Raw genomic sequence first — 60,948 nt, 5'->3', positions numbered from 1 at the left:
TTGGACCTTTTTCTTTTTGTCGGAGAAGAGGCGAAATCTCTCGCCCTATTTATTTTTTTAATTTCATCTTCATGTTAAATAAGTGACTAATTCCATTGGACCGGATCAGATTCGGGATAGAACTGGGAACCGATCACCCTCAAATTTTTGTAAGTCTTTTATGGTTAATATCACTAGCTTTATTAGTAATGATTGAAGAATTTTTTTTTTTGTGTTAAGCCACCGAATGGTGTGAAATGGAGACACAAAAGCCTACAAAAATCAAAATTGCAACAAGCATATGAAGGTTTCAACACGAGTTGTACAAGTCAAGAGACTAAAAGAATAACTGTATAATTTTTTGAAAAGATAAAGGGGTATCATTGGACCCTTTACAAATGTCGTAATTATGTTTTCGTGTCTTGAAACTGTCAGCATAATCGTTTCGACGTTTATGGCACTGAGCACATCATTTTCGATGCAAGCGAATAGACAATCTTTCAGCAATCCATCTCTCATTCAATTGTATGGACGATTCAATCCGATGGAGTAATACTAATAGACAAACCAATGGTAATTTGAAAAAGTAGATAAATGAAAGGAAACACCATTCCATGTTTTTTCTCGACTAATTATTAGAAAACATATGAAATTTCTTCATTGGAACCTCTTTTCTAAATTTGGGCCTCCTAATTCTTATGGGGGTCAAATTTGTGTCCTTAAAGTTTATTGAGGTCAAGACTTGAAGCTATGATCGATTCCAATGAGGCAATTTCGGCCATAAAGGCCCGCGATGGCTACATGAATGATGGCCTTGGACAAACCATATATGGGGCCACCTGAGGTTGACAACTTTGGATTTGAGGCGGCGATGCTACGGTGCCACCTTCCGAGAGAGGGTGGAGGACGGGGGATGGCCGACCCCAATGCACGGGAGGGCTAGCGACGTATGTGGTGGCTCGTGTGGCTCATACTGAACTAGGTAATGATGTGAGGGGATGAGGATACCACAACGACAAGTGAGGGAATTTCACGAGCCAAATTTAAAATATGCTACAAAGACACATGGTTTCACGTATAGGATTGAGATTGTTTGGAAAATGAAAAGGAATAAGCTATTCATATTATGAAGAGTTAAGTGTATCGGAAATCCTAAAACTTGTCGCAAAACTACAATTGAGTGCCAAAACTTTCGAAAAGTACAGTCAAGTCCAAAAATTTTGTCAAGTTGATGCATTCAAGTTATTTTATTAATTCCGTCCAATTTATATACAGCAAATACCGAACATGTGGCACTGATGTGGCGACCACCAAGCACCACATTAGAAAAATATTAAAGATAATCCAATTCATTCGCCATTGACGCACTCAATCCAATGTGAATGATCTCAAGGAATCGATGCAAAGACGCGATTGAAGCCACCGGCACTAACACTTGGTTGCAATTGAAGGCTCTATTTGTTTCGCGGAATATAAATGATTTGGAAAATATTGTTTGAAAAACGATCATTTGTATCTCTTCAAATAATTAGCTAATGAAAAAATAATTCATCATTGATAACAATTTATGTCTAAACAGTTTTCATGAACTGTTAGAAAGTCTAACTCAAAAACTTAATTTAAGAGATGGAAAGAGACAACATGAATTTAAAGAGCATTTAGGACCAATTATCAAGCATGTGGGACAATGCTTCAACACCCCCTCTCTATGCAAGCCGGATTACGAGCAGCACATGGAATTTGACTAATGGGAGTCGACGCACATTCGCGAAAAGGTTAGCACTAGCTCTGATGCTATGTTAGAAAGTCCAACTCAAAAGCTTAATTTGATAGGTAGGAGGAAATCACATGAAAAAAAGCAACATTTAGGACATGTTGTCAAGCAATAAGAGACAATACTTTAATTAAAGAAATATTTTTTGTTCATTCATTTTGGAATTGATATAAGCAATTGATTTTCGAAAAATGTTTTTCAAAACTTTCATTTTTCACAAAATAAACAGAGCCTAAATTTGAAAAAAAAAAATTGACTTTGAGGTTTCAAGACCAATGAAGACATGATTCTAAATTTCTAAGACAACATTAGCTTTTGAAAATTCTTTCACTTTATCATCCAATGCAAAATCGCTAGATTCGACCTCACACCAATCATGATTTCTTCACCACCACCCATGACTCCTCCGGCCTCGCACCAATCACGACCCTAGATACGAGGTCGCGGAGATTAAATCATAGCCGTCTTCATGCTCATAGCCATGATCGCTCGAGCTTTGTCTAGCTCCTGACCATGGCTATGCCGGCTTCCAAGCTTAAAGCTTGCAACCATGACCACTAGAGTCTCGTTGAGCTTCCGAACATCGAAATTAGAGAACGAAGGGAGATGAACCGTAAGTCTTTGTAGGTTCTACATTAATAAAAGAAAGCGATAGAGGAAGACCCGAAGTTTTGATCTTTTCTTTTCTTTTCTTTTTTTTCCCTTTTTAATTATTTTCATTTTCATGTTTTTTAAGAGATGCTTGGTGGGCACTACGTATCTTGAAAAAAGTAATAAAAGAAAAGCTACATCAACATTTTCCGTCAATCAAGTTGAATGAAATTAGCAAAATGACTTGATCATATTAAGTTAACAAGTTTTAGAATTCAGTCGCACTTTTTAAAAAAAATTAAAATTTAATTATATCTTCACGATAAGTTTTACGACTTTTGACACATTTATTTATGTTTGTAAAAGAAATATATGTGAATGATGATATTGTAATAGGGTATGCCAGTTGTTTGTATAAGTTTCTAATTTGGGTTGATTGAATTTTAGTATTTTGTTGGAAACCAGAACATGTGTCAGATATGACCCATCTTTTCCATCACATCAACAGGGAGCATGAATAATGGGGCGTGATACTTCCACGTGTTAACACGTAGAACCCACAAAATTAAAATTGAAAAGGTCGGATCTTAGGGTCACCATAATGATTGCTGCCGCCGACAGAAGATCACAAAATTCAAATTGAAAACGGGTCAACAACGACATGACCCGCAAACCCCCATCCCACCACTCGACTTTGACCAATCGAGTCGTCACACGGCACACCAACTTGAACCAAAAAAATTATTTTGGCAATCAATCGACATCCCAGCACCTTGCTAATCTTGAGAGGGACATCTTAATGTGACCACACTGATGAATGTTCCAGCGTACATCTTTATTGCCCATGTTCATTGTCCATTTACAGGACTATGTTCAGAAAAATCTAATGCCATCTTTTCTCTCTCTCCTATAATTTTTTTTGCCAAAATAATGTGTCATTCATTTTCGCGGAAATATAAAAGAAGAACAATGCAATCTAACTGCAAGCTAAATTACCAATAGGCATACGATCCTGCTGGTAAAAGGAATGGAGAGTGGGGATATATCACATGGGCGGAATTTGACTTCTGCGCTCTACAAGAGGCAAAACAAAAATCAGAGAGTGAGGAGAGTTAGAAATAAGACAAGTAAAAAAAAAAAAACTACAAACCAAGTTAAATTTTAGACAACTTCAATACAAAATAAGTTACGGATAACAAGATGAATTGCCGGAACGAGGTTAGGGATCGCTCGCTCAAAGAGCAAATATGTGACTTTTTCAAATCAGAATCGGCGGCCAATCACTGAATATATCTTTAGTAATGAGCACACACCAAGATCTCATTCTATTGTTATGGTTTTGCATTTCGGCTACCATTGCCGTTCATAGTAACAATATTGAACGAACAGAGATCTGATACATGTGAGAGCGAAACCTTTATAAAACTCCTCCAATCTCATTTGAAACTGTACTTGTACACCAACGGAACTCGAGAGAACCGAAACCCTGAAATCATACATGCAAAAATTCCTAAATCTAGATTAGATTGGGATAGAAACCTCCCTAAAACGGGAGAGAAGCTTCCAAATCTAGATTAGATCAGAAGAGAAAAACTTCGTAAAACGAGAGGAAAGCAAAAAAAAAAATAGAATAGCAAACCAAATTAGCCAAAGGAAAAAAATGGAGGGGAGAGAGAGATCTAGCTTGAACCCTCTCCTCCATGGAAGTTGAAGAAGAACGATGTGTAAAGATTAGAGAGAGTGGAGAAAATCCTAGAGAGGAAAAACCACGCTTTTTTGGGTCCCACTCTTTGCTTACAATTCAACATGCACAAATGTTTGCATTCTATGATTAAGATAGAAGAAAGCATTTCAATCTATGCAGACCTACAATTGGTTGGACTTTCAGTACCATTAACAATAATTGATCATTATGGCCATTATAAGGTTTACCGTAATGTTCGTGATAAAAATTGCATCATGAAATATCTATTTCGAAATACATATGCGATTCGAGATAAAAAATGAATAACATTTGCCAGAAGTTTCGAAAGGCTAGATCTAGCACAAAATGAATCAATTTTGTCGATCAGTCTTAATATTTCTAACATAAGTCCATACAAAATTCATAACACACTCAACTCAACTATATTTGTAAAATATAGATTTTCTACAAGTTCTTTAACATCCAAATTTTCTTAGTATACAACACATATGGACAGGTAATCAGAAAGTTAATCGAATTGTTGTATTATATATTATAGGAGATACAAAATTATGTGAACCCTTTTATTGAGCCAAAAAAAAAAAACATAGGGGACACACAAGATATCTTGTGATGCTACAATGTGATACCATAGACTCTAGTAAGAATTTTTGCTTGATAATATAGGAAAGCTTTAAGGGTCCGCTATTTCCACGCCCCGAATAACTAAAACTTGCCTAATTCATATCCATCTATCTAAATGACAAATCTATCCCTCACAAATTTACCGTTTCACTTATTTCTCTTCCTCTAAGGTAGTCCAGCAAGTTATAGACTAGGGGCCTTGATGTATCTAATGCAATAATTCAGAAGATAGGATTTATTTTACTTATTGGATCTTTCAAATTATCCCTGCATTGCCTAATAAAATTGTAAAAAATAAGGCCATAATTATAATTCAATACATCTCTTACTGCCTATTTTCATTTGGTAACTACGAATTTTCTTCTCGTAAATGATCATCAAATTTCACGTATGCACATAGCGCGTTGTTGAACTATGAAATAAATAAAATTCTTTAATTCCCTTAAACAATGATATCATTTTTTTCCTGTGACTTACTAGAAGCACAATAAATTATAAGAGTTAACAAGATGCGCTGTCATATACTTCATGAGGGAAGGATATTCTTTCATCAAATTATTGTGTGAAATAATACATGCACATTACATATATAAATATTTTTCCATGTAGAATTTTGGTTAAGAAATCACAATATATATATATATATATATATATATATATATATTCATTTTACAATTGCATATAAGTCATATAAGGGTCTTAGGTGGTGCAATTTTAATGGAGAAACGTTGTAGGACGAGAGGTACAATATGGGACAGCTCAAACTTTGCCATGTTACAACCAGAAGGCTGTGCTACCTCCGGACAGATACATCACATGCTTTTGTATATTGATCTTGGGGACATATACACACACACACACACACCATATGAACAAGATTAATTGAAATCCTCTCTCATTGTCCCCTCTCAGATCATGCAAAAACGTAGCCTTTGGTAAGTCTATATCTGTATTGAGGGAAAAAAGGACATATTATATCATTTGAAATTGTGTAATTTGTGGAACAACAACCAACAGTTTTAAAAGTTTAAAATATCAGCTTGAAGGCGTGTGATATGATATTTAAGTAGTTTAACATAAACCAAGCACTAATTAAATTTGCTTCTGGGTATTTGAAAATAGAAGTTTTTAAAGTTGAAGGGTTGGATTTTACTATGCTGTTGATATAAGGATATGAGAAGCAACTCCGAAAATATTTACTATTCTTGGCTATCGATTAAATGAAATTCGGAGGTGGTGATTACTTTAAAACTACTTTTTAACTAATGAAAAGGTGAGAAGAAGCGACCGTCACTAAGCCCGTCGCTTGTGCCCCACGACGGTGCTATTGGGAGTAGAACCGGGGTGACCCTACATCGTGCCATGATCGAACTGACGTCCCAAACGAACCAAGGCTTCTCAAAGTCGAGAATCGACCGAGAGGTTTCGGACCCATGGTCAGGGGCATTTCAAATCACTTGGAAGTAAGCCCTGCACCACTAAGCCAACTACCTGTCGATAAATTCAGTTATGAAACTCCATTCATTGTTCTTGCCATAGTCACTTAATCAAACGAACAAACTCTTTCTTGTTTATTTAGTCATCTCCGTATCTTTTCAAACTATTTAGTTCATGTTTCACTAGTCCATTTTCACGTTATCACTTCAAGTATGCTGTCTTAGTCACCGGATCGCGACATCTATCCTTCACATTTTACACTTCATCACGTCAAAATCATTGTCCAAAAACCTTAACATCCATCTCTATCTTCTCCGCCTTTCCATATTTTTCTATTGAAGGTCTGAGAGCAGGTAGAGAGAGAGAGAGAGAGAGAGAGAGAGAGAGAGAGAGAGAGAGAGAGAGAGAGGGGTGGATTAGTGAGAAGATATAATCATATGGGTCATTATCTAAGCATTGTTTCATATGGGTCATTATCTAAGCATTGTTTTATCTCTAGTTGATCTTTTTACGACACTAGAGTTACACCAAGTTTCAGGTGTTTGAGCAAGAGGAGAGCAATCCAAGCTTAGAGTTTATAAATCACTTACTAGCGGTTGGAGAGTTGACTTAGCGTCCGCTTGGTATTAGGCTATTAGTTCTGGTTAAACTGTACCTAGATGGGCTGCGCTTTGATGGAGTTGTGGTGTGAATTGTCTTGTGTGAGTTTGGTAACACCTATTTTAAACCCGCAACACCTTTACAACTGGGTGTGTCGGCTTTCTAAAAGTTATTGTATAGAGGTGGTTGCCAGACATCTTATAAAAGCTACAACGTCCTTTTTCACAATTGAATTTGGTGTCAGAAAAATATACCAAAGAGACTTACTTTGAGGCTTGGGCAACGGGATGAGTAGCCTTGAAATTAAGGAGAAAGACATAGAATATATGATGCGACAGTGTCATGTGAGGAAACAAGCCAATCGGAGTGAGATTTTAAAATGAGTCATGCTAAGAGGATGGTGCAGTTATATTAAATTTGAATTTCTAACCGTGCTATGTTGACCACAAGTTGCAATTTGTGACCGGTGGGCAACCTAATTTTATTTTCGGTCAAAGTAACATTTATTCATTTTCACAAAAATACAAGAGAAAACCAACGCCATTCAACTGCACACCAAGACAAACTAGGACAAATCTAGACAATTTCAAAATAAAACATGCTCCCGATAACGTGACACTGTCATTTCCACATAAATTCGCATGGTAACTAACTTTGAGAAAGTGCGGAACGAAGATTTTATCATTTTATAGGGATAATGTCACCATTTGTCTATCTATTTTTGTTCGAAACTCAAAATCATCCCTCTATCTTTTTTATGTTAAAGACGTCCTTTGTTTGTCCTTCCGTTATACCTTCTTCTTTTTTCTTGCCAGTTACTTTTATTGACGTGGATTGCAATATTACTAACATAGACGTTGGAATACACATGTTGTACTATGATTCGCTCAACATCATTATGTGACACCAAATAGGTATCAAATAAGCAACGTAAAAGAAAACAAATTGAGAGAGAGAGGGGGGGGGAGGGTCAAGTTCAAGCTAGAAGACACTGTAACCACTCACAATGGTCATGTCCGCTAGATCTTTTCGAATCGCGAAGCTCAAGGCTGCCATGACTGGTAGAGCTTTGAGCTTGCATTTCGAGCTTGGAGCGAGTGGTTATGGCCGTTTGAGTTTTGAGTCATGAAGCTCAAGGTCATGGCCACTCGAATTGATCTCACGGTCATAGTCGCTCAATTGGTAGTCGTGAGTAGGTACTAATCATGATCTTTGTATTGTCGGGGGTGTTTTGAGAGTTTTCTTCAAGTTTATTATTTCCTTATTTTATTTTATTATATTCACATATAAGGAATCGTACCTTGGCATTAATGGAAATCAAAATAAGTGAGATTTTCCTTCCAAATTTCTCAAAGAAACCGGATAAACAATTTAACCGATTTCCTCAGGAAAATGGAAGGTAGAGAAGGCACCGTCTCCTTTTTAAGAGGGATAGTGTTGTTATCTGATCGTTTCTCTTTTAACATTTATACGTAAAATTAGTTGATATGCATATCACGCGAATAATGTGACAGACCAATTTATGTCACATCAATTATATAATAGATATATCAAATTCTTTCTCCATCTTATGTCTTAATCTTTCTATTAGAAATGCGGATAAGTGAAAGATATGTGTAATTTAAAAGGGAAGGGAGCAAATGTAAGTTTCTAAAAAAAGTTATAAGCCAATTAGAATATATTAATTATTCATCATACCAATTTTTGTATGTGCGACTTTTTCCTTAACACAACTCAAACATGCATCTTAACATTATTAACAAACCATTTTCAAATATACTAACACAGTCTATAATTCATATAAAAGTCATTAACCGCATGGTCTAGGGATGCCCACTTCGATCTTCCAATGCACAAATACATCCAAAGGGAACATAGGCATCGTTTAGACACACCATATCAATTGCAAACGTGTGGTGAATCAAGATTCGAATGCAGACACTTCCCCAAAGAGATTCGTGTGGTGGGCATCGATTCATCAGAGGATTGAAATGATTCATCGTGAAGGCAGCTTTCACAGCGCGAAAAACTTAACGTGCAAAACAGTGAAAATACTGTGAACCCGGGTCATGGAATCTTCATTCAAAAGGTAGATCATATTGTATGGTTATATGGAATGAAGCCAATAACACTGAAGTGAAGTCCTTATTCTCTTTTGGGACAACCCACTTTTAAATGGGAAAATTATTGAACCAGTATTAAATCTATTGTATGGATACCACTTTAGTTTTAAACTTTTCAATTTTGTCAATTTTGTCCTAATCTTTTGCACGATATTCTAAGATAGTCCTTCCAGCCAATTTTTTCCTAAAATTGCTGATATGGCTATCCAGTCGTCGCTAATCTTCCTACGTGGTGCACCGCCACATCAATGATTTTCGGCAAAAATTGGCCGGAAGGACTACTTTAGAATTTTGTGCAAAGGCTTATGACTAAATTGGCAAACTTAGAAAGCTTAAAACTGAATTGGCATCCGTACAATAGGTTTAGGACTAATTGGACAATTTCCTCACGTCGTAATAGTGAAGATACTAATGCCGCATAATGTATAATTTTAGTAAGAGATTCATGTTAAAAAAATATATGTTAACGTATTGCACATCGCTCGTGTACAGGTTTATATGCTTTTCATATGCATGTGATTTCTTTCCATTTATCAGTTTAATATTTTGAATCGAACAATCTAACAATATCAAAGCCTACATGCGAAATGTGTCTAGTGATTGAGCATCTGCATTATCACAACGAAAATAACGTAACCCAAAAAAGGAGAAGAAAATCACAAATTAGACAAGTTGAACTAAAGGAGTCTCCAAAGCTGTTTGCTTCACTGATTTTGCTAGTGCTATCTTGTCAATATGGATGTAGAACAAGGGATGTGTGTGGGCGACGCCATTATTTTACATTCCACCAATTAAAATGGAATTAAGCCTGACTATATTGCATTTCACCACAAAGAAACCTCAATCATTGATTTTCTACTAATCAACTGCATAATAAAACTCCATGTTGTGCAATTGACTGTGGGATCAATCATCAATTCGTTGATTGTGACATGAATATGACCCGACTACTGACCCGATCAGATAAATTTTAAAATGACCCGTGCTAGAGATAATTAGGGATTGATATTTAGGGATTTCTCTAACAACCCTGATTGAAAATTTTTCACGATGGTATGAGGTGAAAGCGGAGGGTAAGGCCGGTTCGATTGTTCATTTTTTTTTTATCCTTTTGGATTTAGTATGAATATCGCTTTGCAATATCAAAGTGTGTAAGAGAGGCCAGATATATTTCGGGGGCTGGGGTTGAGAGTTTTCTATCCTTTTTCGTTGTACTTCGAATTTGACTATTTACTTCTTCTCCTCCTTCACCCGTGGACACGAAAAAGTGGCCGAATCACATAAATTTCTTAGCTCTTTCTTTCACTTTACATATCACAATACCCTCGCCAGACAAAATTACCAAAAGGAAGCCCTAATCGGAGTCCGTCAGTATATCAAGTTGGACTCATCTTCACTAAAAAAATTAAAACAATTCATTTGCATACCAAATCGATTAGGATATATCAATTCATTTTTAAACCATATCCCGGATGTGAGACTTCTTTCACCTAACACCTGCACACGTCTACCTTAACAAATCTACCCCTCACATATGAGCCAGTTATGTTAGGCCCGCTCCTCCTCAATCTAGTTATCGTTAAGCTCCAACATTATCTTAACTCAAATTCCCACCTCGACCTAGCTAAGTTTTTGGCAAATGATTGGTGAGAGCAACAACATCTGCCTTTAGACTCTACTTCAATCTCCTCAGCCTAACTAAGTTTAGTGGGAAGTCGGGGGACGTCATTCGCCACCTAGATTAGGGAGTCACATCCAAGATTTTTTTCTTGAGATATCCACCACATGCCGGTCCGTAGGTCGGCCTATCCAAACCATCGGGTTTGATACAACTTGTTGGGACGTCCAACAGAAATGAAATACTTTCAACTGGAAAAATCACCAAGAGGGAGCCCAAATCCGAATTTATCAATATGATCAATTGGATCCACGTTCACTTAAAAACTTAAGTCATTGAGTTACGAATCAATTATAATAAATAAATCCACTCGCATTGCACCACATCCCGATATTAGACTTCTTTAGCCTAATATCCTCACTCGTATACTTTAACACTTTTAAGATTACATATTTTTCTCTTAACATAATTAACAGATATTGTCGTTTCAGGACAAGTAATTATATAGATATTTTGGGCCTACAGCTTGGCAACCTATAGTTGCTTTCAAGGACAGTACAAGTGCAGCTTTTTTGGCACAGAAGATACATGTGTGTCTGTGTTGGTGCACCTCCATGCCTTTCATCATTTAAAGCCCTGCACATGCATATGCATGCCCATTCGCACCCTATTTTGTCATTTCTTTTCTCCCCTCCCACGAAAATTTCTTCAATATCATGTCGACGTGAAAATCCTCACCATTTCGACATGCATGTGACATTCGATGCTGCCACGTACGTGCCGACATGGACTTAGAGGTTACGGCTCCACGGTCGGGTCGGGTCCAGCACCAATCATGTGCCCTGTTTCAGACAACCACACTTGCACAGAGAGAGAGAGAGAGAGAGAGAGAGAGAGAGAGAGAGAGAGAGAGAGAGAGAGAGAATACACTCTTCATTGATGAGTTGACATCCTTTATCCTTCAATTGGTGCTCATTCATCCAAGTCTCACCCGAACCAACACTACATCTGATACGTTCCTGCTGGCCAGATTTCATGCTTGTTGATGGTGAGTGTGAAACCGTCTATTAAATGAGTTTGACTGAGAAATGATGGTGAAAGATACAATGGTATAAAATTTAAGTGATAAAAGAAGAGAAGTTATGAACTAGTCAAGATGAAATGGGAGGGATCAAACCCTAATGACATATTCCATAGGTCAAACTAGAAATTGTTGTTGTAGCCCCCGTTCATTGAGATTTAGCTTATGCTTTCACGGTCATGCCGAACACCTTTCCTTGAGTCAAAATATGATTATGAGCATGTGTTAGTGCGACATTAAAAGAATCTCACATATGATGATTTACTGGAGATGAAGTAGCACATGTAATGTAACTAATTGACTTATAAATCGATGGTTTAGGGGAAGTTGATCCTGTCAAACATCTTGATGGGCTTAGGGGTAGGCTCCCTTAAGGTAATCTCTTCAAGATGAGGCATCAGATTTCTATCTCAACTCCCACCATATCTATATATCTATATATATGTGTGTGTGTGTGTGTGTGTGTGTGTGTGTGTGTGTGTGTGTGTGTGTGTGTGTGTGTGTGTGTGTGTGTGTGTGTGTGTGTGAATTTATTCTCTTTGACAAGTCTAATATAACTCCATTAGTTCTTAATTTTTGGTGAGAATGAAGTAGTTATTTTATTGAGATGGCTCATAATATAGTGGTTTAAATACTTTGACAAAAGATGGATCCAACTAAATTTATTGATGAGATCAGAGAAGGGCTTCCTTTGAGTGATTTACCTAAAATGAGGTATTGGGCATTAATTTGACACCGCCATATTTTGCGGATGATGATAAGCGGGTTAGAAACAACCTATTCTAATGAAAAAAAAAAAAACCAGAAGAGAGACTCTTTTTCTTTGTCAAATCCAGCATATAATCCCACTTGCTGTTAGTATGTTATTGGCTTGTTCTAATGGATCAAATCCATTTTTTCTCCACGCTCTTAGTACTACACCTAACATTGAATTGATTGGCCCTTTCAACTTCCAAATTCACTTGGTTCTCATTCCTCCAAGTTGTTCACTTCTCTCTCATCCTCTTTTTGTCAATATCACAATCTCTATCCATAAATGGAAAGCTAAGATTTAGTCTCCCTTTTCTTAACACGGGCTTGAATAAGCATGGCAAAAAGTAGTGCCTTGGGGAAACATTTTCTCTGGTGGATTTCGAAGAAGCGTGTTCTTCTCATGAGCGAGCAAGTGTTGATGCATCCGGTACTTATTAGTCCCTTCCATATCAGTCATTGATTAGTGTGGATCTCATGGAAAGCTCATATGATCTGATGATTACGATGGAGTGGGCTCACATGCTCCAAATATATATATGAACTTTTCCTTACAAGCATAGTCGCTCACTCCATTATAAAATCTCTTTCACTTCCAAACTTAGAGGACTATATACATACCCCCCACCCCCCCATCCCCCCCCCCCCACCTCTCTCTCCTCAACTTGCAAGTCAGTCCTATATAAGAAGCACGCATTCTTTCTTTACAAGTATGCGAGTGTTCCTTCTCTTCATTTTCTTTACTTGAGCGAGCAAACTACAAGCAGAGAGAGAAGTTGACGTCTCCGTGCATCGGCATGCAGGTTACTATCTTCAGCTTTTCTCATATATACTTGGCATTATCGATAGGCACAGAATAATCTTCAACTGAGAAAAGCTTTTTGTTTATCTATTTACTTCTGGGTTATCGCAGAGCTGAAGGTAAAAGGAGGCAAGCCATGGTGAAGGTCGTTAACTTGGTCGAGAATCTGAGCCATGTAAGAGAAATCAACACAAATATTTCTTCATCGTTTAATTTGTTGGGCATACCATATAGTTCTTGCTGATACAGTACTAGCTTATTATTTTATTCATCACAAAACATGTGCGCTGCTTGGATTCCACCTTTGATTGCTTTTCCAGAACTTTTAGGTCAACCTGAAAAAGTGCATGGCATTCTAATTTCAAGATGTGGTCGAACGAAATATTTAAAGCTATGGACAATATTTTGCATGTTATTATTTTTATATATGTCTCTATCTTTTAAATACTCTTGGTATGATATGTTCCCTCGGGGACTTTCGACAAATATATTAAGACACAAGAATTGATTTAATTTAATTTGACTGCGATTGCATGACCAATGAGGTCAGGCATTTGCAGGTTCCGTGAAAATTACTTCAGATAATTACACATTTGAGGTCTGCATGTGTCAACATATTAACCTTTCATTTTAAAGGAATAGCTGTTTCCTATTTTTCATTCTTCTTTTATAATTTGCATTTTTTTAATTAATTAGGAGGTCTGGGTTTTGATTTCTGTACCCTTTTCAATCTACATCATGGATGGACTCAAAATAAGATTGGGGGGTTGAAAAAGATATGGTGAGGAGAGTGCAAGAGGGTTGGGTGTAATGAGTTGGACAAAGGCAAGATTAAGAGAAAAATACAGGACATATATTCAATCAATGAAATATAATAGGACACTGTGATATTCCATACATGATATGATCACAAGTCTATTCATATGACTTCTGAGCCAAAAAAAAAGTCAGTTGATATGACGAGTTTGACGAGCTTTATCGATTCGATCTATTCAAACTCACGCATATTCTTAACTAAAAGAAGGGAAAACCTGGAATACTAAAGGAGTATTATCCTTCTTAAACCCTTGATGATGGTAAATCCTAGCCCAACAAGTTTGGAGCCAGTCTATAAATCTGATCGAGAGGACTAATCTATTTGAACTATTTTGCATATCTAATCCACAATAAAGTTTTTGATGTAATATTTAAATCAGATTGCATGTTGATAAGGTATTATCACACATCTAAAAGGTCTCTTCATTCTCATAATTTTCTTGAAATGTGATCACAAATGAGAATATTTAATTAATAGATGATAATATTATATTTTAGTGCATAAATTACGCAGAAAACTTTTTAGACATTGAGGGCCCAAAAGGGTACAAGTAGTTTCGACAAACACCATAAGATCGGCATCACCTTTTCATAATTTTCCTTTTAAATTTCTCCATTCATTGAACAAACAAAATCAGCAACCAACTTGAGTGGGTGGTCATTATCAGTGAAAGGCTGTCCGAGGACCTTCTAATCATGCTCAATAATTGAAAGGGTTCTTGGCCCCTTTTGACCCCTGCGGAAAAGTGATCTATGCAGCGTTTCTGAAATTTAATGTTGGGAAAGTGACAGAAATCGGATAAATTGGAGTTGATGAACCTGTATCGTGATGTACGGTCAGCTGGTGGGGTTGAACAACGAAGGGATTGCCAACCAAAAGCCAATGGTGAAATTGGAGATAAATAAAATTTCGACCAAAAAAGGAAAAATTGGAGATAAATGTGATGGGCCAGCGTGCATCATCTGTGCTGTGCTGAAGCTTCTGTCACGATTCTGAAATTTAAAATATATCATATCATAGGCCCGTTCAATGTCGGCCTCCGTCGACATGGAAAAGACAATTATTATATTGGTCACAATGAATGTGTGACGGTGCATTTAAGTGAAATATTTGGTGCACTTTCTTGAATTGGGAGAGTGCGATTTAGTCTATCAAATGAAGTTTAGGTGGGGAAACATACTCCCCCTTACTTTTAGAGTTATTCTTCACTTGAAAGTTGAACCTGGCATGAGAAGCAAAACATGTAAGACAGCCTTTAAGATGAGCATATGCCCGTTTTGAGTGGTGCCTTTCTATGCTCTTTGTTTGAACCTCCATCTGTGTTATCAACTCTCTCTACCGAGCAAAAAGTCCAATGGCACCTAGATTGTCGAGACCCTCTATCTGATTAGAAGTTAAAATGTGTCTTTGTATAGAGGAGATTGCCGATTTGAGGTTAGGGTTTTTACAAATTTCTTGTTTAGTCAGACACGTATCACATTTTGAATGGTTTCTATGCTCTATGTTTGAATGTCCATGTTTGTTACCAACTCTCTCTCCTGGGCAGAAAAGTTAGATGGCACCTAGATTGTCGAGACCCTCTATTTAATTAGAAGTTAACAAGTGTCTTTATACAGAGGAGATTGTCGACTTGAGATTAGGGTTTCTTACAGATTTCTTATTTAGTCAAACACGTGTCACATTTTGAATGGAGGGACTCCTCACAATGAAATGATATCAGGACCTTCAAACCCTTTTTTCCCAATCATTCCATGTCAATATTTTATAGGTGGACCCAAAGATTGGTAACCCAAGAATTATCTGATCCTCTACTACATCTCATTCTCCAATATAACTCCACATACTATTGGCTTTTCAATTACATTAACCGCACATGGTATGAAATGGATTTACCCCACAATGTGCAATTGATGATGACGACTGAAACTAGAATTCGAAGATAACTGATGCCAGGGTGTAATGGTTATCACTAGCCTAAGCTAATACCGATATTCCATATGGTCCAAAGTTTGTGACGATATTTGAGAAGTATCATGAATCTTCTTATTCCGGTCTAGAAATTGTTAACTCACTGTCTCTTCCATGACATAAATCTGCCTCCTCATAACATTTATCTATATTTTAATTATGACCTGCATGTACAAAGATGTAGCTTTGAGAAGCAAGAAAAACAAGGGGCTTATAGGTATCTTCAATACATCGACCGAGAAAAGACACACGATCGATCAACTTTGTCTTAAGAGTCCAAGTAAAACGTGAGAAGAAAAAAGGAATTCCTCATAATGTTTTCATCGACGACAACATTTACGCGGTGTTCCAATCTGTTTCTCTCTGTCTCAATCCCACAAGAGAAAGTCCCAGAACAAAAGAGAAAAAAAACAAGAAATCACCCTCTTCATGTCCCTTGTGTATCTAGCCTCAGACATCCATCTGCCTTTGTTTTCCAGCCTCTAACCATGGACTCATCAGACCCGCCATTTCAAGAAACCTACAAAACCCTCTTCAAGAAGTTACCCAACAAAGCCCCGACCGCGCCCGTCGCCGCCGTCGAGGAGCGCGACCTCCCGGTGATCGACCTCGGCCGGCTGAGCCTTGGTGAGGAGGAGAGACGCGGGTGCAAGTTGGAGATCGCGAGGGCCTCACGGGAGTGGGGGTTCTTCCAGGTGCTGAACCATGGGATTTCACGAGAGATCTTGGAGAAAATGAGGGAGGAGCAGATCAAGGTGTTCCGAGAGCCGTTCGAGAAGAAGACAAGGGAGGACAAGTACTTGAATTTCTCGGCTGGGAGCTATCGGTGGGGGACTCCTTCGGCGACGTGCTTGCGGCAGTTGTCGTGGTCCGAGGCTTTCCACGTCCCTTTGAGTGATATCATCTCCGGCACAAGAGGCTGCAACAGCACTCTCAGGTAATAATCACAACCAATTAATCACCGTACTTTTCTTAAAGGATTTTTGCGCACAAAGTTCTTAAATGTTAAGGTTTCCCTTTCTTGAAACTCTTTCATTTCTAGATCTTATCTACTTGCCTTTGCATTTTAGCACGACTGTTGAGATAACATCTAGGAAGGTTAACATTATTTTACTGAACCCACTAGGATTAGGGCCGCAAAGTAGCTGGGTATTCTCTAGAGTGTGTGATTACTTTTACATCAATAGAATCGTCAAACAAGAAATTGGTCAATCCGATCAATATGAGTTATCTTGCTCTTAATCGTTACCATATGCAACATGGGTAAATTTTTATTTTTTTTCAAAGATAAGTAAATATGAGTAAAAACTATGAATCAGTAGGCAACACTGAAAAGATAAAATTTCATAGGCAGAGCGAGTACAAAAAATGAGGGTTTTTTTTTTTTTTAACGTCTTACCTTACCGAAAAAAAATGAGGGTTTTTGTCATAAACATACACGTAGTCATTCTAAACATTAGGAAATGATATCATTGACCACAGCTCAAATCGAACACAAATGTTAGGGTCTCTCTTACTGTACCATCACACTATCATGCTAATTTTGGAGAGATAAGTTAGGTCATTAAGCAATATAAGCTTAACGCATATCGAAATCCACTTCCAATACACTTTGTTTTTCAGGGTTATGCGTGTCATTGCAGCGCAGCCCTTGAACTAGAAAGAGAGAGTAATTTGCCCAATGAAAAGCTATTGGAGAGAAAGATAATATGGCCAAGTTTTCTATTATTTGTAGACCCCAAGACATGCATTAGACACTGCTGGCACATCATAAAGAATGTACGTGATATAAATTTTTTTGCATGCATGGCCTCTTGTCACCTCGTCATGTGATCTTCGCAAGTAAAGATGAGCTGGCATTCTGCCATGCTCGTACTCAGACATGACGTGGCCTCCAAATGCACCTCACCTTTCTTCGGATAGTCCTGATAATTGATTATCACATGTTGTGTAGATTCAAAAGCTTATGTACGTTTTATTGATTAGAAATAGGTTGCTTATGAGAACAGTTGGTTTTTCATCGAGGTAGGCGAAGCTAAAATTGATTAAAGCGGAATTGCAGTCTACTAAACAGAATTGTCAGCTCTTAGAATTCTAGATTTTCCTTGATTTAAATGTACATTCCATAACAACTTAGTATTTTTTTTCCACGTATAAGTACTGAATATTACAGCTTCTTCTATCATCATTTATTTACTGATTATGTGTACTGGTTGAATTTAATGTCATACATCGTGCAATCTACCTTGTACCTCATCAGTTTCAAATATTCGGATTTGGGAACGTATCTTGTGAGCCTTAATACCCACCTTGGAACCTATTCGGTCATGCCGGTTTAGCTGGTTTTCTGAAACACCCCTATGTACGACGGTCAATCAAATCATGACCTGTTTAACACGATCCGACTTACAACTCAAATCCGTATTGACCCAAGCACAAACCCAATTCAACTTGTTTAATTGCCAGGTTTATGCAAATGCCCAATTAGTCCATTCATCATTTCATGAATGAGTCATATTTGGATACAGGTTAGTAGAGGAAATTTCACTACAAGTCCTAAACCTTACGTGCAAAATGCAATCGAGGCCATAACCTTTTGGTTGGTTCAATCAAGTCCTAAATCTTTACCAAAAAGTGCAATTGCATCCTAAACTTTTCAATTAAGTCACTTAAGTCCAGGCCTAAAACTCACGTTGAAAATTGCAATTTAACAATACCGTTAGCCCATATTTGAGTGACACGTAGACTATTTTAGCCACTGTTCACCAAAGGACTTCATCGTACTTTGTTAAAAAGGCTTCAGACTTAATTGATTCGATTAAAAGATTTCGGACTTGATTACATCCCGTACACAAGGTTTAATACCCTCAGTACACTTTTTTCTATAGTAGTTTGTTAGCACCACCTATGGATGGCGGTTTTTATTTCCATTAGTAATTCTTAATTATCAGCTCTTCCTTTATGTTTTGTCCATTTTCTCAGGATAATAGTCAATTAGGTCACATAGCTGTCCTACTTTAACATGACATCACTTGATGTTGCATAAAGTAGGGCATGCAAGCATGAATTTTCTAAGACCAAAATGGTGAATTCTTGGAATGATCAAGCCGCTCCAATTTCTTTTCTCTATAAAACATAATGTTAACGCTGCTATCGGACTGTTTGCATTTAACAGCCTAAACTTTTGAGCTCGTTCATGTCTGATCATTTCCCCCGTTGTACTAGCATTGCTCGTCTTTTGTACTTACATGTTAAATTTTCTTCTGGGGTCATGATTCTTTGTCACCAGCTCGACAATGGAAAAATTTGCTGGGACTGTATCGAACCTAGCACAGAGATTAGCCGAGATCTTAGCAGAAGAACTGGGCCACAAATCCACCTTCTTCATGGAGAATTGCCTGCCAAGCACTTGCTATCTGAGGATGAACAGATACCCACCATGTCCAATCTCACCCGACGTGTTCGGACTGATGCCACACACCGACAGCGACTTCCTCACGATCCTGCATCAAGACGAGGTGGGGGGTCTGCAATTGGTTAAAGATGGGGAGTGGATCGCTGTTAAACCTAATTCAGATGCTCTCATCATCAACATCGGCGACTTGTTTCAGGTTCATGTGTGTCTTTTCTTGTTCTCGCTATCAATCATTAGCACTTTTGACTGCTGTATCGTTGAAAAACACTGCGAATGCGAACTTAGGTCATTCGAAACAGGATCTCTCCACCAAGAACGTCGTCACGTCGGTAGGACCCTGTGAGTTGGGTTGTAGTGATTTTGATTAGGACATGCTTACTGTATGGCTTGTGTCGGTAAACCCTTTTTCCAGTTGAATACGACGCTGTTGATTGATTTCTTGTTGGGGGGGGTCATGGTTGCATGCTTCTTGATGAATTAGCATCTCCGCACGCTCGCGTTTCAGGCATGGAGCAATGATGTGTACAAGAGCGTGCAGCACCGGGTGGCGACCAACTCGAAATGGGAGCGGTACTCGACCGCGTATTTCCTCTGCCCGTCGTACGACACCGTGATCGAGAGCTGCAACTGTCCTCCCGTCTACCGGAGCTTCAGCTTTAGAGAATTTAGGCGACAGGTCCAAGAAGATGTACAAACACTGGGTCTTAAGGTCGGGCTTCCCAGATTTCTCGTTTAAAAGCTGATGAAATTTTTGTGTCTGGATGCTGTCCTTTATGAATTGACTAGCTTATTAGCTAGTGAATATTAAGAAAGTATAAAAAGGAAAGGTACTCGAAGAGAAAAGGAAAAAAAAGAAAATACATGGAAGGATTTGTACATGTAGATTTGGAAGTTCAAGAAAATTTAGGGAGCTAGAGGATAATTTGCTTATAGTTTTTTAGCATAAGTTTGATATTGGTTTGAGAATCCAATTTCTGTCTACGTATCATTAATCTATTGTACAGGGAACTAGGGTTTTTGCAATTTAACATGTAGCTTGTTTTCAACTTTTTTTTATTTATTGGATGGTACAATGCAAACTTTTGTTTCTTTTATTTTATTTAAGGAGAGTATATTCAAAACCTTCATGATTCACATGCCAAAAATTTCCAAGAAAAACAGGTCCATTTTAAATGAAACAATTGGAAATGCCTTAGAAAAGAAAGATTCTATTGTCAAAACATTATCTAAATATATCACCAAAAATGATTAATAAGTACTCAGACACGCCAACAGGCGTGTGGCCCCGCTGGTAAAGAGATTGGGGGATGGGGTCGGAGAGTATCAGATCTGGGGTTCGATTCTCTTGAACAACACACTTATACATAGTCACTTCAAGATATCTTTCGCTTAAGTTTGGATCTTGAAAGAAAAATCAAAATTATATATGTGATTAAGTGATTGATCGATTACCATATAGTCACTTAAGTGATTGCACAATAATAAAAATAAATTTCTGATAGAATTTTGAAAGTGTTTTTCTTTTAAGATTTGATGATGATTTCGTTCTCCAATATCGTCTTATAATATCGATGGAAAGCCCTATGTATCTAGTTTCTAATGCATCGTGTTTCATGCTATCTGGAGTCTTCTAGAAGAAGTTATGCTTGCTTCACTCAAGAAGTTAGAGTGTATTGATCAATGAATTTCATAGTTGAACTCTTGGATTAGAGTCTTATGTTAACTCTGTATCTCTTTGCTGGATACGGTTGCGTGTTGAATGATAGGCTTTGCATCGTCGGGTAAATTCCACAAGTGGTCAGCATTTATCCTATTACATGCCCAGTGACTTGAGGTCGATTAGTTCTCTAGGTGATAAGTATTTATGTCACACTTGTGTTACCTTCTAAATCTCCGGCCACATTGGTATCGCGGTGTGTATAGGAATTTAAAGAATTTGCATTTTATTTTGTTTTTTACAAATTCCAAATCTGTCATCATTGGTGATAGATATAGATTGTGTCCCAAAACGATTACACATATTATTTTAAATTTTTCCAAAAAAAACTCCACCATCAGTTTTCTTTGGGCCATCAGTAGTTTGTCCAATTAAACGTTGAAAAGATTCAATTGGGCATGGGCTTCTACTAGGCCTGCAGTCCACCCAAATGTGGCCTTCAAATTGAATTTTCAGATCATGTACGGAAGAAGGACACCGAAACTTTTACAATTTGTGCAATATGGTTTCTGTCACTTGAAAGTACAGATGAGCATAGTTAGGATAGGCGATTCTTATTTTGGAATCGGAAGCTGCTCACTAAGAATCGATTCTAATTTTTAGAATCGAGAACTACCCATTCGTTTCATAGATCTACGCGGTAATCGGATCGCACCGCACAGTCCAATTTCTGGATGGATCTATGGAACTGATTTCCAATTCTTATAGATTCACAACTCAACGAGGCAAGAGCGAGAGCCTAATGCGAGATGTGAGGGAGCCCGTAGGCGAGGTGATTGCGAGTCTGCGCAGCGACAGAGTTCAAGGCATCACCAGATGAGGCTAGGGTTTTTTTTTTATTTTTTTTATTTTGAGGATCGTGAGACACGAGTAGGACTATATGGTAAATGGCAAAAAACGAGTGAGAAAAACTCACCTTCACTAAAAATGAGCTAAACTTTTATATATACCGGTCTGAGTGGCCGGTTCCACGCTTGGAACCGGGAACCGGACCAATACTCACCGATTTCAGTAAATTGGAATCGGGAATGGGACCAGTCCTCATAGGAACTACTGTTTTTGAGCCGATTCGATCTAGTTCCGATAAATATTTTTTATGATTTAAATATAAATTATTATTGATAATAAAAATATTTCTTAACTGATTATTTCAAGCGTTGCATCCGATCATTTTCTGAAAAAAAATAATTTTTAAATCACTTATTTTTTTTCGAAACAAATCAGACCCTACATTTTTTTTTTCTTGCTCTCCTTGATTGACGGGTCCTCGTCCTACCTCCCGCTGCACTGTGCCACCAATGTAGAGAAAATCACTCATTTAAATATCTTCATCAGTCGATCAATACCTGAAAAAAGAATAAAAAAGGAGAGAAAAATCCACCGGCAAATACTAAGATGTCCGCCGCCGCCGCCGCCGCCGCCGCCGTGAACCTCCCGGGCCACCGCCCAACGCCGCCGCCCGCCTCGGCCGCCCAGCCCGGAGCCGGGACGGAGCCGGACTCCGACCCGTCCGCAGCCCGCAAGCTCAAGGGCAGCGCCCAGCTGAACCGGTGGTCCAGGGCCCGCGCGATCCGGTCCGGCCGGAAGCTGGACCGGCCGGCCCAGAAGCCCCAGGCGACGGCGACGGAGCGTCCGGGCCCCCAGGCGGCGCTGCTCGACGGGCTCTCGGGCGACGCGGAGGGTTCGACCGGGAGCTACGGCGACGATCACGTGGAGCTGATGGCGACGGCGGCGAAGCAGATATACGTGGTCTCGGACGGGACGGGGTGGACGGCGGAGCACTCCGTCAACGCCGCGTTGGGCCAGTTCGAGCATTGCTTGGTGGATCGTGGGTGTTCTGTAAACACCCATTTGTTTTCTGGGGTAATTTGTCCTCACCTTTTCCTTACATAAAGTTCACTTCTTTATGGGTCATATACTGTAAATCGCTTATTATTAGATGATGGGGCAACGTGCATTGTTGTGTTTTCATTGACGAAATGGAGTAGCTTCGTTTAGTCCATGGTGAGGAATTCATGCCCATGTAGAAACCATCATGTTCAATGCATAGTTTATTTGGTGCTGGAGCTTCACTTGTTTGCTTGATAGTTGCTGCAAGCTTGCAGTCGCTCAAAAGCATTAAGGTTTTCCTCTAATCCGGCTGGAAAGTTTTAAGTGGAGTTTCACATCTTTGAGGAAATCATGTAAATGGCAGTCTGACGAATTGGTTTTCTGATGGTGAGTGCTGATACCCATTAGTTGGCGCCTCGGGGTTGTTGTGTCGTGGTGAGCAAAGAGAAGTTGCACAAATTGTATCGGGATTGGTTGGATCTTTGTAAATGAGACGTAGTTGTGGTTTTGTTTCGTTTCTTTTTTCTTTTTCTGCTCTCCCTGGACCTGGCTAAATGAGTTTCCCTTTGCCAACTGAGTTGGTGGCATGGTGGCGGCACCATTTGTCTCCTCAAGAAGGGACGAAAGGCCCTGGCTTCAATCGCAGCAATGTCCTGTCACTGCTTGCCCTACTGATTCCTAGGATGAGAATTCCTGGAATACCATTGTTTCTAAGGTTAATTGGTGATGGGAAGCAGCCTCTTCCCTTGTTTGAAACCTTGTATGGTTGATGATAAGTCCATCATGTAGTTGGTTGTCAATTTATCGACATCATACATATTTCAGCGAGTTAGCTATTGCATCTCCTGATTTTTATTCTTTGACATCCATATTTAGATAGATGATGTGGAGAGGCTGCTGGATATTGTGAAGCAAGCAGCAAAAGAAGGTGCAATGCTTGTTTACACCCTTGCTGACCCTGAGATGGCTGAATCTGCAAGACAAGCCTGCACGCTTTGGGGCGTACCATCCACCGATGTCCTTGGCCCAATCACTGAGGCCATTGCTTCTCATTTAGGTGTCTCTCCTTCTGGCCTTCCCCGTGGTGCGCCTGGGAGGAGCTTCCCTCTCACAGACGACTATTTTCGAAGAATTGAAGCGATCGAGTTTACGATAAAGCAAGATGACGGTGCATTGCCGCAAAACTTGCACAAGGCAGATATCATCCTTGCTGGCGTTTCTCGAACTGGAAAGACGCCGTTATCCATTTATTTGGCTCAAAAAGGTTACAAAGTGGCAAACGTGCCTATTGTCATGGGTGTAGAGTTGCCGAAGACTCTGTTTGAAGTAGACCCAGAGAAGGTATTTGGTGTCACGATCAATCCTGTTGTCTTGCAAACGATAAGAAAAGCCAGAGCTAAGAGCTTGGGCTTCAGTGAGGATACTCGGAGTAATTATTCAGAGATGGACTATGTCAGAGAAGAACTGGAGTTTGCTGGGAAGATTTTTTCCCAAAATCCAGTTTGGCCTGTCATTGGTGAGGATGTCTTTCGTCTGCTTGTTTGGTTTTTCATTCCCTGTTGCTACTATTAGGTCTCACTATTTCGGGGCAAAAAATGTGACTATTTCGCCTACGTTGTAAGAAGATTGATAAATTAAGTCTCAATGAAGTCTTTGACGTATCTGAAAACCTTACACCTCTGTATCAATCTGAAGTATTTTGTTGTTCTTTCTTGAAGAGGTGACGGGAAAAGCAATTGAAGAAACCGCAGCTGTTGTTTTGAGGCTATACCATGACAGGAAGCAAAGATGTTCGATGCCAAGAATCTCAAAGCGATATTAAAGAAAAGGAAGTCAACTTCCAAGTCCTCATGTACCAAATGGGATGCTGAGGCTGTGTACTGCACCAAAATGAGTCCTTTTCTGCTTGAGCTTTCGTTTCCATATCCGAGCAAAGGTTTGCTTTCAAAGCACAGAGTGATCTGACTGTATGCTATCAATTTATGTGAATTTCACCAACAATTATGCCCAAGCATCATGATTGTTCCCATATGTTTTTCTTTCAATATAACCACATAGTTGCTAGGGGAGAAAAAGCGTCGCCAATGCTCCTGCTGAGGTCGTCATCTTGTTGCTGTAGAACAATAACTAATAATACCTACCTACAGAGTATTTAAGCATCCTCGTACGCTCATGGATGCAAGTTGTATGTTTGTGAATAGCGTTAATAATATGTCTTTCATTTCTTGAAGAAATGAGGCAATATCATTAAAATCATATGGCAATCTGCTGTTAGATGAATTAAATGCATTGTTGGTATTGTTTCTTGTTCCAAATGTTATCGGGAAGACGATTCTTCTGACTTCTGGTCCTAATGCTGGTCCTAGAATCCAACGGACAGAGAGATGCTATTTGCAATCATTTCCCATCATATTTCCGATTTAAGGTTTCGCCTATTAGTACTACTTAGCTTTCCTTTTCTAGGTCTACTCTACTCTCTTCTATATCATGCTATCTAGGGTGCTGCTGTCCGTTATCTCCTGCTCTTAATGAGCATGACCGATTCCTTCTTGGCATGAAGATGGTGCCGAGGCAATTACTGCTACTTGCCGGAGTAGTTGTGCATTTTCCTTTTAGAGATATGCTTTAATGGCTGTCCTTTGCATGAACTTTGTTGCATGACCGGTTCTGTCATAAATCACATGAAGTGGAAAGCTGGCCATACAAACAAGCAATAATTGTTTGCTGGGGTTATGACTGCTAGAGAGGTTGTGAGGATGTTAGAATCTGAACCAACTCTGATAAATCATAAAAGTCTTGGCAACTTTTTGTAATCACAGAAGCTGTGTGATTCCCAAAATTGAAGAAAAGCCAGTTGTGAGCGAACTGTCTCTTGTTCTTTTCACATTTCTTCTTGACCCAACTGTGCAAGTTATGTTGGCTGCATTGGGTTTAAAAGTTTTCGATTTAGGAATTGGTGGGTTGACGAAGTAGTATAGAAATAATCCTCTCTATTGTATGTACCAACAACCTATCCATCGAAATTCTTAAGCAAGGTCATTATGATCGACCAGCTTTTCGTGCAAAAAGTGATTTTGGTTTCTCCCTTTTCCTGTTCAGTCCTGGGCAGTACGATCATAACAGGGCCCTCCTACATTCCTCTTCCCTGCTGTACTTACCCCAACACGCTCTGTTTAGACTAATGTTCTCTGAAAAAAGGCAGAGACATTTGCTCCTACACATGCTTGAATGTGCATGCACGCGCAAAAAGGTTCATTCTCAAGCCAGGTACTTAAAAAAGGAACAAAATCTATATTAGAGAAGACATATTCACAAAGAAAAAAAGTGACTTTCTGAAATATCCAATTGCTCGTAAAGAGACACCAGATGCTAACAAAAACAGAGCACTCAACCATATGCCTTTGATCTCTCTCTAACTTATAAAATAGAAGATTTCTCCTCTTTGTCACTTCGCAGCGTGTCATCACCTATAAAAAATCCTCTAAAAGGCCAACCATGAAGATTTCTCTGGTCCAGCCAAATCAATGACAATGGAATGGATTCAGCTTTTTCCTCTCCTTTTCTTCTTCATTTTTCCCAAACCAATCATTTCTCATCCACCCAAGATTTTCTTTTTTCCCTCCCTTTCTCTTTAAGTTTCTTCATTGATTTTGGTTGGCTTTTGCTGGTTGAACTTCCGCATCAAGAAGAGAGTGCCAAAAGATCCCAGAAAATGACCTCACCATCAGGTAGCTCTGTGCTGCGAATCCAAAGTCCAAACTCCAAAGCGTAAATGCTAAATCTAGTCTCTGTTGTAAAGACAATCCCGGGATTACTGCGGCAAGTCAAAATCACCGCCATCCGGGCTCGATTTGCTAATCGAAAGGGTGAAATAGATTAACAAAATCGTTCCCATGCTCGACCTGTCACAAAAATTGTTCAGATCAATATCCCGCATTGCAATTGGGACTTTTACAAGTGCCACTTATGTTATTAACAATAATTTGCAGCAGACAACACTTTGAAAATGACGACGGATTGTAAACTTACAGAGTAGCGAAAATGAAAAGGATTCTCTTTGGATCGAGAATCCATGACGGAGAAGATCGCCGGAAACTATTTCTTCGGATAGTGAACCTGCTCTCGTTAGCACTCCCGATGCTTCCGGAGGTGACAGTGATCTGATGGTGGTTCTGCAGTTTACTGGCGTGATCGGTCGTCCCAAGAGCAGCCATCGTAGCTGCGTCCATCGAGTTGGACCCTAGAAGTGAAGCTGCAAATCAACAACCATAGATGCCAGTGAGACATTTTCATGAACTCTTCATAATTTTGCCAACCAAATTCACCACTTGCTATTCCCTCGAGTTGACCTGCAGTTAGATGCTTCTGCCAAATACAGAGCCCCATTTTTACTTTCCCACCAACTATGCTTGATAATTAAACCGAACCCATGACAATGATAGGCTCCATATTCTACCAAATCCTCAGAAAATTGGATGAAAAAATCAAAACTTTCTCAAGATAAAAAGATTAATTCGCGGTTTGATTGGACCGTACTTGATTAACCCAGCAGAGGCAGCATATTTTCTCAATCTAACTAATCAACCGCTGAAAAAGATCAGGTTTCAATGATCAATTCATAATCTAGTCGATGATTAAATGTTTGAGTTAATATGAAATTTCAAAGCAGAGTGAGTCATCCCCATCAAGCTGGATACAGCTTGTTGGTCAAATATAAAAAACCTGGAGATTTAGCACTCTGTTGGGTACTATTATTATTCATCTGCATCATTCTGTCTCTATCAAATTGTGGACCAAATGGCCCAGATGGGCCAACTGACCTATATCACTCACTCTTCAAACTTACACCAATTTCCAGGCATTATGTGAAGCACAATTACAATAATTTCCCTTAAGAAAGAGAAAGCAACTTTATTTTTTTCCTTCCTTTGGAGCATTCGATGACAACAAGCGGCGCAATGGGCAGCTCGCGCACATCTAAGAAATTCCAATTTGTCGCTGACATAAATGCAACGATGACAATGGAATCACTGATGGCGAAATCATGCAAGGACACACACATTGCTTATATGGAGAAGGAATGGTACCTCTGGGCGTGCCTCTGGGCGAGGATGTTGCCAGAACAATCCCTGGTTGGCTCTCGTTCTTATCTGCGGCACTTGCGTTGGAGATGACCTTGTCCTCGCTCACTCGCTGTGACCCTTTTCGAGAAAGGCTTCTCTGCAACTTCTCCGGATAAACATTTGTTCGAGAACCCGGAAAAGGAAATTAGCAATCAGTACAGTGCAGATTTATCAGGAAAATTGCAGAAAACAGTCACCTAATTTGGATCAAAACCAAAATCGAAACGCTATCTCGAAGAAAATATCTTGAAATTCACCATCCACATTTCAAATTTTCCCAAAAGTAGCAGACAATTTCTGCTTCTTTTACCACAAACGAATTCGCTGCTCAGGGTAATTCTAAGAACATGCTGTGTCATAATTCTTGGATTCGCCCAATTTTAGTGATTCGTCATATCAGAACATTCGAATTCTCGCAGTGCATGTATTTACTTTGTTCTGTACAATGTACATGCTGGACAAACAATGTACAAGCTCAAGCAACATCAAGGAAGGCAACAAAAGCTAATTCTGCTCACTTCACTTCTAACAACCCCACATACATTTACAAGAACACGAATTAAACTTTGAAACATTACCAGGTGAAAATTTTCTTTTTTTTTCCGAAAAGAACAGCTCCAGAAAAAAAAAACACTGAGAGAGAGAGAGAGAGAGAGAGAGAGAGAGAGAGAGAGACTTACAGTGACTCTGGAATTGATGTCCTTGCAAGGAGAAGGAACGAGATGCGAGAAACTTTCCATGTCGATGACCAAGTCATCGGACTTTTCGGCTTGCAATCCGTTCATGTGATCCGACACCGAGATTTTCTGGGTTCCCATCTTCTCCTCCGGCCCACTACTCTCGAGTTCCTAGAGAGAGAAAGCGAGAGAGAAACAGAGCGGGAACAAGAGAATTCTCATCAGAACAACTTGCTCGAAACTTTCTCATCAGACGAAACCGAAACAATCTGGACGAGGAAACCAAGGTTTCAGCTCAATATAACAGTTGTGCGTCAAGCGAAAGGCGTGATTTTTCACAACAAAACGCGAGAATTCAACAACACCCAGAGAGCCAAGAATTCTCACCAACTTTGGATTTTCCGCCATTTCCGTCACTCTCCAAGAAAAAGTCTAAAACCCCATGAGAGAGAGAGAGAGAGAGTGTATGCAACGCATCGAGAGCAAGAAAATGTTAAAAAAAAAATGAATGACGCAACGGATGGGGCAAGCGACCGAACAGCTATCGACCACCTGATTGGAAGAAGGAACGCTCAGAATATTATAAAAGGGAAAAAGAAAAAATCAGTTTGCGATTTTCCCGAGAAAAACAACGACTGCATGAATAAACAAAGTACGCAAAGAAACAAAGTCTCGTGAGTGATGAAGGAAACACCCGAAAACAAAAGGGAAGAAAAACAAGGACAAAAAAAGGGGAAAGGGAAGCTCTCCTAACGAAGACTTGCTTTTCCCTCGTCAACCGTCGATATCGATTCAAATCGCGAAGGAAGAAAACGAAAAAGCAGAGGAGGAGGAAGGAGAAGGAGAGGAAGAAGGGCGTGCCAACCTTGACAATCACGAAAAAGAAGTCGACCCTCTAATTCTTGTCGTGATTCTTCCCCTGCTTTTCCATGTGCCCCTCCCCTGTTCTTCAGCAGAAGCTCTGGTGACAACACGGAACCAAGCAGTTCTCATTGACCCGATGCATACCCGCTTGTTAAATTGCTCGAAATATGAATATGAAAATTCCTTTTTTCTTTTGTCAGCCGCACATACACCGAGGTTAATGTTTGTCGAGGAGAGAGAGAGAGAGAGAGAGAGAAAGCAGAGAAACAGAGGGTGTAAGATGAAGGAGCGACTTCTTTTTTTATGTTCAGAGATTCTGGAGTAAAAGTGAGAACATGGCGTCAGGGATCTTGTCGAGAGAAGAAGAGGACAAATGATCTGCGAAGGTGATGGAGAAGAAACTAGGAAAAGAAGAGAGGATGTGATGTGTTAATTTCTGCCTGAAGAAACATCAGAGGGAAAGAGAGAGAGAGAGAGAGAGAGAGAGAGAGAGGGGGAGAAACGTCAGAGGATGTTCCAATTTCATTTCACACGGCGGATGATTATATGATCTGTTGAGTGTCGTGTTGGCAAGCTGAGATTTAGATGATGTTCATTTGGAGGAAAATGAGATATTTGCTTTTGGGAGTTGGTCATTCCATAAAGTCCTTATTTTTTGCCTACTTGATTTGTCAATTTGGGATAATTTGGATTTGATTGCCTTCTTTAGCCCCTTACAGTTTTGAACTTCTCTTTAATGGCTCTAATTTGCAGCCAAAATTTGCTCATCGGATTTCATTAATTATATTGCCTTATCGGGTCGTCTTTTAATTAGGGGTGATCGGTTTTTGAGCGGTTCGATCCGGTTTCCGGTTGGGCCAATAGAACCGGTCTCATATTCAGTTTTTCTTTCATTTGTCGTTAATGTTCAAGATGAAAGTAATAATATGGTATTTCTATAGTTAGTAAGTTACATGTAAGGTTATAGGTTTTATAGAAATTTTTCCAGTTTGTGGTAAAATTTGGTTGGAATGAGCAACTATTATTGTGTTTTGATTTGTTCTTGTCATCTTACTCACGTGCATAAGTAAACATAGTCGCTCCAGCCTTGAAAGGCCTTCCTTTGTGAAATGAGACATAGATTAGGGTTTTCTTTTTACAAATTTTTAAGAAATAAAAAAATTAAAAAAATCGATCCAGGTGGATGGTTGTATACCTAGAATCAGGAACCGGACCGATGGCCCTAGGAACGGCCCAGAATCAGCCAGTACGGTCCAGGCGATTGCTTTTGCTCATCTCTACTACATGATAACAATTCGGATCCCATTGAGAATTTTGAAAACGGCAACAAATACTTATAGAGAACAGGTATGCGAATTCTCATAATGCCCATTATCTAAAAGTGAATCTCGATGTGGAGGGGGGGCTCGATCAACTAGGGTTGGGCACTTTGCATTGGCAAGTTTCCGCTCCCACTTCAACGGCCTCTATTGATAGGCGATCTGTAAGTCCATTTAGGCTCCGTTTGGGAACTGCTTCCCCAAGGGGCTTTGGGCTCTAAAGTCTCTTGGGCAAAGCAAATATGTTTAGCAATTTTTTGGACAGCTTTGGGATGATGCAACTACATTTTCAAAGGCCTTTAGCTCAAGGCTAGTCTGAAGGTGCTTTGAGCTTTTCCAGAATATACACACACACATATTTCTTTCGACTTTGCCCTCGCTAAACTTTCATAATTCCAAAATACCTCACGCGACGTTACCGGTGAGGGCTAAAGCCACCTCCGAGCCTCCAGTGAGACCAAATGTGGCTGCCGGCCGCTGAGTTCTCATAGGTTTTGAGTTTTTATTTTTTTAAAAGTATAATTGCTTTGCAAATTGTGATTTTTCCAAACACTATTTAAACCAAAGTTGTTTCTTAATGCACTTTTAAATTACAATTTACCAAACTCTACTTGTATTTCAAAAACTTTTTAACTTAAAAGCCTTTACGTTTTCCCAAAAACTTTCCTCAAAAGCCAAATCAAACGCAGCCTTATAAGTCCCTTTGGCATGCCCTGATCTTAGAGTAAGTAACCTCCCCACTTCCGAAACTTTTTCTTACCGAGACAATAAAAAAAAAAATGAATCTCAACTTCTAATAGGTTTTTTTTTTTGATGATATAATGTATTTTTTGTATGGTAGTCATGTCATAATCTAGAGGGACGAAATAAGTCAACTAAGATCTTAATCCCATGAGACTAATAATTTTGAAAGTTCAATCCTATATCCAAGTGAATGCACATTTCTCAATTATTCAATTATTTAACTCTTTTTCGACCAAAAACAATTATTTAACTTTTTCAAGTATAATTTGCTTCTCTCTCAAGAAATGATTCGATTACTGCTCTTGAATCGCAAAAAAGCGATCCATTTAGCAGCACTCTTATTATGGAGGTGGTAGCGACAACAATTCGAGCATCATCATATCATTTTTATTGTTTTTCCCAATTAAACGTCGTGTTTCACATTAATTACAAAATGGATTCTTTTGGAAAAGTAATTACTAAGATAGACCATTTTCCAAACTACTTTTCATTGCCAATCATCCCTAAAATTGCACAGCCATCATTGCCCTCTTCATCACAGTCACTTCAAAATTTCTCTTGAAATTATTATAATAATTTGTAACATTTTGCACAATCGTTATCATTTTAGAATTAATTTATCATAGACAATTAAATTTGAAATTAAGTTGCATGCAACCAGCAACAAAGTTTTGACTCATTGATTTGTTACTCGACAAGTTTAATCTCTCATGGAGTTTAAATTAAAGATATAGATAAAAAAAACTTCTGAAATACAATTTTAGACTATATAGCCTATGTTGTATATGAATACAAAAGTATCGTACAATAAATTGATTTATTTTAAAATATAAAACTATTAATTTATTTTATTTTATATATGAAATTTTCCGATCTGAAGTGGGTAATTATTTCTTCATTACTTCTGAATTGACAAATGGATAAGAAAAACAATTACCGGGAGTGAATTTATATTAATCCATTTTATTTCTAGGTAAATGATAATTTAAAAATTAGATTAATTATGAAGTTATGTTCATCAAACAAAAGTTGATAGTGAAGATGTATAAAATTATACTGTGTTGTAACAAACCTATAAATGAAAACTTGGTTGTTTGATTGCATGCATGTTGTATTTAAACTTTAATTATTCATGATAGATTAATCCTAAAGAATTAAAGATTGTGCAAAATATCAGAAATTATTTTAACAATTTTAAGAGAGAAGTAAAAGTGACTAGGATGAGTAATCAGTGAGAAACCGAGTCTGAAAAATAGTTTTGGGATAGATTTCTTTTGAAAATTATTTTGCAAAAGATATTTATTTTGCATAAAAAGGCTATTCTATCCAGGACCAAAGACATAATTCCTCTCGTCAAACTCTTGAGAAAAATTAATGTACACCACAGGCGCTGTAATTGATAACCACAACTGTAATTCTAAATTCTAATGTTCCATTGTATTATGCATTAATTAATAATTATTATACTCTATTGCCTACAGTATTCTGCAGAAGTACCAACTCTGCACTATTTGACAGACAAATGATTTGATGACTTTTCTCCATGTAATATTGAAATAGAGACTCATGATGACGTACTTGCATAGTTTGCATATGAAGAAGATTCTATCTTCCAGATGATGGATTATTCTAATTTTGACTTTCTAGAGTAAGCAGATATTTCTAAAGCAATCCAGATGCCATTTGGCGAAAAAGAAGCGAGCTAGATAAAAAAAAAATTGTTTAAAATTTTGAGGTTAGGTGGGTGAAAGGAAGATAATTTACAAACTTTAGTACAAGCTACTTAACATTTCACCGAGCGCAAACTAGCCAGAGGCCCGTCGTTGCCCCTGAGAACATCGGTCTAACCCTTCGTCCTCCCTTTAAAACACATAAAAAAAAAAAATACACCTGCGCTCCCGCGCACCTTACGCCTATAAATTTGTCGGAAGTTACCATTGACAATGAGTATCAAGCACAAATTACCAGAGAACATATGATTACACTGCTTGATTAATTCAACACCATGTGCCTGGAAAAATCATAGAGATGAAGGAGAACGAGGTGTTGCTTTCTTTGTGAGGTTGACAAGGAAACCAAGTAGTCGATCACTTTAGACTTTTTTGAGTTATTTAGTCCAATATATCCGTCATGCACACCAACTTGGCAAGTCCATTATCAGATGACATGAAGTGTACAAATTTCTCCAAACCATCATACAAGGAAGTTCTTTGCCTTAATGTGTGAATAATTAATGGGAAACCATGCACACTTTAAAAGATGGGTGGCCCAGTGATCAAGGGATTAGGCTCGTCCCCTCGAGACATTAGCTACGTTAAGAGCACATCAAGAGCACATTTCATCTAGACTTATTTCATCAAATCATACCAATCATGTAAAAGAGAATAACGAAACATGCAATGGACCTCTTACAAAGGTGCGCAAAATTTCACTCGGTTTTTACAATGTAATTAGGTCTATCCAGCACATTAACACACATATAATTAAAATGCTTATATAGAAGCAAAAATTTAATTCGTGGGCGATTTGCAGAAGAAAAATCTCACAAGTAATTGGCACGCCATTCCCTGCCATGTGCGAGAGCACATGAAGATTGTATTCCCGTCTTATTAATACTGTTGTCGCAAGAGTGGAGGGAGGTTTTGGTTATAATGGCATAAAGACAAATGGAATTGACAAAAGATAACAAGCTAGCTAACCCTACATAAACCCAAAAAAGGAAAATAGATAATATAGAATAACCATAAAGCATTGCATGCATCAAATAAATGGAAAATTCCTGCATATCTTTCAATTTTTCAATTAGAGATCGGACCCATTAGCATATGAGCGTCTAGCAACATGTTGCCTCGATCTTAAATAAATCTATATGATCATTTAGCCTCAAGAAATATAGATGTAGATGTATCTTCGTGTGTAATAGAATGACAGATCGTGAGTGACATATCATATAATATGACCAAGAGAATGACAGGTAATATGCATATGTAGTAGAGAAACTTGGTGCATGGCACATGATGGGAGATTGAGGACGGTGCAAGTACAAATTATTGGGTAAGAAACCAAATGTTTATTCTTTATTTCCTTAAGAAATTCGATAGTGAAGTATAGACAAAAAGTTTTAGAACAATTATTAAAAAAATCAAATATAATGCAAGGTTGCAAAGAACAAAGGGGAAAATTGTCCAAAAAATTCTTAAACTTATTGCACTTTTGGCAATTTATTCTTAAATATTTTAATTGTACAAATTGAGTTCTAAATATTTTCACGTTTCACCAATTGACTCCATCTAACTAATTTTGATCGGAAATTGCTGACGTGGACGCCAGACATCCTACGTGGCACGATCAGTGTTGACGTGGATAATTTGTAATAAATATTTTTTCGAATTTTTATTATTTTTTATTATTATTTTTTCTTTTCTTCTCTTTTCCTTCTTTACTTTTTACTTGTTTTTCCTTTCCTTTTCTTTTCTTTTCTTTTTTCTTTTTTACCTCTTTCATCCATCACCGGGCCTTGTTAATGACCGGTGGAGGTCACTGACCTCAGGCAAGGGACACCCGAGCCTAGGCTGGCGAGGGCCGTTCTCGCCGGATCAGGTGGTAAGGGCGCCCCTCGCTAGCCTAGGGGAGGGCGGCCCTCGCATAAGGTTGATAGAGGTTGCCGGCCATCGACGAGGCCTGGCGATGGTCAATGGAGGGAAAAAGAAAAAAAAGAAAAGAAGAGATAAGGAAAAGAAAAGATAATCTTAGAGTTCTCATGTCGGTTGCACTTAATTACAGATGGTCACTTTGTCAAATGGATGTTAAGATGCATTCTTTCAAGGCAACCTTGAAGAAGAAGTGTACATTGACCTTCCCCCAAAAGATTCCTTGGAAGGACACGGATTTGTGTGCAAAATAAATAAAGCAATTTATGGTCTCAAGCAATCTCCACGAGTTTGGTATAGCAAGCTCAGTATTGCTCTTGTAAATTTTGGATTCAAAACTAGCGAGTCAGATCATTCTGTCTTTGTTAAGAACAACTCCAAAGAATTTGTGGTCGTTTTGGTTTATGTTGATGACATTGTCATCACTAGTGACAAGAGATTGAAATTCTTAAAAAATACTTGAATAAAAAGTTTAATATCAAAGACTTGAGAAGGTTACGTTACTTTCTTGAAATTGAAATTGCTAATTCAAGCAAAGGACTATTTCTCTCCTGAAGAAAGTATATAGTAGACTTGTTGAAGGAAACTAGGAAATTTGGAGCTAAACTTGTAGAATCACCTATAAATTATGGCAGTAAGTTTGCCACCAACACCACTCCCCTCAAAGACAATGGAATGTTCAAACGATTGGTGGATCGGTTGATTTATTTGATTATTACAAGACCTGATATCACATATGTTGTTAGTTATGTTAGTCAATTCACGCATAATCCTACTAAAGGTCATATGGAATTGGCCGACCGTATATTGCGATATGTAAAGTCATGCCCTAGACCTAGAATTCTTCTGAAGAAGCATGGTCACAGAAAGATTGAAGGTTATGTTGCTGTAGATTGTATTGGAAATCCCACTGATAGAAGATCAACGACGGGGTTCTGCACCTTTGTAGGAGGAAACCTAGTCACTTGGAATAGGAAAAAGCAAAGTGTGGTAACTAGATCAAGTGCAGAAGCTGAGTACAGAGCCATGATTTCAACCACGTGTGAATAAGTCTGGCTTCATTTATTGTCGTAGGATATGGGTCTTAATAAGCTTCAAACTCCTACAAAATTGTTCTGCGATAATCAAGCAACAATTCATATTACTTCAAATCCAGTCTTTCCTGAAAGGACCAAGCGCATAGAGGTCGACTGTCACTATACCTGTGAAAAAGTTAAAGGCAAGATAATTGAGACTTCGTACATCAGAAGTGAAGATCAATTGGCTGACATATTTACTAAGGCGCTTTCCACCAAAGCTTTTTAGTGTGTGATGACCAAGATGACCTCTGATGACATCTTCACCCTAGCATAGAGGGGGAGTGTTGGAAAGATAAGGACACTAGTCAGTAGAGTCCAAATTTAGTTGGAAAGAATGAAATAATAACTGTATTTGTATGTTCAATAGATATTCATGTTTATTTCTAGAGATGTATTCTATCTTATTTAAAGATAATAAAATCCCCCCAAGGTGATATGAGAAATTGGGGGTTTCCCATTGTGGATGTAGAGGGTCCTCTCCTTGGTTGATTGAACCACATTAAATCCTTTACTCCTTCGTGTGTGTGTGTGTGATTACAAAGAAAACAATTTGTGTAAAGATTAGATGTCGGTTGCATGCATTAGGAGATTTTCACATTACACCTGAAATAACATTTCCAATATTCATGGACAAACTAAATACTTGCTTTGCATGATTTTATAGAGGTAAACTTACTATGCTCCCTTGTGTATGACATGGGCAATAGATATAGGTCTTACCGCCCTCTTTGTGAAGAAAATAAAGTGTGCGTTTATATCTACCAAAGAGATTAATTGTAATTACCTAGAAGATTAATGATTGGTCTACGGATTTCATGGCACAATTAATCTCAAAATACATGTATCTTTGTTAAATACGGTGGATTTTTCTGGCTAGAATCTCAAAGACTTTGGCATGTTCTTGATGATAGATCTATTACGATCCACTAGCTTGTTTCCAGGATAAGTGCGAATCAAGGTAAGACAAAGAACAATGATCGAGATTGATCGCAGGCATCCCTCCTCAAGAGTTGACTGTGTTGTATGGTTAGGCCAATCCAGCAGATTTGCATCGCCATCTCTCAACATCAAGATTTGGACCACTATCGTTGGGGAATCATTCCCTTCTTTGTATCTATTGTGGGGCAATTTGCACCGAGCAATTTTCTAGGGTAGCTTATCTCTTGCTTTTCGATGATATATCTGATTGGGTAGATGACATAAATGGTCAATGGTGTGCAAAGTCGTTCCCAAACTTTTGATTTATTCAATGCGGTCCTTGAATTATTGGTGAATATTTAATGTAGTCCTTCAGCTTGCTCAAACGACAAATCAGACATTATTTGATGACGTAGATTATTATATGCTAGTAGAATTTTTAAAAATGATGAGTCAACATATTTATCTTTTTATCTATTTGCGCGTTAATATGTCTATTGTTATTTGATGACGTGGATTATTATATCTTGATTTGAGATAAAAATCATATTTGGATTACCCATTGGTACTTTTTCTTATTGTCCACTGTTCAAACTTAACGAATTAGAAGCTACATTAGCAGATTCCATTAACTTGAATTAACGGAATGACGACATTTGACATTTTCATATAGTCTAGGGACTATAATTAACATTTACCAGTAGTACATGGACTACATTGAACAAATTAAAAGTTCAAGGATCATATCCCTATCTATTTATATGTCTCTGTTTGATATTAGACTAAGTTTTTTTTCCTGATTTGTAAGGTTATACAGTGTTATTGCGAAAGCATATTATTTGAAAATGCTTCTACTCAAGGCTCGTGACAGCTAACAGGGGAGATTCCCAATTGATTTTTTTAAATTTGTTCTGTTTGATATTCTCATGATAGCTTCTTTGCCTCGGATTGACTTATGAGTTTATGATGGTTTTATCTTATTGTATTTATGATAATATTGATTGTATTTGTTCTTGGGATTGACATATCATTGTATAATAAAAAAAGCAAAATAGAGAATAATGATCATTGATCTAGGATATTATTATTATTATTATTATTATTATTATTAATGATCATTGATCTAGTATGGTGATTAAGTATAGGTGCAATCCACATCACTCACATTATCTCCCCATTATCATCGACGTGAATCAGTATGTGATACAGATACATGAGTTGGTGTCTGCATACTTGTTTTTGAGACCTATATGCATGTCTTCTTCTCCGACAATCTGGTCAGTGCAGATCCCACCACCGAAGCTAATATTAACTGGAGTACTTAATCAATACTAAGTTAGTAAAATTAAACATATTTCACACGTACCATCAAGATGCGGCCACGTGGATGTGTAACCTCAAATCCATTTCTATGTTGTGTGGTAGTCTTCTCATCCATTAAATAGTCAACACGTGCATACACTTTATATCTGTTCATTCCTTCGCTTTTTGGGAAAAGGCTACTGAAAAATCTAAATTATATTCATTGTAACACATTTACTTTCGAATTTTTTATTGTGATATCAAAAATCTCAAACTATGTTCATTTTGACATGTCTACCTTGAATTTTTTTTTGTGACAAAAAAAATCCTAAATGTATATTTATGTGACATATTTACTCTCTATTAATGTTCTGTCAAATGACGTTTTAGTCAAAATAATGTCGTTTTATTTTATATAAGTTCTGTGGGCGTTATGTCAATATCATTTTCCTTTTGGCATCCATGTAGGTAGATCTTTAACGATTTTCATTGATAGAATTTTGATAGAGGGTAAATGTGTCACATAGGTTGGGATTTTTTGTGTCATAGAAAAAAATTTAGGGCAAATGTGTTACAATTGGTATATTTTAAGGTTTTTGGTAACTTTTTCCATTTCTTTTTGGGTTAATACCACGAAAAACCATAAACTGGTACACTTGTGACACATTTACCCCAAACTATTTTTTTGACCATAAAAAACCCCAAACTGGTACACATGTGATAATTTTACCCCGAACATACCACAAAAAACCCCAAACTGGTACACATGTGACAATTTTACCCCGAACATACCGCAAAAAATCCCAAACTAGTACACATGTGACAATTTTACCCCAATTAATTTTTAATATAATTTTTTATTTTTTTGAATTTTTTTGAATTTTTTCTTTTTTCTTTTCTTTTCTTTTCTTTTTTTTTTCTTCACTTCAACCTCTGGCCGGTCGCCGGTCCGGCGAGGGTCGCCCTCGGCAGCCGCTGGCGAGGGCCGCCCTTGCTCGACTCGGCAAGGGCGACCCTCGCCCGGATCTAGCGAGGGCGGCCCTCGCCGGCGTCGGGCGGGCCGTCCTCGCCCGGCGCCGGCGAGGGCCGCCCTCGCCCGACTCGAGCGAGGGCCATCCTCGCCCGCCTAGGCGAGGGCCGCCTCGCCCAAAGGCGGGCGAGGCGGCCCTCGCCCTTGCTGGGCGGGCGAGGACAGACCTTCACCCGACGCCGGCGAGGGCGGCCCTCGCCGGCGTCGGCGAGGGCGGCCCTCGCCCGGCGCCGCAAGGGCGGCCCTCGCCCGGCTTCCGCCTCTGGCCGGTCGCCGGACCAGCGACCGGCCAGAGGTTGAAGATAAAGAAAAAAAAATAAAAGGAAAAAAAAAATATTTGAAAAAAATAAAAAATAATATTAAAATTTTAATTCATGGTAAATTATCATATATGTACCAGTTTGGGGTTTTTTTTGGTCAGTTCAGGGTAAAATTGTCACAGATGTACCAGTTTGGGGTTTTTGATGGTCAAAAAAATAGTTCGGGGTAAAATTGTCACAGGTGTACCAGTTTGGGGTTTTTTATGGTCAAAAAAATAGTTTGGGGTAAATGTGTCATAAGTGTACCAGTTTAGGGTTTTTCGTGGTATTAACCCTTTCTTTTTTAAAGGATTTTATCTGATGAATTTAGTCTAGTTCATTTTATTCAATTATGATACGGGCTCATGTATCTACATCTTTGGGCATTCATGTTATTCATATTGGATATTGGTTTCTTGTCTAGGCATTCATTTTTTGGGATTATTGTTAAAAAAATCCTAAATATATTGTACAACAGCGAATTTAGTTATAAACTTTTCAATTTGGCCAATTTAGTCTTAAATATTTTGACAATCTATCAATTTCATCATTCAATTCAATTTTGATAAAAAATCGCTGACGTGGATGCCGATCGTCCTAGGTGGCACAATCGGCACTGATGTGAATTATTTTTTTTATTTTTTCAAAATGTTTTCCTTTTTCCTTTTCTTTTCTTTTTTTTTTGCCGTTTTCTTTTCCTACTTCCCTCTATTGGCCATCGTGAGGCTCTGGCGACCAGTGGAGGAAAGAGGGAAAAAAATAAAAAAAAAAGAATAGAAAGGAAAAAAGGAAAACAAAATAAAAAATTTAGAAAATTAAAAAAGTTGCAAAAATCGTCCACATCAGCACTAACCATGTCGCAAAGGACGGCTAGCGGTGACTGGATCACCACGTTAACAATTTTCGGCCAATATTAATCGGAGGGACTAAACTGGCAAATCGTAAAAAAAATTTATGACTAAATTGACCAAATTGAAAAGTTTATAATTGAATTTGCCGCCGTATAATAAGTTTTAAATTTTTTTAACAATTTTTCCCTCGTTTTCCACATCGATGCTTAGTATTATTAGTATTGATATTGGGCAATCACATTACGAAAGGTACATCCGGAATGTGAAAGCATCCCACCAACTGGACTTCCAAGTGTGTGGACGAAATGTGCTTAATGTGTGCAATGTACATATCACGAGCAACTAATAATTTTAAAATGAAGAAGATGGGTCTCTAGGGAAGCTAATGTTCGCGGAGCTATCAGTATCACTAGAAACTCCATTAATCTTGTAGCGATGGTCATACATCATGAATTATAAAAATAATTAAGAAGTGCCACGAGGAGTGTTCGGGAGAGGAATGATCTGTTTCTTGTCGAGATGGGGATGATTGAGAGCGACTGGGAATGAGGACACACATTACTTGCAAAACCGGTGATTAAAGTAATCATATGCCCTTGCGGACTTGGAGCACTCAATGAAAACTTTCTAAGATTGCCATTTCAGCCGATCAATTCTCCAAATCAATCAACAAATTTCTGAATACGCCTAAAATTAAAGTTGTCGTGATGCTTAGTCGGTGAGTTGTTTAGACATTAAATCTTTTTAAATAATTGTGAGACTAACTCATCAATTTCAATAGAAATTATGTTGTAACGCTAGCTTAAATCTCAAGATAAAAATAATAAAGGGACAATGAAAATGAAAGAGCGCCACCGACGAACCTCGAAAAATATTTTTAATTTCTCATTTTTGACATTTTGGATATGCCAAGATGGAAACAAATTCGTATAATTGCTTTGAAAGAACATCCTGAAAATACCCACTTTCACAAGACCCTTTAAATTATTCATAGGTACTGGTACATATGTTTTCTAGACTGTCTTATTCTGAAGTCATAATCGCCTTAATAAATATCTAGAGATATCTTATACACTTAGGAATCTAGACTTGTGTGTTCGGAAAGTGTTTTGGTTCAGCAATCAATCGGGACAGTTGCTGCTGCTTTTATCATAGCGTTTTGGCTTTTAATTAAGGGTGTTGATGGGCAACTCAGGGATCAATCTGCACCTCGGAACTCGGGTTAAGATGTATGGGTTTTGTGCCCGAATTGGCTCTCCGATGCTTAATTGGTGCTTGCGAGAGGGAAATTGAGAAGCTTAATTGCTAAAGAAGAGTGAGATTGGCCGGCAAGTGAATATTTCGTCTTATATATGGGGTATGGGGTTGTAGTTCACAGGTACCGCTCTACAAGGATCTTACAATCGACATTGGTCAAATCGATTTGAGAATCAATGTATGCATGGTCTTCTAGTTAGTGGAGGCACCATTGCGACCACCGATTAGTCGGAATTTTAGTGATGTCTCGTTACCATTGAGCGTGCTTGGTTTTTTGACGGCTCGGTTCCGACGTGTCGGTCCCGTGTTTTGAGACGTGAGGTCTTTTAATAAGCCGTCCGCAATTCCTTCGTCAAAGGGGAACCAACAAGATGCTTTTGGCAAAAGCATGACAGACAAAAAGCCTTTCGTGAAGTAGGCTTTGCCCAGGGCTATGGAGGTCCAAATTCTACTCCAACTCATCCTCTATGCTCGTTTTTAATTGCAATTTGGCATGAGGACTGAATTCCAGGTTGAGGCACAGAATATTATAAACTTGCCAATCATCACTCGAGGAGCTAAAGTAAATTACACATTAACCCCTTTGTATTTTTTTCTTAAATTACACAAAACTCCGACAAGACTTCCAATTTTTTGTTACAGCCGTTAACTATCCGTTATTTTCTACTAGCATGTGCAATGCACATGAGTTTTCAGGTGTAAAAATGTATCTACAATTTTATAGAAAAAATCCCTCCTTTCCTTTAATGACTGCAAGTATGAAAAATAAATGTAGAAAATGAGATGAAACTAGGGGCACGAATGATAATAATTTTGTTTTTCTATTTCTCTATTTTTCTTGTTCCCAGGAACAGGTTTGGAACAAAAATCCATTGAGCAGTGCAATTCATTTTTCTATTTTCGAGACAAATGTTTAGCCCATAAATAGGTTTGGAATAGAAACGAGAACTATAAATTTTCTACTTTCTTCTCTTTCTGGAATAGGAAAAGAAATGACAATTCTTTTCAAAGCTTGCCTTCATCGCTCACACCCACCGGCTGCCACCGGTCGATGTATGAATTCTACATCAACATTATTAAATGAATTTCTGTTTCGGGAATATAAAGTTCGTGCCGTTATCAAACACTATTTTCTGCTCAAAAACTTATTCAGGGAATAAATATAGAAAAATCTATTTCTTGCAAAATTTATTTGCAAGAACATAATGGTTATCATTCGCGCCCTAAATAACTAAATATCGTTAATGGACACCTTGCAATCGATTTCTAAAATTTGAGTGGTAAATTGCAAAAGGGATAATGACACAAACAGTCCCTTAACTTAATTTGGTTTATGAATTTTTAATTTATTCAATGTAATCTCTGAACTTTAGTCAATGTTCAATGTAGTCCATAATGTGGTCTCTGAACTTTTGGTACATATTCAATTTAATTCTTGAACTATATGAAAATATTTAATGTTGTCTTTGAATTAAAATTTTATGGACTACATTGAATATTAAATTAAAGATCATAAATTATATTGAAAAAACTAAAAGTTGATGCACAGTGAACGAAAGTACGTGTCATTTTCTCGTTGCAAAAATTAAGCAGTCAAAAAGATGGAAACAACCCCTAAAAACTATCCTAGTTTAGGAAACCAATGAATGTGTAGAAAGGCCTTTTCGGTACTGACAAGTTTGGAACTTGCACAACTTTCCTAGTTTTCTAGAGAGTTCACGTGGAGACAACTGCCTTCCCTGACAAATCCGTGCGAAATAGAACGGCATGTTTTTCTATCAGGGGTCCTTTCATTTATACTATGAAGTAAATTAATCTATGCTAATATCTATGATTTTGTTAAATTTTGATACGTGAAGAAAAAAAAAATTCTATATATAGTCATAATGTACTTTTTTTTTTCATAAAAAGCACTTATATTAATTCAGAAGAGGTTTGAGAATACACTCCGTGGGACTTCGGGTCTTAATAATCTAATTAGCTACCACATTTGTGTCTCTACTAATATGGGCCATGTTTAACATTATGGATGATTTGGGCTTTAACAATCCAATCAGCTATCCTATTTGCTTTAATATTATGGCTTGATTAATTTAGTTGTACTATACATTAAGGAATGATTGAAAAAGTACACTAAGTAGATGAAAAGTTGATGTCACACCAGCACACTATATAACCAATAAGCAGTAATGATTCATCATTCCATGTCTTTGAAAGAAAAGCATTTACAACACTATCATTTTGCAAACGATAGAACATTTCAGTCAATGATTTGGTTGATTGAATCTCCTACAGTTTGCTCTAATCTCTCCCTGTTGCCCAGTCAAGACACCCACGTTCGTCAGCTTGAGCATCGCCTTGGCGAATTTCCGCCGGAACATGTTGGGCCGGCTGATGTAATCCGCTGCAATCCGGCGTGTGAGGTCGGTGAACGCGAGCTCTTGATCCAGCTGAAGAACCGCCTGTTCCTGAAGGACCCCTTTGTAGAACGAAGGGTCGAGCTTGAAAGGTGTACTGGAAGATGGCGTCATGACTATTATGGGGTCGGTACTGAGATTGAACGGGACACTGTTGTCGGGTCTTGGACATTTTTGCCTCAGGACACCAAGGAATTGCGGGTCGATATCCGGGTCGGCTTGACCGGAACCTATGAAGTTGTAGAGCCGGTCCACAAAGAAACCGCAGTGGCAAAATCCCATTGCATGTGCCCCTGACCATAGATATCATCTTTTCATCAATAAGCATGTCTTGTTTTCTGTTTAATCTCTTTTGGTAACGTGTTCCTATCTATAGAATGAAAATTCGAGCAAGTGAACATTGCTTTACCTAATAAAGTAACAAGATCTTCTAGGGTGAGGTTGATCGTTTGGAACGCACTAGTGGCCGCAGCAACGGAGAAGGACGGGCCGGGAATATTAACGTCGCTGATGTTCGAGACCAACCCGTCCCTTCGTCCGGTGGGAAGAGCGTAGGCCGACCCCCCGGTTAGGGCAACGCCGTCTCGGGTGGCTAGGGCCAATATATCCGCACAAGAAACAATTCCCTTGCATTCCTTCTCCAGCTCGGCTTTTATCACGTCGATGACCTCGAACCCTCTTAGGGTCAAATTAGGAGGTGCATCTTTCTCGGCCACGTTGTTGTCGCTACTGTCAATGAGGACCGAGGCATCGCAACCCTAATCGTGGTAACACAAAAGGATGAAACATTAGTATATTAGAAAAATGTTAAAAATGTCTAGAGATGTTTAGTACGGCATTGGATGCTTACTAGATGATGAGTTGGATGTTCAAGCCCATGTGCTAAGATGGAAATGTATGTGCATAATTTAATGGGAGAATTGTACCTAGTCAATTGTTTTATCTAGGACAGCATTCCCAAGAGTTTAGGGTAATAGTAGAAAGGACAAAATTTGCTGGCATCATATTGTATAAAGTATAAATTGGGGGCTTCTGTTATTTTCCCCTTTCTTGATATATATGTGTAGCTAACAAGTTTTTAATATAATCTATAGAAGCAAAAACATTATAAGGCGGAATAATAATCAGAAATTACACCCAAAAAAAAAAATCAGAAATCCATGCTAATGGTAGGAAAGGACGATGAATAAGAAGAGAGCGAGAATATCATTATTATTGGATTAGAGATTGAATTTTTTGGAAGGCAATTTGAGCATTACTATGAGAAAATTCATCCCAGTAATTGTAATAACAACGAAATTAACTCTACACGAAGTGTCAAAAGATATCATAGAAAGAAAATAAGAGAGAAAATGTAAGGAAAATAAATGTGAGAGAGAGAGAGAGAGAGAGGGGGGAGTTTACCCGGACAAAGCAGTCGTGAAACTGCAGACGAAGCAAACCCGCGGGGAGAGACGGGTCGGCGTTGAAGCGCTGCTGCATTATACTCTTCACCACCAGCTCGGCTTGAGGGCACGAGTCCTTATAGAAATGCACCTGCAGCTGCGCCGCCGCCACCGCCACCACCATGCTCATCAAGGTCGCCCTCGCCACGACCCGAAGAGCCAAGATTGCCATAGCTGGATTTGAGTATCCTACGAAGTATTCTGCGTTCTCTCCAACTCGCAGGATCTTCTTGTGTCTTCTCCCTCTCTCTCTATCTCTCTTTGTATATTTATAGAGATTGTGCGCACTTTGTTTGATGCAGATGCGGGTGCTCTCTAGACCATGATAAACTGGGGGTTCTTGAGAAACCTGTGCGATGTGAACGATTAATATCGGGATTCGCGGTTTTCTTAATTGATTTCTTCAAAATCATTAATGTGAACTTCCTCGAGTCCATGCGAGTGGAAAATAAGCAAGCTACAAGCACATGGCCAACCTGCATGTGCATGCATGAATGAGAGTTTTCTGTCGAAGACGCGATGCCATAATTACCCAGTGACCCTTCAATGTATTAGATCAATGGGTGTAAATTTCAATTTTGATGGGTGTGAATTTCCTAGTAATGTACATGTAGGCGATGGAAAGAGCGCTCAGTGGACGACACGTGTCCGGCAGCAGCTAAACCTCACCCTTAGAACAATGCATAATCCTTTCGAGATCTGATAAATGTTCCTGAAAGTTGTATGTTTAGAAGAGAATTAACGCATCGTTGTAGTATATTATAAGAAATTATCAAGTTACATATTGCCCGACGATACAATTACATTTAATGTAAATCCATACCAGATTGATGAATATTAAGAGGACTCAAAGTCTAACTCATAGTTCTTGCAACGCGGGAAAAGATGATAAGCCTAGCTTTTGATTGACGGGTCAATACTCAAAGCGATTTGCTCAAAACAGAAGTTGCCGTGTTGCCGTGTTGCGATTGTCAAATCCATATTTAGCAGGAACAGCGTAGCTCAAGGGAGTAATTTAGAGCTGCAAATCATTCATTTTACAGCTAGAAAATTATCTTATTACTAGAAAAGGAATATATATTCATCGTCCAAAGACTGATTTAGTAGCGAAACGCTTAATATGATAGGTTTCAAGCTTGAATCACAGTCTCAACCAATTGAAACAAGTCTATGCCTCAAAGAACATCTTTTCAGATACTCAAAAAGGCCAGGGATATTAATGCCCCTAGGAAAAGCTATGAACTACGCGTGTTTCCTTTAAGAGATGTATTGCATTCACATGCTCAAATTTGCCTATGTGATTGAATATTGCCTACCTGTATTTAGGACTAACTAGCGTGACTTCGTTCAAAGTGTTGGCGAACTAAAACTACGTTTGAAAAAAGGTGAGATAATGGAAATATGAAACTTTGGGTGGAAAAGTGGAAAATGTTATAACTTTTTATAAGTAAGGACCTGAAGGAAATTTTAAATATTACACTATTTTTCGTACAGGTGATCGGTTTCAAGGTGGGTTGATTATCGATAAAAAATCTGAAACTTACCTAGTCAAAGCTTTTTTTTGGCTTTGAAACCGGAAGCCGAATCATGATTCTTTGAAAACGGCCCGGACTCGAACCAATGGTCTCCTTATACAAGGGATGATCGATCAATATGGGCACGGAAGGATGTGTGTTTTGACCATATGAGTGAAGAGTTTTCTGATATTACTTTAAGAGAGTCAACACCTGAAGCGCCGGACTAGGGTTCTTATTCTGCCAGCACCCTCATGGTCTTAGAATTTCTCAATTGGCTTGGAAAACGTTCTTACTCCTTAGAACATAAAAAAATAATAAACAACAAAGCAAATAGAAAATGAAAGCTGGCTCAATCTCACAGATCTCTCAACTACGTACGCGATAGATTATTCTATTACGCATTAATTATAGTTAGAGAAAGTTGCGAATTTCAAGTTTGCATTGATTTGTAGATTCTAAACTAACTCACGACTGGCCTTTTTGTCTAGTTGTGTAGGTTAAAGCAGGGTTTTGCTTAGCTTTGCAAGTTTTCCCTCGCAAATGCAGCTGGACTTCGAGTTTGGAGTTCAGAGCACGGAGAATTACGTGTACTATGTATGTTAATACATCGGTATAAGTTAACGTCGACGATGACATTGAATGAAGTGCTAAGTTTCTTTATTAATGTATTTCTTTGGCTAACTAGTACGGTTCACAAGCGGTCCGGCGACTCTGGCCACTTACGGTCCGGCCAAGCCATCGAAGTATGAGGAATATTTATATATACACTTGGATTATGATTGGAGATATCTTTTCTTGTTAGTTTGAGAAAATATCATGTGTATCTAAGTAATTATAATCGCTTTTCTTTTGTCAGATTAAAGTGACTAATCGATATGAGATAGGATGCAGTTTCACAAAGGTGAGTGATAGCCATGATTGGAATCTTTAGTTGTGATACTTATCGTTTTCTCTTTCTAGATAGGTAGGAGTGTTAAACTTCCATCTTGATCTTGGTTTACTATCATCGTGATGATTATTGCTTTCTCTTTCTAGATAGATAAGGAAAATTATCTAAAAAGTTTTAAATTTATTGTATGGCGGCCAATTAAATTTTATACTTTTCAATTTGGCTAATTTAGTCCTAAACGATTTGTCATCATAGTCATAAACCTTTTGACGATTTGCCAATGTAGTTCTTCTGGTTAATTTTGATAGGAAATCGTTTATGTGGCGATCCAGTCAGCAACGGCTGTCCTACATGTCACGACTAGTGTTGACGTGGACGATTTTCCATTTTTTATGTATTTTCTGATTTTTTTTCCTTTTTTCTTGTTTCCTCCCCTTCGCTGGTTGCTGGGCATCAGCGATGGTTGGCAGAGGTTGCTGGCCACTGGCAGTGAAGGCTACATGTATCTTTCTTTGACAAAAGAAGTTGGATAGGCCTTATGTTGGCTCCACCATAAAAAAGCCATAGTGTCTAACAAATTTTTTTTTTTTGGTCAATAATATTGGAGATTTCTTTAACTCTACGAAAATTTATTTACATCAAACACTAAAATATCCAACATAGGTTTCGGGGATAATACAGCCTATTGGGGGAGGGGGGAATATCCAACATAGGTTTCGGAGGATAATACAACCAATCGGGGGGAGTACGTTTTTTTCGTTGTGCCTTAGCCACCCAATTCGCTAGCTTGTGTTGCCTCTCTTGGACAATGGGTCAAACTCACAAAATCGAGTTGGGCCAGCCAATCATGTGTAACAATTGAACTTGAAAGAGGGCATCCTCACCTTCACCCACTACCACTCTCGACCACTATGTTCTTTTGAGAAGCCACTATGCCGCCATCAACGTGGGAGCCGCCGTGTGCGAGACCATTGCCAACCATTGACTCCTGACGTGTCACTATTCTCATCTTCGCTTCTCCTCTCTCGAATCTGTTGCTCTCTCTCCTTCCTACCACAGGTTCGCCTCTCTTTCTCTCTTCTTTTGCATCCGACACCCCCCTTCCTCTCTGTGTCGTCGTCCTCGAGAGTTTCAGGTCTATATTTTTATGGAAGACTGACATAAGATTTTATCGAAACACTTTAAGTTGTTTCTCTTAATAAGCATGAAGTTAGGTGGCCTTCGTGATAGAATATTTAAATATTAAATCACGCTTTAATCTAACAGCTTAAGCTTTTAGAACGGTTGGCGGTGGTCCCACATAATCTCACATGATATCAGAGCTAGAGGTCCTGAGTTCGAATCTTTTTTAGGTTCCATTTGCCTCCCTAATTAAGTATGTCCACGCTTAGTACTAGCAAAAAATACCAGACTAAACGTGAAGGGGAGTGATAGAATATTTAAATATTAAATCACACTTTCATCTAACAGCTTAAGCTTTTAGAACAGTTAACGGCGGTTCTACATAGTCTTACACCTCTAACCATCTAGATTAACATCGTGTCTTCACTCGGTTTTTGTCACACGTACATGTAGTTAGTGATCGTGCAAACTAGGAAAAGAAAATCTCTCTCTCTCTCTCTCTCTCTCTCTCTCTCTCTCTCTCTCTCTCTCTCTCTCTCTCTCCACAATTACCATTGTTGGGTGGTTCCAAGATCACTAGTGCTTGACCTAAAACATTAATTGTTCGAGATCAGCAAATAATCAGTCACAAAGATGATTAAGTGAGATATATATTACAAGGGAGGTCTTAGGGGATGACCTTGATGACTATGATGTCGTCCATGTACCTCTGTTGTAGCCATGAAGTATGCGAAGAAGAATGAGGTGGACAAGATCCACTAGTTTCATATGGGCCTAAACACTAAGACTTATGTTCATTCTCAAACTCTCAACATTGAGCTACTGCCATCCCTCGATAATGTTAAGTCTATGATCACGCAAGAGGAATACCAACAATCAATTGCCCCGGGGGAGGGAAGAGAAGATCAAGAGTGCTGGTTTCTGGACTGGAAGAGCAGGCCCTAGGAAGGCACCGTTCAAGAAACCCAAACGTGACTATTGTGGGAAGGTCGGGCAATAGAAGAGTGATTAGCGAGAGTTGATTGGATATCCTCCGAATTGGGATACTGAGGCAAGGCGGAAAGGTGGAATGCTCCCACAGAGGCTGTACACTCAGCACTAACTAGCAGTGGTAGTTCTTGCACTGTCATAGCCCAAAATTAATGTGATAGCAATCCGGGATGTCTGCAGGGATTGGGACAACGAAAACAATGAGCAGCGATCAATATTAGTATTTGGTCAGTCTGCGGCGATGAAACCACCCCTTCGAATGATGGACTCTTAGATGAGGTCTATTGGCCCAATGATCTTTCCACAGATTGGATTATTGATAGTGATGCCACTAAATATATGACATGGTGGCTCTTGCTTCTAAATCAATGGTGAAACATCACGGATGCATATCCTATATGAGCTCTTGATGGAAATGTGACTCACGCCATAAAAAAGGCAACGCTTATTTTGGTCTCGATTTTGTTTTGCGCTATGTGCTATATGTTCCAAATTTTAAGTGAAATCTTATTTCTCTAAAAAATTGAGTTTGAATTTTCAATGCTTAGTATCATTCGTTTCTTCTCAATTGTCATGAGGACCTAGCCTCGAACAGATCAATTGGAGTGGGTAATCTTCAAGAAAGGGGTTTATTATATTGGACGCATGGGCACTCATTCACCGATGTTGAGATGAATAAGAAAAGGGCCTGATTTGTTTTGTATGTTGTGGTGCAACAACAATGTACCTAATTTCCTTTAAGTAATGACAAAGTCGGTGGAATTATTTATTTTTAGCATTCTGATGTTTAGGGGCGTTCAAATATGGAATCTCTTGGGTGAACATTTTTCTTTAGCTATCGTTGATGTTTATGGTCAAGCAATTTAGGTGTTTTAGATGAAGGAAAAATAAAAGACATACAAAAATCTTTATCAATTTCTATCGTATCCAATTTGGTCAGGTAATTAAAATGGTCCGGAGTGATAATGGCCTGAATTTGTTTTTAATTCCACGAAGGATTTTTTTTTCCCAAAAAGTGGAGTCATGCATAAGATCTCATGCACCTATACGCTACAACAAAAAGGGCGGATTGAAAGAAAACACCGACACATTCTCAATGTAGCATGGGCACTTCGTTTTCAAGAAAATTTACCAATTCGGTTTGGGGAGAATGCATATTGACGGTTGCTTATTTCATCAATTATACTCCGACTCCAATATTATCTGGAAAACGCCTTTCAAGCTTTTGTTTGGGAAACCTCCGGTATATTCATTTTGTGAGTTTTTAGTGCATTGTGCTATGCTCACAAACTGTCAAAGGGTAGTGAGAAATTTCAAGAAAGGACAAGAAAATGTATATTTTCGGGATATCCAAACCGCGCGAAGGGTTGGAAAATTTTTGATGTGGAAACTGAAGAATTATTATTATTTCTCATTTTCTCGGCAACCTGTGCATGATGACCAAACCTCTCTTCCTCTTTTTACACCAATTCGCGAGTTGGGGCCCTTTGATGATGGGCCAAATTAACTTCGGTGGAGGAAGGAATCATGCCAAGCCCAGTTCATGAAGAAAAAGGGCAAACAATGGGGCAAGGTTGTGACAGCTTGGCGAGCAGACCAGTGAGCAGTAGAGAGAGCTTCCCGTTATGCAGTCCAATCACCGAATTTTAGTCCCAACTCACCCTCCACGACAGAGATGGCAATCAGCTCATCTATGAGATTATGTCTGCCATACAGTCCAACTGAAGACTCCAACTTCTCAGTTCACTTTGTTGATTTCTTCAGCTACGACCTTTCCAATCGAGAAATTTATATTTATGAACAATTTACTGAGCCTCACAATGCTTTTTTAGCTGTTGTTGATTCTGATACAGAGCCCAAGAATTACAGAGAGGCAATTACAGATCCTTTGTGGAGAGAAGTGACGACGGCAAAAATAACGCACACAAAGATAATTTGGACTTGGACTCTAGCCACTTTGTTGGAGGGTAAGAAACCACAGGATATAGGTAGGTTCACAAAGTGTCAAGCCGATTTTTCGTATTGAGTGATGTAAAGCTCATTTTGTCAAGAAGAAATTCATTCAAGTAGAGGGCTTGACTTCCATAAAACCTTCATGCCAGTGGCTGAACTAGTCACTCTACAGTGGCTTCTTGTCGTTATATAGGATCGTAATTGGCAGTTGCATTAAATTCAACAATGCATTTATACACGGCAATTTGAATGAGGAAGTTTATACAAGTTTCCATTAAGTTTCACGACGAGTTGAAATAGTGTATATCTTCTATGGAAGTCCTTATATGGTCTTTGACAGGTATCTTGAAACCGGTTTTCAAAATTTTCTGATGCATAGAGAGGATATGGTTTTGATCAATCATTAGCCGATTACTCGTAGTTCACCTATTCTCATGGCAATACTTTTTTACCGTGTTAGTGTAGTTTAGCAATCTCATCTTGGCAGGCAATAATTCATAATAGTGTGCATGGCTCAGATGGTACATTGATGAGTGTTTTCATATCAAGGACCTCGGAAAATTGAAGTATTTTTAAAAATTGAAGTGACGCAAACGACTTTAGGGTTGTGCCAAGGAAATATGTTCTTGATATCTTATCCGAATGTGGCATGCTGGTAGCTAAACTGGCTACTTCCCCGATGGAGCTACCACGCCAATTAGCTACAACCATTGGACCTGCCTTGGGAGACCCAAGTCGTTATCGTTGATTAAAGGATGTTTACTTTATCTCATCATTACTTGTCCTGAATTATATGATTCGGTCCACATACTGTCCCAGTTCATGCAGGAATCGAAGGAGTAGCATTGGGAAGCCGTTAGATGAGCTCTCTGATATCGAAGGAGTAGCTCTGGTTCAAATTAAATCTTGATATGCTTTGAGTGAAATAATTGGTTTGTCAAGATGTTTATTATTTCACTAACGAACAAAGCATATCAAGATTAATTGCCACTTTTTTCGAGAACATGTACAGCTTGGGGCATTGGTACCCGCTTATCTTCAACTAGCTGACATTTTTTCCAAGCAAGCCGGGTATTTGTGACCTTCATGCGCCAAATTGACGGGAAGATTTACTGAAGATTTACTAAAGATTTGCTTTTTGCTTTTTAGTTAGTATAATATTTGGTTTATTTCTTATACTTGATTAAGCTAGCATAATTTTTGGTTTCACTCTTATAATCAGTTGGATATAATTGATATATTTTCACTTATCTTCTATGTTAAGCATTATTTTGTATGTTTATTTTGCACCATATGATGAGTAATACAAGCAAATTAGAAATTCTCATATATATATATATATATATATATATATATATGTGCGTGTGTGTGTGTGTGTGTGTGTGTGCGTGTGCGCGTGTGTGTGTGACTTAGACATGGCCATAAAGTAGAACATAGGTATCAACTCACGTGAAAAAGGATAAAGGTTTATGTGCCCATGGCTGGTTCGAATCGTAATGGTAAATGCACCCTTTTGTTTATTATTGGTTGCTGCAGACAACGATAAAGTGTACAGCACAAAGCTCAGAAGTAGTATCTGCCTTGCTTGCTCACCTACACAACTACAGTATCGATCCTTTGTGTCGTAGATAACATGCTCAACATTTGATACCGTACTCTTATTCCTTTCTTTCTCCTATCAAAAACCCCTCCATAAATTCTCTTCCACCATTCGCTACACATTCATCAACACTCAACTCCGATCGCCGCCTCGTCTCACTGGCCTTTAATTTTTCGATCGCTGCTCTCTCTACCTCAGGCGACGAAAGAAAGAAACAAAAGGAGACAATGTGGAGCCCTACCCGGGTACCGATTCACTCCGCCACCACACCAACAAAGCCCATGAAGCGCCACCACACGACGCGCTACTACGTGCACCGCGTCAAGGAGAGCCTCGCCACCCGGGTCTCCAAGCTCGTATGCTCCATCTTCTTGAGCCTCCTCCTCATCTTAGGCATCATCACGTTCATCCTGTGGCTGAGCCTCCGCCCGCACCGGCCCCGGTTCCACATCCACGACTTCTCGGTCCCGGGCCTGAGCCAGGAGAACGGGTTCGAGAACGCGCAGATAGCGTTCAACGTCACGCTCCGGAACTCGAACCAGCACATCGCGATCTACTACGACGCGATGGACGGGTCGGTTTTCTACAGGGATCAAAAGATCGGGTCGAAGTCGTTGCTGGCTACGCTGGATCAGGAGCCCAAGACCACGACGACCGTTGCCGACGTGTTGAGTGGGGCCACGTTGACCGTGACCAGTCAGCACTGGATGGAGTTCTTGAGCGATCGTGCGGCGGGCAGCGTGACGTTCCGGCTGGACCTAACGTCGGCCATCCGATTCAAGGTATCGACGTGGACGAGCAAGACCCATCGGATGCACGCCAGCTGTCCGGTCGCTGTGGGCGCGGATGGGTCCATCTTGCCTATTTCCAAGGACAAGAGATGTCCGGTTTATTTTACTTGATTTGGTTCTTGTTAGCCTTTTTTCCGAAGTGATGATTGGATTTCCTGCCTCAGTTGATAATTCATTAGTAACTTTGTAATTTAGTTTTTCTGATTAAGAAGTATAAGTACAATTTGTGTATTATTTCTTTTCGTGAATCTGTGAAGGAATTTGTCTTGTAACTATTTAATAGGACAATGTTACTGATCTGTCGAGAAAAATTATTTTGGTATTGTAGGAAGTACGATGATATGCATTAGATTTTGGTCACAAATGTCTTGCAGATGTATGCATCTCATATAGTATCCATTGTTATATAATGGTAAAACTTAATGGGGTTTTGCTAGCATAATAGGTTTTGGGCTACTGTTAGAATAACAACATGTCGTGAGCTACAAATTCTTGAAAGAATGGATGCCATAAGAATTTTTAATTATTTTTTAGTTATTTTTTATGGCTCAAAACAGACTGTTATTCTCACAGAAGATTAAGGAGAATCACATAAGTATTTCTCAACCTAAAAGGTGACATCTTATTCCAAGTATCAGATTTGGACATATTATCTTTAGTAAGAGCAAGACTCAATTGTTTGGTGCCAAAATAATCAGATTTTTTCGTGCTGAGAAATTTCAATAAATGTTGGTAAATGCCAAAAAAACTGATGGTAAAAAAATGACCGTTACTTCATTTTCAAGTAATTAGTTGGTAACTTATGACACTTTCATAAATTTATCAACATTTGTTGTTGTAGTTTGCAACGAGGATATTGGACAGAAGGTACTGGAAGGTAAATTTGTCATGAGTGTACCAATTTGAGATTTTTTATGACACGAATTAGGTTTGGGATAAATGTGGCACATGAGTATTAATTTGAGATTTTTTGTGACAAGAAAATTAACTTGGGGTAAATGTGGCATGAATTTATTAGTTTGGGTTTTTTGGTTGTATTAACCCAAATTAGTAATAGAGTTGATGAATTTAAGTGCCAAGGGAAACAAATAAAAGTCAGTAAATAATAAGAAAATTTGATAAAAAAAAAAGACAAAAATAAGTCTGTGAGTAATTAAAATGAGAATTAAAAACATAAAATTAGTTAATAATTCAATAAAAAAAACTGGTAAGCCACTTAAATAAAGATTAATAAATTGATACACCAGTTGATAAATTTAAAACGTTGGTAAGAAAAACAAACAAAAGTTAATACAAATAATAGAAGTGTATACTGCGCTAGCCCCCCTCGAGGACTAGTTGGGCATCACCGCTGGTTTGAGCTCTAGCTCGCCGGCCGCGCGGACACCTCGGTTATCAAAAAAATAAAATAATAGAAGTGTATAATTTGTTGTAATTACCAACAAATTATCTGGAAATCAAGGGACAAGCAACTTTTCTTAGGAAGAGTTCTTTTGATACATACAAAATTCTTTCAGAATTCTACCGGCACGAAGAAAAAATCCATGTTTTCAAAACATAATAGTATAATCGTCCTTTGAAAGATAAATTATAAAATCAGCCGGGGGATGATCGCATAGTTATGGAATTCATCACTTCCACCGCGAAGGTGGTGAAAAGAGAAAAAGTTAGGAAAATTAGGAAAAGAAAGATTAAGTGGCAAACAACATTAGAGAACAGCACAACATAGTTGAGCTCTTCTTGTAAGCTTGTAGATGCTCGAAGAAAAAGTGCTTACAAAGTTATAATGTAAGGTATGAGTAATAATCGAATGATTTGCAACCTCAAGACTTAAAATTCATGTGGTGAACTCTCTTAATTGCAAGCTAAAAGTGCTATGACTTTTATATAAAAATTATTGTTAGATCCACTATCTGTGTAAAAATTCAACGTTGAATGAGCGACATGTGTATTCGGGGTTAGTTTTTCAATCAAATCATTTTCATATGTTCACCATTCAACCGTGAATATGTGAAGAATTTTTTACATTGACAGTGAACTTGATAAATCCTTTACATAATCCATTCTGGAAAGTTGCAATGTGGCATCATATTTAGGCCTAATTAAAAAAAAAAGCATCAACTTTAGCTTGACTGACAATTCTGATCCGAACTTTTTTTGTTTTATAAAAATTACCAACTTTCACTTAATTCCCAAATCTGGTCCCGTTGACTTGGAATCGTTAATTGTCTAACATGACTATTTTACCTCAGTAATAAATCCACGTCATTTACAAGCTAGATTTTAAGCACTATTCATTATCTTTTTTTCTAAGCCACAGTTTGAAAAATAACGGTGAAGTTGTTTAAGGTCTATTTTACTTCACCAGCAAGTCAAAGAGATCTCAAGATTGAATCTCTTCGATCAGCCTCCACCGTTTTGTCGTAATATGAAATTGTGGACCACCACCTGTTGAGAGACACCATAGACAAGATTTGCCAAGCTCACGAGCAGAACCTTTTTTCTAAAATAAGCCCAAGCCCTCCCCTTAAAACTTTGAAGTCTACGTCGAATTGACATTCAATTGATCTCATTTAATATATCGGGTTCTAGTGATGGACATTAATAAATGGATTTTGTTGGGAAATATAGTGAAAGAAATTCTAAACCTGTGCCTTGCCAAAGTGCTTGTAAGAATCTACAAGATCTCAAACTTTGGTTAATGGGATCATATTTGTGATTTGAGTAAAAGTTAGTAATTTTTATTGAGACAAAAAAAAATTGAGCCAAAATTGTCACTCAAGGTAAATTTTTTTTTTTTTGGAATTAGCCCATCATATTTATGATGTGCTAACTTTGAAGGAAAAAAAAAAAACTCTATCATGCTGACCCAACAAGCTCCTAAAGAGGAAAAGCATCATCATCCTTGAGAAGAAAAGCATATGTTCCACTAATACTTTAATCTCTATGAACTTGGCTTATACCTTAGGCATACAATGAGATTCCACAGAAATATTATGCTGGCACTTCATCCTGTTCACCTCCTTTTTTCTCTCACAGATCTATTACTCTCAGTAACATAATCGTCTTCCTCAACCAAAAATGGCATGGCCTTTCTCTGATTTTACCCAAGAAATCTGCACTTCTGACGCAAGGAGCTTCTATGTATGGCTGCTTCAAATCTTCTCTCTCTTGGCCATCCTCGCATTTTGCATATGGCTGAGTCTACGTCCCAATCACCCTTCCTTCACGGTGGTGAACCTCTCCGTTCCGACCTCGAACAACATTCAGAACGGCTCGACTTCGTTGACCTACGAGCTCGACATTCAGAATCCGAATAAGGACTCCGGAGTCTACTACGACGACATCCTCATGTCGTTCTTTTTCGGGCAAGATGCGATTGCCGACGACGTGATAACTTCGTTCTTCCAAGGGAAGGACAACACTCTTCGTGTGAGACACGACGCGGCGGCAAAGGATTTGCGGATCTGGAGTGACGTTGGTCGTGCGGTGGCGAACGCGACGGCCAAGTTGAAGGTGAGTCTAGCAACTCGGGTTCGATACAAAACGTGGGGTAAGAAGAGCAAACATCATGGGCTGAACTTCGAAGGTGTTGTGCCTCTTGGTTCTGATGGGAAAATTTCAGGCAAGAAGAAGAAGAAGAAGATCAAGCTACACCATGCTTCCCGGAAGAGGAAAGCGCTCGCGAAGCATTACTCTGAAGTTTATAATTAGGGAATTGTTTTTATATGCCTGTGAATTGTAAAGGTAATGTAGAATGCAATTGACATGTGCCCCCTAATTTGTACTTCCTTGTAGTTTCTAATGTTTTGTTCCAGTTGCTTCCTCTTTTCGTCTGCAGAGTATGAAGGCACAAGATTGAATATATCAGGAGTTCTTCTGTCTTGAAATAGAATGGATGCATTTGTTAATCTATGGGCTGGGTTATTCGATCCATAATATCAATTCAGAGCTCTCCACCTAAGCTAATTCGAGCCCGTTTTCAGCCTCAAAATCCATCATTGGGCTTCAAGGGTTCTTTTCTAATTTTGGGCTGTTTTATAGCAAATGTTTGTGTCCACTTGTTGTTTCCTTAAAGGGAAAATTTCAATTAAGGACTTCAAGTGGGGTCAAATTCTCAAAAGAGGGCCCAAAGTGAACATAGTATCAAATAAGGGCCTGAAGTGCCCAATCAGTCTCAAATAAGGCCCCGAAGTGCTCAAAAAGTCTCAAATAAGGGCCTGGGTCGCCGGCCGGCCAAAATACCCGCCGGCCGGCAAGAATGTTACTATTCCGGCACCGGAATAGTAACTTTTTTATTTTTTTATTATTTTTTCCTTTTCTGTTTTTTTTCTTTTCCTTTTCTTTTTTTTTTCTTCTCTTCCTCCGCCGGCCATAGCCGGGGCCGGCAGAGGTCGTCGGCCTCCGGGCGAGGCCGCCTCGTCGGCGTCCGGGCGAGGGCCGCCTCGCCCGGCGTCGGGGCGAGGGCCGCCCTCGCCTATCTTTGGGCGAGGTCGGCCTCGCCAGATCCGGGCGAGGACTCGGCCCCAGGCCCGCTGGTGAGGCTCGACCTTGCCGGCCTCGGGCGAGGCCGGTCTCGTCTGCAACGGCAAGGCCGGCCTCGCCCAATGCCGGCGAGGTCGAGCCTCGCCAGATCTGGGTGAGGCTCGACCTCGCCGGCGTCCGAGCGAGGCCGGTCTCGCCTCGCAACCGGCAAGGCCGACCTCGCCGACGCCGGCGAGGTCGAGCCTCGCCAGGCGGCCGGCGGGGCCGAGCCCTCGCCGGCGCTGGGCGAGGGCGGCCCTCACTTGGGCTGGGCGAGGGCGGTCCTCGCCCGGCGGCCGACGGGGCCGAGCCCTTGCCAGATCTGGCGAGGCTCGACCTCGCCGGCAACTGGCGAGGCCGACCTCGCCCAGCCCAGGCGAGGACGGCCCTCGCCCGACGCCGACGAGGGCGGCCTCGCCTGAGGCCGGCGACCTCCGCCGGCCCCGGCTATGGCCGGCGGAGGAAGAGAAGAAAAAAAAAAGAAAAGGAAAAGGAAAAGAAAAAAAACAGAAAAGGAAAAACAGAAAGGAAAAAATAAAAAAAAAATAAAAATTTTACTGTTCCGGTGCCGGAATAGTAACATTCTCGCCGGCCGACGGGTATTTTGGCCGGCCGGCGACCCAGGCCCTTATTTGAGACTTTTTGAGCACTTCGGGTCCTTATTTGAGACTGATTGGGCACTTCAGGCCCTTATTTGACACTATGTTCACTTTGGGCCCTCTTTTGAGAATTTGACCCCACTTGGGGTCCTTAATTGAAATTTTTCCTTTCCTTAAATGACCAGATTTATTTACCTTTTTATGCATAGCTTCAGATTTCATAGGAATTCTCTATGAGTTGCATCATTGTCTTATCTGCCATGTTCTCCGGTCAAGACGGCTATACTCAGTTTATTCATAATAAAAGTGTGTGCGTATATGCAAGTTTACTCACATGAACTTCACTTGGGTACGTTATTAGTTTTAGATGAAACTCAATATTATCGGAAACATTGTCTCATTTTCTTCTCTATGAAAGGCTTGATTACATTTATGATAAATTCAAATCGAAAGTCCTTTCCGAGCACTTGGACCGTGCATGTACTTATGCGATGCTAGTGCAATTGTTTCTAAGACATTTCGAATTTGAAGTACGTTGCGCTTGCCTATATAAGAATTTTGAGCTACTTAGAGGAGTTACTCAAACTTATTTTGACGGTCCCCCAACCTTGTGGTGATTCTTTTTGTTTAATTCTAGCTATCTAACCGATTGATGAGATTGAGCACTAATACTAAGGTTTGTGTTCTAATGAATGTTATAAGTAGTTTGATCACTCCATGGACCTTTCCTTGAACTTAAATCAACCAAAAATACTAAAGTTTATTTTCTTTCTATGATTTTGTGGGACCACTGTCAACAGTTCTAAAAACTTAAACTGTTAGATGAAGGTCTGGTTTAATATTTATATTCTAACACTCCGCCTGACGCTTAGTTTGGTCTTTTTGCCTAGTACTAAGTGTGGACATATTTAACTGGGGAAACAAAGCAAATGGGGCCTAGAAAGATTCGAACTCAGGACCTTTAGCTCTGATACCATGTGAGATTTTATTGGACCATTGCCAATTATTCTAAAAGCCTAAGCTGTTAGATGAATGCGTTGTTTAATATTTAATTACTCTGACACTCCCCCTCACGCTTAGTCTGGTCTTTTTGACTAGTACTAAGCGTGGATATATTTAATTGGGGAGATGACAAATGAGGCTTGGAAAGATTTGAA

General features: G+C 38.9%; 6 protein-coding genes across 9 annotated transcripts; 4 read left to right on the top strand and 2 right to left on the bottom strand.

Moving 5' to 3' along the window:
- Positions 1-12,933: 12,933 nt before the first annotated feature.
- Positions 12,934-20,330, top strand: LOC115677847 (gibberellin 2-beta-dioxygenase 8). Of its 2 annotated transcripts, XM_056303783.1 has the most exons (5): positions 12,934-13,085; positions 13,196-13,259; positions 16,349-16,806; positions 19,159-19,480; positions 19,790-20,330. In XM_056303783.1, the coding sequence occupies exons 2-5, from the start codon at positions 13,221-13,223 to the stop codon at positions 20,018-20,020; spliced, it is 1,050 nt and encodes a 349-aa protein (XP_056159758.1). In that variant the 5' UTR covers positions 12,934-13,085; positions 13,196-13,220; the 3' UTR covers positions 20,021-20,330. The 2 variants fall into 2 exon arrangements, with proteins under 2 accessions (XP_056159758.1, XP_030456931.2); XM_030601071.2 differs by lacking the exons at positions 12,934-13,085; positions 13,196-13,259 and having other exon boundaries at positions 16,062-16,806.
- Positions 20,331-22,302: 1,972 nt separating this feature from the next.
- LOC115677797 (probable pyruvate, phosphate dikinase regulatory protein, chloroplastic) lies at positions 22,303-25,087 on the top strand. Its single transcript, XM_030601013.2, has 3 exons — positions 22,303-22,864; positions 23,708-24,347; positions 24,550-25,087. The coding sequence occupies exons 1-3, from the start codon at positions 22,397-22,399 to the stop codon at positions 24,651-24,653; spliced, it is 1,212 nt and encodes a 403-aa protein (XP_030456873.2). The 5' UTR covers positions 22,303-22,396; the 3' UTR covers positions 24,654-25,087.
- A 1,131-nt stretch (positions 25,088-26,218) lies between these two features.
- LOC115677848 (uncharacterized) lies at positions 26,219-29,980 on the bottom strand. Of its 3 annotated transcripts, none has more exons than XM_056303801.1 (6): positions 29,497-29,980; positions 29,019-29,183; positions 28,635-28,802; positions 27,919-28,057; positions 26,861-27,083; positions 26,219-26,733 (listed from the first exon to the last, which is right to left on the bottom strand). In XM_056303801.1, the coding sequence occupies exons 2-6, from the start codon at positions 29,037-29,039 to the stop codon at positions 26,643-26,645; spliced, it is 642 nt and encodes a 213-aa protein (XP_056159776.1). In that variant the 5' UTR covers positions 29,040-29,183; positions 29,497-29,980; the 3' UTR covers positions 26,219-26,642. The 3 variants fall into 3 exon arrangements, with proteins under 3 accessions (XP_056159776.1, XP_030456933.1, XP_030456935.1); XM_030601073.2 differs by having other exon boundaries at positions 27,919-28,051; XM_030601075.2 differs by lacking the exon at positions 29,019-29,183.
- Positions 29,981-44,115: 14,135 nt separating this feature from the next.
- LOC115677780 (peroxidase 57-like) lies at positions 44,116-46,089 on the bottom strand. The gene is made up of 3 exons (XM_030601001.2): positions 45,766-46,089; positions 44,771-45,119; positions 44,116-44,654 (listed from the first exon to the last, which is right to left on the bottom strand). Exons 1-3 carry the CDS (start codon positions 45,976-45,978, stop codon positions 44,209-44,211), a joined length of 1,008 nt encoding a protein of 335 aa, XP_030456861.2. The 5' UTR covers positions 45,979-46,089; the 3' UTR covers positions 44,116-44,208.
- Positions 46,090-53,933: 7,844 nt separating this feature from the next.
- On the top strand, positions 53,934-55,110 carry LOC115677896 (NDR1/HIN1-like protein 2). Its single transcript, XM_030601138.2, has one exon. The coding sequence runs from the start codon at positions 54,105-54,107 to the stop codon at positions 54,777-54,779; it is 675 nt and encodes a 224-aa protein (XP_030456998.2). The 5' UTR covers positions 53,934-54,104; the 3' UTR covers positions 54,780-55,110.
- Positions 55,111-57,649: 2,539 nt separating this feature from the next.
- On the top strand, positions 57,650-58,531 carry LOC115677926 (protein NDR1-like). The gene has a single exon (XM_030601169.2). The coding sequence runs from the start codon at positions 57,750-57,752 to the stop codon at positions 58,380-58,382; it is 633 nt and encodes a 210-aa protein (XP_030457029.1). The 5' UTR covers positions 57,650-57,749; the 3' UTR covers positions 58,383-58,531.
- Positions 58,532-60,948: the final 2,417 nt, after the last annotated feature.

The sequence above is a fragment of the Syzygium oleosum genome, unplaced genomic scaffold, assembly GCF_021117445.2.
Source record: "Syzygium oleosum isolate NSW1041296 unplaced genomic scaffold, Sole_v2.1 Sole_v2.29, whole genome shotgun sequence".
NCBI lineage: Eukaryota > Viridiplantae > Streptophyta > Magnoliopsida > Myrtales > Myrtaceae > Syzygium > Syzygium oleosum.
Note: the sequence above shows the minus strand (reverse complement) of the source record. Positions and strands in the feature narration are given on the sequence as shown.

Excerpts from the sequence above, each read along its gene's own strand:
- LOC115677896 (XM_030601138.2), top strand. The coding sequence starts at position 54,105 with ATGTGGAGCCCTACCCGGGTACCGATTCACTCCGCCACCACACCAACA.
- LOC115677797 (XM_030601013.2), top strand. The coding sequence starts at position 22,397 with ATGTCCGCCGCCGCCGCCGCCGCCGCCGCCGTGAACCTCCCGGGCCAC. Across the intron at positions 22,865-23,707 it reads ACACCCATTTGTTTTCTGGG|ATAGATGATGTGGAGAGGCT; the intron begins GTAATTTGTCCT and ends ATCCATATTTAG. Across the intron at positions 24,348-24,549 it reads TCCAGTTTGGCCTGTCATTG|AGGTGACGGGAAAAGCAATT; the intron begins GTGAGGATGTCT and ends TCTTTCTTGAAG.
- LOC115677848 (XM_056303801.1), bottom strand. The coding sequence starts at position 29,039 with ATGGCGGAAAATCCAAAGTTG. Across the intron at positions 27,084-27,918 it reads GCCCAGAGGCACGCCCAGAG|CTTCACTTCTAGGGTCCAAC; the intron begins GTACCATTCCTT and ends GTTGATTTGCAG. Across the intron at positions 26,734-26,860 it reads CTTTTCATTTTCGCTACTCT|GTCGAGCATGGGAACGATTT; the intron begins GTAAGTTTACAA and ends TTTTTGTGACAG.
- LOC115677926 (XM_030601169.2), top strand. The coding sequence starts at position 57,750 with ATGGCATGGCCTTTCTCTGATTTTACCCAAGAAATCTGCACTTCTGAC.
- LOC115677847 (XM_030601071.2), top strand. The coding sequence starts at position 16,184 with ATGTTTTCATCGACGACAACATTTACGCGGTGTTCCAATCTGTTTCTC. Across the intron at positions 16,807-19,158 it reads GGCTGCAACAGCACTCTCAG|CTCGACAATGGAAAAATTTG; the intron begins GTAATAATCACA and ends CTTTGTCACCAG. Across the intron at positions 19,481-19,789 it reads ACATCGGCGACTTGTTTCAG|GCATGGAGCAATGATGTGTA; the intron begins GTTCATGTGTGT and ends CTCGCGTTTCAG.
- LOC115677780 (XM_030601001.2), bottom strand. The coding sequence starts at position 45,978 with ATGGCAATCTTGGCTCTTCGGGTCGTGGCGAGGGCGACCTTGATGAGC. Across the intron at positions 45,120-45,765 it reads TTCACGACTGCTTTGTCCGG|GGTTGCGATGCCTCGGTCCT; the intron begins GTAAACTCCCCC and ends TACCACGATTAG. Across the intron at positions 44,655-44,770 it reads AGATCTTGTTACTTTATTAG|GGGCACATGCAATGGGATTT; the intron begins GTAAAGCAATGT and ends ATCTATGGTCAG.